Below are 72,089 nucleotides of genomic sequence, written 5' to 3' on the forward strand. Positions count from 1 at the left end.
CCACAGGCCAACTATGTCCTGTGTAATAAAGTCAGACTCAGTAATGGCCAAAAATAGTCCAAATTTAAAGATGTTTCTGTCTTTGAAAGAGCAGCAGTGTAAAGAGGTTAAACAATTATGTTGCGTACATTGCTGGAGAAGAAACTACTGAATGACAAACATTTTTCTCAACTAACATTCCAGAGAAAATATTTTTTCCCTGATTAACAAGGTATAAAAAGGTCAAAACAGAGCTCAATGTAGATTACTATAAGAATCAGTTTAAATAATAAAAAATAGGTTTGTTGGGACATAACAAAATCTTTTTTTGATTATGAAAATTATGAGTAAAATAACTAAATACACTTTGAGATACCAATTATAAAAAAATCCACCATGAGCTGAATCATTCCCAGTATATATTGCTCACAATTCATTAGGTCAGGCTGTAGTATCTGAAGGAAATAAATGCAAAGGAAAGAGGAGTATTTTTCAGGGAGTCTTTCTTGAGGTGACTGGACTAGGAACTAGTGGAACAAAATTGAACAAAGAGGAAAAGTTTGGGTGTGGAATCAGTAAACACTTTAAGAGTGACCTGCAAAGGATAGCAATATTGGGGCTTGTGCTCTTCTTTATGAGGGACAAAAAAATGCCTAACAGGATTTGTTAAGGTGGCGCCCAGTCATGAACCTGGAGTCCATTGCTAGGCACTGTACAGACACAGAACAAAACGGGAGCCCTCCCTAGAGTTTACAATCCAAGTAAGGGTGTGTCAGCACATGGAGTTATTCAATAATAGCTGTCCCTGAATAACTCTATGTGTAGTTAAGCTGTAAAGTATTCACCACCTTCTTTTTTTTTTTTTTTTAACCTTAGAAATACCAGGAAAATAAAGTCTTGCTTTTCCTGTTTTGCTGGAGGTCTTTCTTGGAAGACATGGATATGTGGATTCTCAGATCTCACAGCACATACTTGAAAGGCAAGGTGTGCCCTATCTACAAGAGCTTTGCTTCACACTGATTATTCAGGTATTTGAATTAGTTAAATAGATGTTTAAAAAAAAAAAAGCATCACCGCCAACAACCAAACAAATAGTTTAAAACAGTTAGAGTAAAAAAAACAAAAACTCTTTCCATATCAATGAATCAGGTTTCATTTGCATGATTTCTCTGATGTCATAAAGATCCTAGCTCTCTGGTAGTCCAAGAGACTTCCAAGAAAAGCATGGCTGACAAGACCTGAATTTCCAATGTTAAAAAAAAGGAAAAAATATTGCCGGGGGGGGGGGGGGGGGGGGAAGAGGCGGAAGTGCCAACACTTTCAGGAAGCAAACAAACAAAAGAAAAACCCCACAAATCCAAATTTGTTTCTCATTGGAAGTAATCTTAAATATATAATATTAGGTTGTTTTTTTAAAGGGAGTCAGTGTGATGCAGTGGATAAAGCACAGGAGTAAGAATTGGAAGACATGGGGTGAAATCCAGCCGTATTAATGTCATAAGGGAGTTTTGTCACTGACTTCAAGGGAGCCAGGATTTCACGTATGGTTTATTCTCTCATCTCTGCCACTGACCTGCTGTGAAATCTTGTTTAAAGTCATTAGTGTCTCTGTGCCTCAGTTTCCCCATCTGTAAAATAAAGATAATGATATCTAAACCCTCTTTGTATAGCACATGAAAATCACCAACATAGGTGCTATTACTTATATCAAACTGTGAGTTTGATATACACCATTTTCTTAAGACTAGTAGAAATGTTTCTAAGATTTTCTTTGTTCACTCCAAGGAATACAGATTTTAGTTTGGATTTAAACATTCTCCTGCAGCATTTGCAACTCTGATATTACAGCAGTGCTTGAGAGCTGGAAAATAAAACGGACAGAAAAAAAAGTAAAATTCACCAGTCTATTTTTATAAATTAATGGAGATATCCCATCTCCTAGAAGTGGAAGGGACCTTGAAAGGTCATTGAGTCCAGCCCCCTGCCTTCACTAGCAGGACCAAGTACTGATTTTGCCCCAGATCCCTAAGTGGCCCCCTCAAGAATTGAGCTCACAATGCTGGGTTTAGTAGACCAATGCTCAAACCACTGAGCTATCCCTCCCCCCCCCCCAATTTCTCTTATACTAAGTGAAATTCAAAAATGAATCAATCAGCATTAATAGTAAATAGTACATTTAATTTTTAAAAATTATTTCAATTATAATTTTTCAGTCAAAAGAGTTATTAATAACAACACAGGTAAAGAACCTTTTATTCACGTACATTCTGTTTGGCCTTTAATCAGTGAGAATAGAACAGTCTTTCAAAAGAAGTGCTCCTGAAGAATATACTGTGTTGGCCTATACTGGTTGGCACTGGATTCATAGATTCCAAGGCCAGAAGGGATGATTGTGATCATCTAGTCTGACCTCCTGTATAAACAGGCCATAGAACTTCCCCCAATAATTCCTGTTTTTTAGAACAACATCCAGTCTTAATTTAAAAATTGCCAAAGATTTAGAACCCTCCACAACCCTGGCTAATTGTCACAGTGAGAGGAATTAAGACAATTAATAGGTCTTTTCCAGCTTTAATTTTGATGCTCATTCCCAATACCAGTATCTACTCCCAAAGAATCACCACACCGGTAATATAATGGTCAGAATAAAATAGCTCCCGCATTTAAAAAATTTCCCAGGGACAGCTTTACAAAGAAACAGGTGCCTGTGAGCTGCAGGAGGGTTGTCTTGCCAATTCTAGTGAATTTTAGGTTTTTTGTTTTTTTAAATATAGGTCTAATTATCAGGGCCTCCAAAATGATAGTTTTCAGGCTGTTCTTAGTAACATAGAAATGTTCTTATATGCTAGTTTTCTTGCTGCTCCTGAAATCCACTACATCTTTTACTCTTTTCCCCCCTACTACATTACTACATGACATTTGGTTACAATAATACTATGTCACAAAAACATAACAGCAGCAAAACTACCCCATCTGGTTAGCAAAAATTCCTGAAAAGCAGTTTGGTATTTGGAAAAGCATTCTAAAATCTGGAGGCTGACCTCTGGAGGCTCCCATAAACCCTGGAAACCATCCCCTACCATCCCAACCTTTCCTTAAACAGGCCCCAGCCATAGCTAACTTGATGTAGGGTGACCATGTTTTCCCAAAGGGAAAAGGGACACCATTCGGGGCCAACCCGAGGCACCCCCTCCTCCCTTCCCATGTGGGGCCAACCCGAGGCCTCCCTTTCTCCCACATGTGGGGCCAGCCCAAGACCCCTCTGCCACCCACCTGTGGCCAAAAGAGACTGGCCCAGCCAAAATGGGACATATGGTCACCCTAACCTGATGCCTTTTTGTGAGAAGGAACAAGACTTATCTGTTATCTCCATATGGAGTGTCTGGGGGCAACTAGTAGGAATCTCTAACATCTTGGGGGGGGGGGCATAACACCCTCCCACACCCCATTGCCTCCTGACCGGGGCTGGCTCTAGGCACGATCTTTGGAGGGAATTTGGCGGCGAGTCCCTCAGTCCCTCTCTTCTTCTTTGAGCTGCCGCCGAAGTGCCACCAAAGAGGGTGAGAGCCAAATTTGTGTGAGCGGCATTGCCACCCTATGGGCCAAGTGATGTGCCGGAGTGCCATTCCATCTGGAAGTCCCTCAGAACCTCATAACTCAATGGTTCTGGTGGAACTTCACTACTTGCAACATTATAGCTACGTCACTGACTATACGTCACTGACTCCTGAGATTCCACTCCCTGTCCTGTCCATGCATTGCTTCCCCCATTCCTCTTCTCCACAGAAGGGGTTCCACTGTTCCAGCCTTTCTTCTCCTTCAGCCAGAGCATGCTCTTCCCCTTCTTCTGAGTGCGAAAAAGCTTGAGAATAGCTGCTGCTGCTACTTCCTTCTCAGCAGAAGTCAGCAGGGGGAGCAATTAGAAAAGAGAGGCAACCGCTGCATCGGAGGAGTGGTATCTAGGGTTTGATCCAAAGTCCAGTGAAGTTAATGGGACTGAGCTTTCCATTCAAGCTGGCCAGGCCCCTAGTGGTCAGAGGTAAGAATAACCGGGGGGGGGGGGGGGGGGAACAATCCCAAAGAGCTAGACAGGTCAGATCCAGGACACTAGGCTCAGTAGCAGAAAATAAGATAAAATCCCAGGACCATCCCACTCATATTGGGGGCACTAAGACAGGTGTGCCATGACATATCTAGGTGGGTTTTTTAGCAATGTACATTAATTAAATGTCTCATCTTCCCATCTGTAAGCGGTAACCAGTGAGTCTCTCCCCCCGTGTGATTTCAGAGTGAGAGATCCGGGTTCTTCTATCCCTGGTGGTCCAGGGTGGGAGGTGTGCATGGGGACTTGTGAGGTTCCCCCCAGAGTTGTTAATGATTGTAGCTTGTCTATTTACCTTGCAAGCCTGTGCCCCCACACTCTGAAGGGCAAGTTTTGCCTAATTGGGGCACAGCATGGGGAGCATTTGAGGAGTAGCACACACTGTACTGGCTGCTATGTTTAGCCTCTCTTCCCTCCTGCTACCCGAACTGGAACCTTCTGCCACCATGACCTGCTGGCTGGCAGGGGAAAAGGATGAGAAGAAGGGATCGGGAGGAATGGGTTAGGCTCCAGAATGTCTTTGTGTGAGGGCAGGCCATTCTTCAGCAGGGATGAATTCTACAGCTCCAGTCTCCAACTTTCTCTCTCTCTCCCCCTCCTTCTCCATGTGGATTACCAGATGTGGCACTTGAAGGCTGGATTCATTGGTGCTGTGCTGGAGCACTGGAAATGCCTGGCAAAGTCCTGGCTGTTGCTGAGGGGCCCACGGACGCGGAGTGGTGGTGGGCTGTGTGGGTCCCTATGCAGGAAGGCTCGCAGTCTCTCGGGGCTCTGGTGCCCACACATCCCCTGGAGGGAAACAAAACAATCATGTCAGCATTTAAGAATGATCCCAAAGGCTCACTTGCCCACGAGCCCTCACATAGGTTCTGCAGGGTTCCAGCTTGTCATCCTTCCTGGACAACATGAGCATGAGGAGACAGGGCAGACAGAGAGATATGCTGGACAACAGTGCCAGGAGAGAGGATGACACTCAGATCTACATGTTCTTCTATTCACACCTGGATACTGCCATTTCCTAGTGCATGGTAGACGGGAAGAGTTCCATCTATCCATATTTATCTGTTCTAAACTCTTCACTATGTTATTTCAGTGTGTTAATTTAGTCACAGCCCCGACAAGGCAGAAATTATGTTGGCTGGCAGGGGAAGCACCTATAGGACAGGTAGTGCTGTGAATATGCCATTCTTTGGAGGGGAGTGTCCAGCCTTTATTCAGGTGGTTTGCAGTGTCTGGGTCATACTGGACTCATCACTGTTGCTGGAAGCCCAGATGATCACTCTGGTTAATCCTGCCTGCATTCACTGACAGCTGGTCCTAGAGCTGCCACATCCCTTCTCTAATGCAGACCTTACCAGAGTGACCCAACGCTTTGTAGCCTCAGGATTGGATCACCTTCTTCTGCACTCTTCTCAGAAGCCTACCATCAATAAGCACCCTGAAGCTCCAGCTAGTGTGGAATACAATGGCTGATCTCTATGATCCCTGAATCTCTATGAGAACATAACACCAGTGATCTATGAAGTGCACTTCACTTGCAGCTCAAGAGTTTGGTTATGTATAAATCCTAACCTTGAGAAGAGGAAGGTACCTGAAAAATCTCACTCCATCCATCCATCCATGTACTTGACCCCTATCACCAAAATACTTGATCAGCTCTCTCCCTAAAGCCCATCATGGTGGCAGTGCTGGTTCACTCTTGCTGTCTTTTCCTTCCTGCAAACCTAAATTTCTTCTTGCCCACTCTTCCCAGGTAAGTAAATTATCTTTTGACGGGCAAGTTAAATATCATTCTTTTTTTTTTCTTTCATTATCATCAGTCATCATAACCAAGGGTGCTTAGATATTCCAGTGACTGCTGCCTTAGATAAACCTTAAATGATGGATAGTAGATAGACTGTTGTGCTTGATCCCTTTGACAGTCTGATATCGCTTCAGAGCCCAGTGTAAGATGTATGTCTTCAGTGAGGCCTTTGATCAGCATTTACGGAGCAGTCCAGTGCTGTGAAGTAGGGAGAGAGACTCAGACCAGGAGGAAGGGAGATGGTGATGATCAGACACACAAACCAGAGAGAGAAAGTATGAGAGGAAGATACATTAAAAGAGGCCAGATGGGCTGAGACAGACAAGATGAATAAGATCAGCAGGGTGTTCATTACATTGGCAAAGCTGATGTAGAAGAGCTGATGGTGTGAGAGTCCACTCCCGGGTAAATTCCTCTCCTGTTTGTGCTTTTTCAGCCAGTTCTTATAGGCCTGTGGGCAAAGAGGGACAGATAAATTAAAATAAAAAATCTCAGACTGTGTCCCACAAATATCATTAAAGTTTAACTCACAACGGAGAGCTGAAATCAGGAGCCTCCATCCTCCCAGTGTGGATGTTGGTGCTGTCCACTGGTGCTGCCCCGGAGCTCTTACACTGGGACACAGACATCCATCCACTCCACTCACTCACAGAGAAAGTGTAGTATCCTTTTCTTTCCCATCCCATCTCCTTGCTCTCTGAGATGGCTTATCCCTGCCCTCTTTCCTATCAACCTAACTGTTGTGCTTCCCATTCAAGGCAATACCACATAGTGGCAGCAGAGGGTCAGAAGATGATGCAGTTTGATGCACTATAATTGAATGAAAACCATTTCAACTTGAGTCACCCATGCTCAAAAAATACTTGCCATGCTTTGCATATCACTAGTACCTTCTGTCTAAAGATCTGAAGGCATGTGACAGACATTGTTTAATTAAACCTCATAACTTCCCTGAAGAGGAACTTTCTTCTACAGAGTACTTTCAGCTTCATAGATATGGGTATTGATTCATACAGGACCAAGACAGGACCAGAGTAGGGGGGTTGCAGGGCAGGGCAGGATTGAGGGGTACTGGCAGAGTTGTGTGAAACTACAAGATTAGAACAGCAGGTAGCTTGTGATACCTGGTAAGCGATGGCGAGTCCTCCTGTGTCAGCTGCATTCTCCAGCAGGGTGAAAGTGCCATTGATTCTCAGGCCCTGCAGAGAGTAGCGTTCATACTGTTCCACCAGGCAGTCTGTACCCCGCACTAATGCATCCCTGTTGCATCTAGGACAGCTCTCAAGCACCACTGTGGAGAAGAGGGAAATCCAGGAAGGTAAATGCAATACCAGTGTCCACTGGGATTCAGTCACTACTCCCATTAGTAATGAGCATGGTCTGGGATTGAGTCTTTTGAATTTACCAAACCCACCTTTGCACTACACATTTAAATAGGGAGCAGGTCCTGGAGGAGCTCCCCTGAGCTCTCCAGAGTGAACACACCCCTGAGGTCTGTGACAGTGAGCAGAGGGAACAGACTCTATTATAAATTACCAGCAATGGTTCGGGGCACTGGAACAATTTTTATAGTCAGGGTGCTGAAAGTGGAAACCATGTATTTGGTTATTTATTACTACTTCAGGCCAGGGGATGTTGCTGTACCCCTGGCACCTCTAGCTCCAGCACCCCTGAATGGTTCACAATACGCACCGTAATCATAGAATGCGTGAAGCAGCTCGTGTGCCATGATGACTCCCATGGCTCCAAAGTTCACAGCGCTGAAAAACACAGAATGTAAAGAGGTATCAGCTGCCAAGCCTGCAGGAGGCAGGGGACGCAAGGGTTTCTCTGTACAGCCCTGCTCCATCAAGTGTGATTCTACTCTGCCAAGTGATGGTGTAAAACCAGTATCAGGGGCTGCAAGCTTATCGTCTCTGTTATTCCAGATCAACACGTTCAGTAAATGTGCAAGCAAAGGTATGATTCTTCTAACTATCAGCACTGCCAGTTCCCCCTGGCTATGTTTACATAGCAATTAAGTACCCACAGCTGGCCTAGGTCAGCTGACTTGGGCTTGCTGGACAGCTGCAAAATTGTTGTATAGACTTTTGGGCTTGCTGGAGGCTCCAGCCTGAGCCTGAATATTAGATCTACACAGCAATTTTAGCCCCACAGCCCGAGTCAGCTGATCCAGGCCAGCCACAGGTCTTTTATTCTGGTGTAAACATACCCTGAGAGTCAAGCTGAATTCTTTCTAGCTCATATCCTTTCATCATTAATAAAGATTCTGCAAGTCAAATTCTTCCCTCATTAATTGTGGAATCCCACTGTCCTCATGCCAGGTTAGTGACATGGTAATGCCAGGTTAGTGACATCTGTGCAACCCCATTGCCAGCTGAAGAGTTGCACAAATGGTAACTGAGGGTAAAGATAATGGGGTTGTACAAGTGAACAATTGCAATTGGATGTTTGTTAACAAGTCTGCTAATTATGCGCAAGATAGTAATCTAGTCAGGGGTTTCACTAGAAATAGTTGTGGTACTCCCACAAATTCCACCCACAAACCAAGCTCCACCCATTTGAAACACCAGAATGAATCCACTCACAGTCAAATTTCCACAGTATGATCATCCCTCTCCTTTCTTACATGCATTGATCAATAATGAAAAAGCAAAGAACATTGACATGTACGTAGTGATAGTCACTACATTTCAGAATTAACAGGTCACTGAAATGAATAGGAGCAACTCACATCTCTCTTAACAGCGGCTGCTTTAAGAGTTCTGCAGACTCAGTTCACATTTTAAAGGTTATCTGCAACTACAGCTGGATGTATAACTGATTTTTCAGTTTACTGGCCATTCTGAAAAGTCAAAACTAACTTTTGTTTCAGGGTTGACCAGAATTTAATTTTAATTTTTTTTTTAGCAAACTGTTGAAAAAAATATCTGCTTTGTATTGAATGAAACATTCAGTTCCACCTGAAATGAAATGTTTCATTTTCAGTTTTTTTTTTAAGTTTCTTTAATAAAATTAAAGTACATTTCAAAATGAAAAGTCATTTAGAATTGAAAAATCAAAACTTTGCTTTAAAAAATGTCAAAACAAAATGTTTCAATTTTTTTGTTTTTATTTCAACTGAAACAACTTGGAGAATTCAAAATGAATTTGTGAAATATTTTGTCAACCCCAAACTGCATTTTGGGGGGACCCCCCCCCCCAACCCTGGATGTCTGACTCCTGAATCTAATGCTCTCTCTCTCTCTCTCTCTCTCTCTGAACTGTTGGCTCTGCTGGGCTAACAGTGTTAACAAACTTACTTCCCTCACAGTCAATTTAGTCAGCAGATCAGACTGAATACAGGGGGCAGATCTGCTGATTCAGAAGTGACTCACTTATTAAGCGGAAGCACATAGCATTAGAAAAGTATATTTGTCTTGCCATTATTCATTTCAGCTGTGTCCCATTCTTAATCCTGTTATGAGTTTTATGAGTCATCAAGGGCACATGGGTGTTCTACAGATAGGAGGTGTAAGTTTCACCATAGACTAAAAAGAATTATTATATTGATCAGACCACTTGTTTCATTCCTTCCCCTAGTGAGAGCCTACTTTTGTACAGGAATTTAATGAGTCTGGGATTATTCTCCCTGTGCAAACCTTTCTCCCGGGGGACAAAAAAAATGACATCAAACAATGTTTGATGTGTCTTAAATGACCACTTAATGACAACACTGGTTGCTCAACAGAGATGCTCTCATTATAACAGAGGAACAGAATTGTACTGTTCGATGGTTCACAGGAACGCATATAAACCTCATAATGCAAAAAAAAAATAATTAAAAAATGGTTGCTTAGTAGAGGTGATCTTTTTTATAAAGGAGGAGCAGAGCTGTCTTTGATCCATTTGAAGACACTTTGGACAGGAGATTGCCTAAAGGTTTCACAGGATTTTGTCTTGGAATCTAGAAAACAGTATATCTCCATCTTTGAGTGACTCAATATCGAGGTGGGCTCAGGAACTGTCTTAGTTGTAGCCTGTCTTGATGAGCCTCGTGTCTTTTTCCTTCTGCTCTATTATATTCTGCCTGCATGGGAGGGACAGGAAAACTGCCAGCCTGAGTCTCAGGGTAAGAGCCTGAGGTTACTCAGTGACAGATGAGAGATGGCTTATCTCAGCCCCACATGGAAAGCACTTAGGCTCTGATTTTGCTCTCACTGAAGCCAGTGGACAAATTCCCACTGAGTTCAGTCAGAGCCAGACCCTCCCTCCCCCCTTTTGGCCTTTTGCAGTGAAACAGTATGCTGGAAACTCAGCATGCCGAAGGAGTGAGGTTTATGCTGGTGGCTTTGCAGCCCCTCAGTACCTGGGGAACTCAGCGTGGAAGAAGGGGCTGCGGAACATTCCCGCGGGGAAGACCACGGCGTGGCGCCTCAATGAGTAGTAGGAATGGACAGACCAAGGGAAGACCTCCCAACTAGAAGCAGAAAAAGAAAGGAGAGAGAACACCCACTATTAACGGCTTGGGACCGTCTCCTGATCTCTCTCCCTACTGGACCTTTGTGGGAATGGTGGTGACATAGAGAAAGAACTCCCCAGTGCAATCCCATACAGCGAGGAGGCAGAGTTAGAGGTTCACATTATTCAGAGCCTCATGTGTTCAATACAAACACTGTATCTGCCTTTATTTATTTATTAGGCACTTATCACTGCCATAGCTAAGTTCCTTGGAAACATTCATGGATGTACCCTCCCCACACCACTGTCAGGTAAGCCACGGCTAGTAGCCTCATTTTACAGAGTGGCTAAGAGACTTGCTTGGGGTCATGCAGGCGGCATGTAGCAGAACAGGGAAATGAACCCAGCTTGTCTGACTTTCTGCTCAGTGCATTAACCAGAAGAGCAAATTTCCTCCCCACTGTCTTGGCCCATTCCTATACTATATCTCAAATCCTTTTGTTTTTGTTATATCTTCTTTTGTGTCCAATCAGCTGCTCCTATACCTCCTCTCCACTGCCTATATACATCCTATAACCAGTCCCCTACCACACATCATCCCCACCACCTGTCAGCTGACACATACTTATCCTGCAGGTGGGGATGAAGGAGCCTCAGGGAGAAATTTTCCCTCACAGCCTTCAGGCAGGCCACCACATTGAGCAAAAAGGTATTGTCATGTATCTCCAGCTAAGGAAAGAGAGAGGCAATGAGAGCGAGTTTAAAAGGACACAGAAGAGAGAGCAAGAACAAGAGAGAGATGAGAATCAGAAAGAGGACGGGGCAAAAGAGACAACACCAAACAGGGCAGAAAATGGGGTTAATCAAAAAACAATCAAATATTCTCTCTTTTCTCTCCCAACCCTCAAAATCTCCGACCTAAGATGTGGAAAAGGACTGCAGGAGATATTATCACAAGCAAAGCAGAGCACACATTCTTTGGGGGATGAACTGTGCCACCCCCAACTTCTCCTGTCCCAACAGGAGGCAGAGTAGGCAAAGACGCAAGAGCACTGGCTGGACCTCCCAGCTTCTCCAGACCCAACCTCGTTCAAAACAAGACATTGGAGGGAAAGGAGAAGGTATGCTAGTTGTATGGAGTATGCTCTGCTCCCTTCCCCTCCAGCAGAAGTTGCCCTTGGGTATGGAACAGGTATATTACCAGTAACGAGACAGGTATGTTTGCATTGTATAACTCACATCCTGGAATTCCTGGTCCATTTCAGCAGTTTGGAGGATGCTGTTTGGATAGCCAATTTCTACCTGAAGCTTAGAAACCTTAAATCATTAAAATAAAATAAAATAATACACATAATCAAGAGGATTCCTTATATTTTGAATGTCCCTATAATGTGTTTCAGGGCAGGGTAAGTAGGACTTATAAGTTAGCTCTGTAAAAATAAGAGCTGTCCTATTTGACTTCTCCAGGTAAGACATCTCCCCTTGCTCTTCTCCTTTCCCAAATCAGTGCTATAAGGCCAAATGCAACCCTGATATAAACAGCAGCTGCTCTAATGAAGCCCATGGAATTGCAGCTGCTTACACCAGGGCAGCTTTGTGCTTTTTTATCTCCCTCCATGTGGAAGCTTGTTGGTGCTCATATATGTTGGCATGTGTGCAGCTGTGGGTGCGCATGGATAAACACTGAGCTTTTCCATATACGTCAGTGTATGACTATGTGCATATGATGGTATATGTGTATCCACCTAGAAGTGTTGAGCAGGTATGTATAAAAGTGTCCATGTAGGATCATGTACATGAGAACACATGTCAAAGTATGTGCAGGTGCAGACACCCATCCCTTCCCAGGGGCTTCTGGGACATAAGGACCCAGTGACCTGTGTCTTCCACACATGCCTTGTCCTTGGCCTCTTGTCGGGTCTGCTCATCCATCCACTCCACCTGATCCAGCCGACTGTTGAGGGCATCTTGGACCACAGAGAACATCTTCTCAGCCTGCCAAGGGGAAAGAGAGATACACTCAGAGCTACAGAAACGCAGCTGCTCCTTAAGAAATACCATATCTGGCTCTGAGAGGAGAGGGGAGCAAACAGGGCCCATGTTTATTCAGTTCTGGGCTACTCTCTCTCTATGCTCCACAAATTGAGCTACAACCCAGCCCTGGTAAGGATCCCTCTTTCCAGGGAGTGCGAAGGGAATTCGTCCTTTACTTCCTTTCAGCCATGGGCTTGTCCCTGTACACTGCTCCCCTAACCCTGCCCTGTTCTCCTCATCTCCCCATTGCCTCTGCTTAGGTGAGAGGAGAACACAATCCCTTGTTCATTCAGTCCTAGACTTCTCCTCTCCTAACATGGGATGGGATCTACTCTAGACTCTTTCCCTTTGTTTGAATTAAAGGAAAATTCAGGATGTATTTAGTTCCAGCTCCCTCTATTATACAATCTGACCCTCCTCTTTGCTGGTGGTGTCTGAGGGGGATTCAATCAATCAGTTCAGGGCTTCACTACACACATGTGCACACACACATACACTTCTCCCACAGTGGAACCTATATTCTTCCCTGGAGGAAGCCCAGCAAATTCACTTCACTGATGCCCTTACAAGGAAGATGAGTGCTGTAGTTTGACATGCTCTCCTGTGTCCTTCTTCCCTCTTTCTCTTCTCTGCTTCTTCATTGCTCTTCCCTCTTTAATGTCTCTCATTGTCCCATGTCCCTGGGTTATTTTTTCATGGCATTTTTCACACAGTGCAAACCCTTTATAAATTCAGTGCTTGTGCTAATAACCTTGGAAATGGAAATCTGATCCCTTAGCAAAAAGGTTCCCCTTCCCCAGGGTACGCAGACTTGTTTGTTAGTACTGACCCACTCAGAAGCCCTGGCATATTGGTTTGTTAATACAGTACTGGGTTCACAAGTACTGGGTAATCCATGCTAGTCTGTTATCATGAGATGGTTAATGAGTGCTGGAACTGCACTTACTGGGGCTGCATGCACTAGTTTGTTATTGTAGGGTCACATATAAGTACTGGGCCTGCAAGCACAGGTTTGTTATTATAAAATCACTCATGAGTATTGGGGCTGCATGCACTGATCTGTTATTGTAGGGTCCTATATGAGTGCTGGGGCTGCACACAGTGGTTTGTTTTAGTGTAGGGTCATGCATGAGTACTGGGGCCCCCACTCTCTGCTTTGTTACTGAAGGAATGAGGATAAAGACTGCAATCCTAGTACTGACTATTTTCGCAATAAGTGTATTGAAGCTCCAATAACCTACCTCACTCCCAAAGAATGATGGGACATTTGTAAGGAATAAGGAAGTGACCTGACCTTGACAGTGTATCAGGTGAGAATGGAAAGAGGAGAAGGAAATTAAGCTGAGTTTGTGTTTAGGTGGGGGAAGAAGAATACCTACGAGTTCCTTTGTCTCTTGAGGGAAAATCTCTTGCACAATCATCTCCCCAAGGACAGGCTCAAAGAAGGTGCTGGTGTCACTCAGGCATTTCTTCCAGCGATGGGCCAGTACCTGGGAAAGAAGCAGAGAGAGAGAGAGAGAGAGAGAAACAAAGTTCCAAAGGAGGAAGGCAGAACAACACATAGAAAGAGAGAGGGACAGAGAAATATGTATACATGTGTAGTAATGATCATAGCAAATAATCAAGAATTTAATTTATTTTACTTAGATTTTTATCAACTCTAAAAGCCTTTGAGCATTTCAGAAAACATGACCATAGAACTCAAGGCTGGTTCACCCTCTTCGCTTCCACAAGTGGAGGGGACTCATATCCTGGCTGGAAGGGACAGAAAAAGGAAACCTGCCCATCTGTATATTGTTCTCCAACCCCTGTCCTTGTGGAAGTCTCTTAGTGTGGATTGGACTCCATGGGTGCAGCAGGTACAGGGCTGGCTTCCTCCATGGCATCATCACTAGAGGAAAGTGCTGGGAAATAGGAAGTAATGCTGCTATCCTGGTCAGCATGTCCTTCCACTCTGTCCCTCCAACATGAGAAACTACTTCGAGGACTAGAGATCAGGGCAGCAGCCAGTGGGGGTGGCCATGGGAGCAGAGCATCTACAGAGCTGCCTTGGGAGCTGGGGGAACTGAAGGGAAGCTGACTCACCATCCCAGATTCCCCTGTCTTTCCATGCAGCTTTTCAAACAGCTCCCTGCGTGCATCTTGGAACCGGCTGTCGAGGGCTGGGGAGAGGTTTCCAACCAAGCAGAGGATCATATAGATCTGTAGGACACTGGGGAAAAGGCACAAAGCAGCACATTTATAGGGACTAATATATAAGGATCACTTCAGCCAGTACTAAATGCATCCATATCTTGGGTAAACTGTGGCAGCTGTTTAACTGCAAACAGCAATATCACTTAACAGCTGAAGACAAGGAGTGATTAACAGTACTTCTGTCTGGAACTGCAGGAAGAATTTAGTTTGGCAGAATATAATTGCCTGAGCTGGAACTGGGCCAGGAAACAGGTCAAAGCTTGCAGAAAGTGCCATAGAATCTTTAATGACTACATGTGGGAAGAGCCTTGCTGGGTCACCCACTGAGCTTCTGCAGTGCCTTAGTGTTTCCTTGGCCATCTCCTATCTGAACACTGACTAAGTCCATTCGGGTTTAGTTTGATACCTGAAGCTATCACAGCCTCCTCAAGGCACAATGGCTACAGTATCAGACATCAGTTCCTACCTCCCCTTCTGCCATTTTCCAATAATCCGCGACATGCCTTTCAAATAATCCATGTCATGCACTACGATTGGCTGGGAGATGTTCAGCTGTACAGGATGGAAGGCTGCCTGGAGGCATGACAGCCAATCGATCGCGGGTGCCTTTTCCTAAAGGTAAAGCCAAACAGAAATGCTGAAATGTGACTTCCCAGCCTATCCCCAGGACTGAATGGGGAAAATAGGAATGTCTCCAGGGAGATTGAAGTGCTCGCACATGATGGCATATATCACATTGGTAGATGTGCACAATGCCCCTGTGCCATGTACATTGGCCAAACCAGACAGTCTCTACTCAAAAGAATAAATGGACACAAATCAGACATCAAGAACTGTAACTTCAAAAACCAGTAGGAGGGCACTTCAGTCTCCCTGGACACTTAATAACAGACTTAAAAGTGGCCATTCTTCGACAAAAAAACTTCAAAAACAGACTTCAACGAGAAACTGCAGAACTGGAATTAATTTGCAAACTTGACACCATCAAATTAGGCCTGAATAAAGACTGGGAGTGGCTGGGTCATTACAAAAAATAATTTTCCCTCTGTTGATACTCATACTTTCTTGTCAACTATTGGGAATGGGCCACATCCACCCTAATTGAATTGGCCTCATTAGCACTGATCCCCCACTTGGTAAGGCAACTCCCATCTTTTCATTTGCTGTATATTTATACCTGCTTACAGTATTTCTTACTCCATGCATCTGATGAAGTGGGTTATAGTCCATGAAAGCTTATGCCCAAATAAATTTGCTAGTCTCTAAGGTGCCACAAGGACTCCTTATTGTTTTTACTGATACAGTTTAACACGGCTACCCCTCTGAAACTGACAATTCAGTGGCAGAGGAGACTCTAGGAGGCAGGAGAGTGGCAATTTCTGCCGGGCTCCTGCAAGGGGCTCCACACATCCTCTCTCATTTGGAAGTTCAAGACACACACCTGCAGCTCCCTGATAGTGGTGTGATAGAACAGCATCCCTCTCTCCCGCCGTTTCTGCAGTGGGGTGACCTCCTTCTGGAGGTTGGAGATGAAGGACAAGGCGAAGGAGATGAAGGTGGAGGTAACATTCTGTGGCCCTCCCAACAGTGTCCCCAGCTTCATCAGGTATGAGAAATACACACGGACAACCTGTGATTTAAAACCCATCACCAGTAGAAGAGCTATGAGTTGGGATCTGAGCCATCCCACCCGCCCAGCCATTCACCTGGATCATCCCACACAACCCTCAATCTTTCAGGGGTTGCTTCCCACCATCTCAACAACACAAACCACCCCTTTCATCCCAATGTTCCTGTGTATCTGCCTGGAGCAAGGTTTGCTGAATAGGGCTGTTGGATCTGTGAACAAAACTGAATTATCAATGAGAAATAATAGCTTATAGTTCCCTCACACTTTACAAATGGTTTAAATATAGGGATCATTTTAGCACTGAAATGCAGCTACTTTTGGGGTGGGAGGAGGCAGCTGTTTAATTGCAAGAAGCAGTAGTGAACACCAGTGAACAGTGTGATGATGTCTTCCCTGGTGCCAGCTCAGGACAGGGCTGCAGGCTAATTCAGTCATATGTTAATAGAAATCAAAGCAGTGTCAAAGGTATTGTAGTGTAATCAGGCCAATTCATTTGTGAACACACAAAGGAAATGTTAGTGGTATTGTCTTTGCTTATCTATAACCTGTTGATTGCTATCACATTACATTATGTATATCTCTGTAACTAGATAACCTTAGATCAAAAGTGTTAGTGTTAAAATGAGAATGTACTTGATGTGTAAACTTCACGAAAACTAATGAAGGATTGTTATTTGCTATTACATTACCTTTTACATTATGTATATCCCTGTAATTAAATTACCCATCAAACATGATTGGAGCCTTGGAAATGTAAATGAAGAAGAGTGCTAATTTCAAAGCAAGGGCCATTGTATTTGACAATGGAAATTCACTGGCCCAGGTGGGTGAAGACATGAAGATGGCACTAAACTGGAAGGAGTGGTAGATACGCTGGAGGGTAGGGATAGGATACAGAGGGACCTAGACAAATTAGAGGATTGAGCCAAAAGAAATCTGATGAGGTTCAACAAGGACAAGTGCAGAGTCCTGCACTTAGGACGGAAGAATCCCATGCACTGCTACAGACTAGGGACCGAATGGCTAGGCAGCAGTTCTGCAGGAAAGGACCTAGGGGTTACAGTGGATGAGAAGTGGGATCTGAGTCAACAGTGTGCCCTTGTTGCCAAGAAGGCTAACGGCATTTTGGGCTGTATAAGTAGGGGCATTGCCAGCGATCGAGGGACATGATCATTCCCCTCTATTCGGCATTGGTGAGGCCTCTTCTGGAGTTCTGTGTCCAGTTTTGGGCCCCACACTACAAGAAGGATGTGGAAAAATTGGAAAGAGTCCAGCAGAGGGCAACAAAAATGATTAGGGGGCTGGAGCACATGACTTATGAGGAGATGTTAAGGGAACTGGGATTGTTTAGTCTGCAGAAGAGAAGAATGAGGGGGGATTTGATAGCTGCTTTCAGCTACTTGAAAGGGGGTTCCAAAGAGGATGGATCTAGACTGTTCTCAGTGGTAGCAGATGACAGAACAAGGAGTAATGGTCTCAAGTTGCAGTGGGGGAGGTTTACGTTGGATATTAGGAAAAACTTTTTCACTAGGAGGGTGGTGAAGCACTGGAATGGATTACCTAGGGAGGTGGTGGAATCTCCTTCCTTATTGGTTTTTAAGGCCAGGCTTGACAAAGCCCTGGCTGGGATGATTTAGTTGGGTATTGGTCCTGCTTTGAGCAGGGGGTTGGACTAGATGACTTCCTGACGTCCCTTCCAACCCTCATATTCTATGATTCTATGATTCAGATTGTCTTCTGTGAGCAGAAACTATAAATACTGATTCAAAGGAATAATCGTCATCTCTGACTGTTTGGACTTTTGGATATTCTATGATTCTATGACTTTTAGAGGGAAGATGCCAAATGCAAAGTGGCGATCCCCAGAAACATCTGGGTTCCCTGAAAAGACTTTTGGGCAACTAGCAGTTTATTATATCAACTGCTATCATTTTGGACTTATAACCTTTTATCACTAAGTCCAGTTTGTCTGGGTGGCAAGATAGACTGGAGAGGCTATGACTCCATGGTAAGGATGGTGTAGTGATCCAGGAGTGCACTTTTTTTACTGGCTTGGTGAAATCTAATTATAGAATACACCACCAGTTTGGGGTGTCTGCCCTGTTTTCTGACAGTTCTGAGCCAATCCAGAGAGTGAGACAAACAGAATGGAAATTTTGGACAGAGAGAGCAGACCAGACTCCTGTTTGTACTTGGATTATCAGGGGATCTTAAACATCCATGGTGGGAAGACAGAACTTTGGTATTTAAGATCTCTTCTGAAAGACCCACAGTCAGTAAATTGCAGCCAATTCAGCTGATCCAGTTCAGAAAGATGAAGAAGACGAGATGACTAAATGGAATTGGATTTTCTGGACTGAATTCAAAGGTGATTCCAAGGGCTCTCATCCACACTAGAATGAAATGTGTCACATTTTAACTAACAGGTTATAAAGTCCTAGTACAATCAGGACAAGTTTTTTGTACACCACGTTCCCCTTGACAAGCTAACACATTAAAAAAATGCAACATGCCCTTCCTACACCAGGACTTTAAAAAACCTGTTAGCTAAAAATATTCCAACCCCCCATCCTGTCCTAGTGTGGACAAGCCCTGGAATAGCCCCATGATCTCATCAGACACTGAGCACATGTGATCACCACTCACAAACCAATCCAAATCAGGGGACATTTCAAAGTAGATCCCTGAACCCAGTAGGCCTCTGATAGGGTACCTCGGGATAATTTGCTTTTTCATTGTAGTCACTCTCTGGTGGCATCTCAAACTCAGGATGGTCAATCTGAGGAAAGGAGTGAAGGAAAAACACTTAGTTAATGCCAGAAACACTAGAGATGGGGAAATAATTTATTCAATGACTTTTGTTTCTTTATCTGTTCAATAATTTGTCTGCAAGCAGTTTATGATTGTCATAAACTGATTTTATTATTGAGAAGTGTCCCCCAAACAGTTCTAAGCTTAATTTTTGGTCTCCAGATCATTTGCAAGAAGTTTGCTGTGAGTATTTGACATTTAAATTCAAGCTACATTGGTTAGTCTTCACTGGATACAGGGGCAAGTGGTAGGAGGGGGAGGGATAGCTTAGTGGTTTGAGCATTGGCCTGCTAAATCCAGGGTTGTGAGTTTAATCCTTGAGGGGGACACTTAGGGATCTGGGGCAAAATCAGTACTTGGTCCTGCTAGTGAAGGCAGGGGGCTGGACTTGATGACATTTCAGGGTCCCTTCCAGCTCTATGAGATAGGTATATCTCTATTATTATTAGGGCTGTCAATTAATCACAGTTAATTCACACGATTAACTCAAAAACTTAATTGTGATAAAAAAATTAATCACAATTAATCATAGTTTTAATTGCACTGTTAAACAATAGAATGCCAATTGAAATTTATTAAATATTTTGGATGCTTTTCTACACTTTCAAATACAGGGAAACCCCGCTATAACACGCCCCGCGATAATGCAAATTCGGATATAACGCGATCATAAGGTGGCTCTCGCCGCCCCAAGCACGCAAAACCCCCCCCCAAAAAACAACAAAAAAAACACCGGCCGGAGCGCCGCCGAAGCACAAAACAAACAAACAAACAAAAAAAACCCAGCCGGAGCGCCGCCGAAGAAAAACAAAAAAATAAAAAAAGGAACGTGCCTTCCCCACTGCCTCTTCCCCCCTACCCCTGCTTCTCCTTTTGGCGGGAAGAGCCATTCTCCTCCCCAGTTGCTCCTCACTCTTCCTCTGCCCCTTGCACATCTCCCCTGCTTGCTGCCCAAGAGAAATTGACCGGCTTGAAACTGACCCCGCTACACCGCGACCCCGCATTTATCGCGATCGAATTTTTTGGACCCAAATCATCACATTATAGCGGGGTTTCACTGTATATTGATTTCAGTTACAACACAGAATACAAAGTGTACAGGGTTCACTTTATATTATTTTGATTACAAATATTTGCACTGTAAAAATGATAAACAAAAGAAATAGTATTTTTCAGTTCACCTTATACAAGTACCGTAGTTCAATCTCTTTATCGTGAAAGCGCAACTTACAAATGTAGATTTTTTTTGTTACATAACTGCACTCAAAAACAAAACAATGTAAAACTTTAGAGCCTACAAGTCTACTCAGTCCTACTTCTTCTTCAGCCAATAGCTAAGACAAACAAGTTTGTTTATATTTACAGGAGATAGTACTGCCCACTTCTTATTTACAACGTCACCTGAAAGTGAGAACAGACATTCGCATGGCACTTTTGAAGCCAGCATTCCATGGTATTTACATGACAGATATGCTAAACATTCGTATGCCCCTTCATGCTTTGGCCACCATTTCAGAGGACATGCTTCCATGCTGATGGCACTCATTAAAAAAAATAATGTGTTAATTAAATTTGTGACTGAACTCCTTGCGGGAGAATTGTATGTCCCCTGCTCTGTGTTTTTACCAGCATTCTGCTATATATTTCATGTTATAGCAGTCTCAGATGATGACCCAGCATGTTGTTTGTTTTAAGAACATTTTCACTGCAGATTTGACACAATGCAAAGAAGGTACCAGTGTGAGATTTCTAAAAGTAGCTACAGCACTCGACCGAAGGTTTAAGAATCTTAAGTGCCTTCCAAAAATCTGAGAGGGACGAAGTGTGGAGCATGCTTTCAGAAGTCTTAAAAGAGCAACACTCTGATGCAGAAAATATAGAACCCAAACCACCAAAAAAGAAAATAAACCTTCTGCTGGTAGCATCTGACTCAGATGACGAAAATGAACATTTGTTGGTCTGCACTGCATTGGATTGTTATCAAGCAGAACTCATTATCAGTATGGACGCATGTCCCCTGGAATGGTGGTTGAAGCATGAAGGGACATATGAATCTTTAGCACATCTGGCACATAAATATCTTGCAACACTGGCTACAATAGTGCCCTTTGAATGTCTGTTCTCACTTTCCGGTGAACAAGAAGTGTGCAGCATTATCTCCTGCAAATGTAAACAAACTTGTTTGTCTGAGCGATTGGCTGAACAAGAAGTAGAACTGAGTGGACTTGTAGGCACTAAAGTTTTACATTGTTTTATTTTTGAATGCAGTTATTTTTTGTACATCAAATACTACATTTGTAAGTTTAACTTTCATGATAAAGAGATTGCACTACAGTACTTGTATTAAGTGAATTGAAAAATATTCTCTTTTCTTTTTACAGTGCAAATATTTATAATAACAAAAATATAAAGTGAGCACTGTATACTTTGTATTCTGTGTTGTAATTGAAATCAATATATTTGAAAATGTGGAAAACATCCATAAATATTTATATAAATAGTATTCTATTATTGTTTAACAGCACAATTAATCATGCAATTAATTTTTTTAATAGCGTGATTAATCATGATTCCTTTTTTAATTGCTTGACAGCCCTAATTATTATTATTACATATAATACATAACAACAACAACTTATGAATTTTTATTTAAGTGATGCCAAGAGACCCCATTTGAGACCAGGGCCCCATTGTGCTATGCACATGACAAGAGCCAGTCCTTTCCAAGACAGCTTACTATCTAACTAGACAAGGGCAGATAAAGGGTGGGAGAAAGGGAAATAACTTTATCTGCATGTGCTCACCCTAACCCACTCCCCATATGCTCAATTTCCAGAAATGAATGATAAAGATTATGTTATTGTTTTAAAAAGTAATTACAGAATTAAGAAATGAGTGGAAAATGTAAGAAAATGAACTGATATAAAATAGCATCTGGTCTCCAGTCTCTGACAGACAAAGGCTTTAAAATATCCACAACATACCTCATTATGTAATATTATAAAACTGGAGCATGGAGGACTCCTTGGCCTCCCAGCTCACGAGGACTGATGACCAAAACAATTTGGCCCTTACGTAGCTGGTGTTGGTTCAGTTCATGGAAGTGCCTAATCCTCTTCTAGTCTCCCTGATCTAGTAGCATCAATGATATCCTGCAGCAGTGAGTTCCATGGGTTAATTACACACTGCATGGCAAAACAGTTTTTCTTGTTTATTTTAATTGCATAGATTTGCAGAGATCTTTTTAAGGAGCTAATATGTTTATAATACTCATAAGATATGTCCAATTTCCACTGCCTCTCCCAGTAGCTTAAGCAGCTATTTGATCCTAAAGGCCCACAGGTACTGCCCTGACTCTGTCCTTTCCGACTGCCATCTCCTGCTGATCCTCTCACCTGGATGATATTGGTGCTGGGGTCAGAAGAGTTGGGTCCCACATATGCTCTGAAGAAGGGGAAAGTGTTGTATTTGCCCATGAGTGTTTGCAGGGTCTGGTTAAAATCGGTCTGTTTCTCGGGGCCTGTGATGTTCCAGCCACCAACCTGAGGAAAAAGAGTGACAAAGAGAGAGAACTTACTGATTACCATTGGTGGAAAGAGAAATGGGAACAGCTGCTAGATACTGATTTCCAAATTTCTCTCCACCTACCCACCCCCATGGAACATGATCACAGAATGTCAGAAGGTCATCTAGTCCAACCTGCTGCTCAAAGCAGAACCAATCCCCAAATGGCCCCCTCAAGAATTGAGCTCACAACTGTGGGTTTAGGAGGCCAATGCTCAAACCACTGAGCTATCTCCCCCCATGAATCTGACAACCAAGGGTCAGGATCAGTACAAATAATTAAGAAGACTGGGCAGAACCCATGAAAATCTTCACACTCACTGTGTGACCCTAAAGTGACCCTGTCACTTTATCTTTATGGAATGACATAAAATTGCTATACAGGGCAGAGGAGGGCAAGAGGATGAGAGGAAGTCACTTGAGGTCCACAGGTGACATAAGAAGGTAGAGGGGGATGAAAGGAAAGTGTCTACACTTCACTGTGACCCTCAAGCAGGGCAGTTAGGGTTCATTTTTCATACTTGGGGATTTAGGTGCATTCCTTGGGCCCCAAAATTCCATCTGTTTTGCAGGGAGTTTCCTATCCTGCAGACTGGATCTTATTGAATTACATGAGTTCCTGTTAAGAAAAATATCCCTGCCTGCAGGATGGGAGGAATTCTAAAACTGCAAGGCTGCACGTGCCTGAATGGACATTAAGGTATACTAAATACATATTCAGGGCCTGAAATCAGGCAGCCAAATATGAGCGTTGAGTCCATCATATCTATTAGGGAAATGCTGTTTGTGCCATGGAGTCTCGTCAGTTATAAATTAGGCTGTGACTCCTCATTTACAAATTATGCTCATTCCATGGGCAGAAGCCATCAACTTGCCATCACTGACACCTTAGTCACCAATGACCTGGTGCTGGCAAGTGCAATAATGAAGGAGCAAATAATGAAGCAGATTATTATTTTTCTCCCTATTGTTTTCTATCCTTTTCCTGGTAGAACTCTTTTCTGAAGTGTAAGGGTATACATATGCTCAGAAATAGTATTGTGTGAACAATGATCACCTGATTTATAAGCTCCTTCAAGGGCTGAGCCCCTTCTGCTTCTATCTGTTGGGTATCCATGCAGGAGTGGTAGAACTGGATGGCTTTTTCCTTGGCTGAACTTCCAACCCTGAGCTGTGGAACCTCTGAGAAAAGGAAAGCACACAAAACACTAATGGGCCAAAAATTAAAGAAGACCAAGAAACAGCATCAGGTGAGGAGGTGGGGTTGGTAAGAGGTAATGTGCATCCTGAAGCAGGAACTACAGCTTGTTTGACAATCCTTGATGAAATGTAGCATACTGAAGCTGCATAGATAAACGCCATGGTCACCAGTGCAGATCAAATCTGGATCTTCCACACTAAAAGGTACAACCCACAATCACCTAAACCAAAGTAGTAGCTTTAGCAGTGAGCAAGGAGGTTTCTGCTATAATTTCTAGGGGCCCAGAGAGTAACGAGAGACATGATCACATCCAGACTCTAGGAGACAGAGGGATACAGTCACAAGTCAGCACTGGAGAATCCCAAGAGAGCTTTATGTTCCCATCTAGGATGGTTATAGCTCTGGTGGCAGTGACAGGGAGATAACATGGGGGTGGTTGTGTGTCAGTGCACGGTTGGTTGTATTGCTGCCCAATTGATGTGGCTACTTCCACAGTGGTGATGGTGTGAGATGGCAGGAAAATGATTTGGACTTAAGGAGCTGAAGTGAGAGACCATGTGGTTGTTACTCTGGCTATGGTGACTGAAATGGTTTGGTCATTTTTTGGGGAAGTTTGTAGTGATGCATGTTGGGGGTTGTGGTGACAGGGGGATGGTGTTATTCCCATTGGTGTGGTCCCATACTGGTGCATGCTGGGATTCATGGTTGTGGTTGCAGTGACAGAGAGGTGACAGGGGTTGGGTTTGGTCCCTGTTGGGAGTGGCTGCACTGTTGTATGTTAGTAATCAGAGCTCTGACTGAAGAGCATGCTGGCAGTACATACACCATCCATCTCCCCTCCCTACCTAAGAGCCTCTTCAGGATCAGCTGGTTTTCTTCCAGCAGGACATCAAACACATTTGATGACTCCATAGTCCCCGTGCGCAAGTGGTTGGCTTCCCAGTTGCCACAGGCGTAGCCATAAAAATCCTCACAGGGGTCTATGGTGGCATTTCTCACCTCCAGGAGTCTGGCCAGGAGCGTGAGACACTCCTCGGTGTCACAAGGTTCTGAGCAAGAAGCAAAGACAGGAGTCATCATTAGCAGGGTGAAGGAAATTCAGGACAACTGTATGAAAATATAGGAGAGAGGTTATTTTGAAGTTTTATTTGTGGTAAAAATTCTATGCTTTTGGCACAGTGTTGGATTCTTTGAAAAATTATTGCTGAACAGAGGATAAAGTGTATCCTATGTTTGACTTTATGGATGGATGTCAATAAGTACCAATTAAGGGAAGCCATTAAAATAAAGGATGAATGGTCACCCCAGGGAGAAGGTCCCATCTTGACACAACCCAAACGGCCATAAAGCTGATTATCAACAAACTTCTCCTATTTTCATCTTCTTACCACATTCACTGTGTGTTTGGCCAAGTAATGACCCCAAGGGAATATGATAACCGCTACAAGGTTAGGAAGGGTGTAAACACCAGAAAGGAAGAGAAGGGCATAGCTAGGGGAAAAGAGCTAAACCTGAACAATGATATTTCAGGAAGCATTTTTCAAAAGTGACATCTGTCAGACCTTTTCTACAAAGGAAAGTTGCACCAGTCCAACTTATGTTGATTTAAAAACTGATTTAATAAGCCTGTGTAAACTCCTGGGTAGATACTCTTATTTTGTTTTGAGAGTGGTTTGTGTTGGTTTCCAGTTAAGTCAGTTTTTTGCTGAAATAAGCCACTCTTCAGTCAAAATAATAATACATCTTTAGTTAAACCCTTGGAAGTTTGTGTCTAGACAAGGCCAGAGGCTGCGGCTTAATGTCTCAAGGTGAAGGGTGGAAGGGCCATTGTCTGAGACAGAAAACTGGCCTAAGCAAAGTCATGTATAATATACAAGTAGGGCTCAGACCTTCACTGGTTGGTATGATGTATGTGGGAAAAGGTGGGAGATAGAGAAGATCTGAACTAATATAGCCTTTCTGTCTCTAACTTCTAGGGGTCTATAGTGAGGGGCTCCCCAGCCCTCACAAATGGGGAAAGGACAGGAGAGGAGTTAAAGGGAAATGCCAGCTAAGGGGAAAATAAGTAAACTGGGGAAGAGGATGTGTATGACTTGGCCTCTTCATATTTATAGATCCTTATAGCAGAGATCTGTCTAGTGGTTAGAAAAGTGGACTGCTTGTGGATCTGGATTCCTGGGCTCTATTTCCAGCTCTGCCACTGACAGGAACTCTCTAATTGTCTTATTAATACAAGGATTCCATTGGTTGGACCTGTGAAAACTAGGACGGGCCTATGAATTCAGGGATGGAAAGGAGGGGCAATTCCAAGCCCCAGCCCCAAATTCTAGACTTATCCACATTTCTGCTGGGTCACCTACAGACAGACCAATACTGCTCAGGGATACAGAAGCTGTGAGTTAGAGGGAGGGGATGAGAGTACTGTAATACAATAGCTTTTAGAAAGTGCAGTGCTGCTCTTCATGGAAGCTGGGCCAGGCCACACTAGGTTGGCAGGAAGCTTGGGAGTGAGGAGGTCTCCACATGGCAGGGAAGGCTTGGAGAGGGGTAGCACAATATCTCTTTATTAGAATTTATTGACTTCAGACATTTATGTTTTCCTAAGACTTAGGAATCTTCCAGGGCTTGGGCCTCATATAGATGCTCAGCCCAAAAGGCAATGAAGGGAGAGGAGAGAGAGGAAGGGGTCTCACTGGTGGGTCGGGTGCGAGGGAAGGGAGAAAGACTGTCATGTCTTGTACCCAGGCCCTGGTGTAGGATGGTGTAGGCAAGAAGCAATGCAAACCCAAGGCCAGTGCTGAGCGTGAGAGCACACAGGAGCAGGCTCTTCCCCCGGAGACATCTTCCTTTCTTTGCAGCCTCTCTTGGATCCTCCTCACAGGGCTGAAAAGGGGGAGTTAGGAAAAGAGAGGAGATGAAGAGAGAAACGTTCCTTTTAAAGTTACGCCAGGTCACATGCCCTCCCAGCTCCACCCGTCTACCAGTATTGACACAGGAGGGCTGGTAACCAGAGACATTAGTAATTGTACCTGTTCCCCAGCTGCTTCTATCCATGCCTTGCAGAACCCTCAACAGCAGTTTCTGCACCTCTGCCTCACCAGCTGCAGCGATCCTTCCCTTTCTTTCCATTTAGCTGAGCTCCCAACTCCTCCCCAAAAATCATGGCACTAATATGCTGCCATCCCATTGTTCACTCTGCTTGTGTGTTACCCCCTTGCCCCCACCCTGTGTCTCTCCCGTCTGTTCAGACTGTAAGCTCTTTTTGGCAGGGATCATCTGCTGCTCTGTGTTTGTACAGCACAATGGGGGCCCAATCTTGGTTGGCCTTGGGCACTACTGCCATAAACATGATTAATAATAAACAATAATCATAATAAAAGCAGAGAAAAGATAAGAACAGAAAACCCAGGCAGGAAAGGAGGAATGTGGAGATGGTATAGAAAAGAAGGATGCATCGGTGCAGGAGACAAAGCTTTCTCAGGGGCTGATTTGAGAGTGTGGAATGGACTCCTCCAGAAACTAAGGACCATCCCAAACCTCACCACCTTCTGCTTCAAGTGCAAGGTGCACTTATTCAGCCCGCCTTCTTTACCATAAACACAGAGCAATAAGTATATTTAAGCAACAACAAGGACAACACAAAACTAAACAAAAAATTCTACCAAACTGAACACTCTCGTGCAACACTCTTCTCCCCATGGGAGAGTATGAGAGAACTAACCAGACATGACAGACGTTAGTCACGCTGCTCAATGCACTACTGGAAGGTGCTCATACATCTGCTGGAAGCTGCTCACACACTACAGTGATGAGCGTGATATAAGATCCTATGCAGAGCTGAATAGAATAGATGGAGAAGAGCAAAAAGCAGTGTTATAGCCCCAGATCCACAAAGGTATTGAGGCTTCTAACTTCCATTGATTTCAATTAAATTTAGGAACCTGCCTCAATATTTTTATGGATCTGGGCCATAATGCTTAGCACACCTAGTATTTTACATCCTTGAAAGGCAGCACAGTCGTTAATGTGGGATTTTCAAAGACAGACATTCCAGTACGGTCCTGCTAATGAAGACAGGGGGCTGGACTCGATGACCTTTCGGGGTCCCTTCCAGTTCTATGAGATAGGTATATCTCCATATATTATATTATATTATTATTATATTAGGTGCCCAGTTCCCACTGGCTTTCAATGGGTGCATAACTGTGCCTTTGAAAATCTGCCCCCAACTAATTAAGGCAGGATTTGGAATAGGAGAAAGGAAATCAAATAGACAGAAGCTGGGCCTGCACATGTAGGGTAGAAAACATAGAAAGTGACCAGACAGAATACAACAAAGGGAGAAAAATGGTTTTCTTCCACCCTTCGATCCCACTGTGATGGTAACACACACTGGGTTTTACGCTGAAAGTGAAGACAGTCTCAGGGAAGGGGTGGAACGGGAGGGAGAATTTGCATGGCTTAAGAACAGAGAGGAGTGGGTACCCTTTTCTTCTGTGTGCAACTCCTTCACTCCCTCCAAAACCATCCCTTGTGCCCCCTCTTTGCCCCTGCAATATGTTTCCCTGTTTTTCAGGTTTGCAGCCTGATTACAAGGTGTTCAAAATCCTGGATTACCCTGGTCTTGTGCTCTTTGAAGGGTACCTATATCTCCTCCTCAAATGCTGAAAGTTGTGGTATAAGAAGACAGGAAGCAGCATGATGTGACTTTTCATTTCCTGTGGAAGCTATGATTCAAAGTAGACTCTACACACACAGTGTATTAATATTTTCCTTATTAAATAATGCCTCTGTTAAATAATAGTGATTAAAACAAAGAAGCAAGCAAGCAAACAAACAAAAACAGACATTTAGAGTGCTCCCTCCAAATGTACAATTCTGAACAATGCAAGGAAGCTGAGATTTTAGGGTCTGTGCAATGAGGGACATGATAAGAACACTTCCTAAAACACTTCATATTTCCTAAATAATAGCCTTTGGATTTAGCTTATCTGTTTTTGATGTTGGGTTTGAAGGAATGACATTCAACTTTTGAAATAACAATGTCTTGGGTCTGCTCGGAAGGACACTGATCTCCTCCCTTAGTGCTGTGGGAAGAAGATACAGAATGGGGGAATGCCTCCTCTGCCTCTCATGGCTAGATACACATGGCCCAACACAAACTAACTACCCTTGACCGTGGCTCTGGGGGACTGTAGGGAGGAAGGGGTGCCACTGATCTACAGAATTTTTCAAATAGTCTGGCTTCAGTCTGGTCTCAGCTCAGGTAGGTCTGGATACTCAAAGGGATTTGGCAATGGGATATGGAGACTTTTACATCTTGTTCCAATCTGGCCTGAAGTTGTGGGGTGCAAGACAGTTGGATGGCTTACACAAGACTGAGGAATGGGATATGGAGCCTATCATGTGCAGGTTGCCCCTTCCAACCTGGCCTCAGATAAGAGAAGAGTGAGTGGGTAAACTGGCTGTATGGTTGGAGGAGATTGAGGAAGAGGATAGAGAGCCTTTTACCTCCAAGCCATCACTAGCTTCAATTCATGAAGGAGTGTGGAGTCTGAATGGTTTACAGGAGACCGAGGAGTGGGTCAGCATTTCCAGTGCTTCTCCATGTTGTGGGGACTGGATATTCCAGGGTAGGGGATGGACATGGGTGAATGGGGTATGAACCCTGTCATTTATAGGTTACATATGCTAATACAGATAGGATTGCCAGGCATCCGGTTTTCAACCAGAATGCCCAGTCGAAAAGGGACCCTGGCAGCTCCGGTCAGCACTGCTGACCGGGCCGTTAAAAGTCCGGTTGGCGGCGCAGCAGAGCTAAGGCAGGCTCCAGTGTCAACAAAAGCAGATCTCCCCAAAGCTCTGCTTACTTCATGAGCTCCTCACAGAATAAATGGCCAAATTCAAATTTTCTGTTTCAGTCTTTAAGGTTAGACACAGAATCAAGCCAAGCCAAGTAACCACCTGGGCAGATACAAAAAAAAAAAGAAAGAAAGAAAATTATGTGACCCCCAAAATAGGGTTTAATTAAAATATTTTTTGTGAATAAATATATAAATAAATATATCATTGCTGATTACTTGTTTGTTTAGAACAATTTCTAAACAAAAATGTTAAAATATCCAAAACTCTTAAAATGTTTGAATTTTTTATTTCAAAATAGTTAGAAATTTCCCAGTTTCTCTCTATTTTACTTACTTCCCAACTTTCTTCCCCTGAAAAAGGGGGATGGGAAAGGTAAAGAAGTTAGAGAAATAAGGGGAAAAAACCCACTATCTCTTATTTAAATTATTCACTACAGGAAATGTATGAAAATAAGTGTATATATAGTGAGAGAAAATCCCCCCCCCATTTTTACACCCCGTTGCCTTTTTAAAAAATGGGCAGGAGTAAAAATTGATATAAGTGGGAGGGGATCCAGAAATTGTAAACAATTTTTTTCAAAATTAATTTTCTTTTTCCTTTTTTTTTTTTTCAAAAATTGAAAACAATGTGAAATTTTTTTAACAAAACTGTTCATTTTCTTTTTAATTTTTTTGCTGAATCTTTGACCATAATTTCAACCAGTGCGGTGCTAGAAAACATCTTTGTCCGTCTCCATAGATGTCTAATCAGGAACTATGAAAATGTTAGTCTGGAGAGTTAATCCTGGGAGAGAAGAAAGCAGAGCTTTTTCAGCAGCTGGCTCAAGAGATAGAATTCACTTCCCATGAAAAAAGAACAGGAGTACTTATGGCACCTTAGAGACTAACAAATTTATTAGAGCATAAGCTTTCGTGGGCTAGCCCACGAAAGCTTATGCTCTAATAAATTTGTTAGTCTCTAAGGTGCCATAAGTACTCCTGTTCTTTTTGCGGATACAGACTAACACGGCTGCTACTCTGAAACTTCCCATGAAAAATAATTCTTGTCAAATTTGCCATTTCAGCCCAAATGCTTGAATAGCACTGGAAGCTAATTTCTAACTGATTATTTGAGAGTAAAATACAAAATTTGGAATTTACAGTGTGTAGGTTAATTACATAAGTCATCCACTCAGGGATGTGAACCATGTGACTTATAAACTAAGGCCTTGTCTACACCCAGCCGCTAGTTCGGGAATCGAAGTTCCGGGTTCGATTTATCGCGTCTGGTCTGGACGCGATATATCGAACCAGGAAGTGATCGCCATCGACTGCGGTACTCCAGCTAGACGAGAGGAGTACCGCAGCGTCGACGGGGGAGCCTGCCTGCCGCGTGTGGACCGAGGTAAGTTCGAACTAAGGTACTTCGAACTTCAGCTACGTTATTCACGTAGCTGAAGTTGCGTACCTTAGTTCGAATTGGGGGGTAAGTGTAGACCAAGCCTAAGAGGACATGAACTGAGACTGTTACAGTTAGAGCTAGTAGCATTATTTGTTGCAATAAATTCTCCAAATAATGTAGCCCTTTTTCTGTTTGTGACAGATTTCTGCCTATGCATTCCCTAGGCCTGGTTCTCCATTGTCATTAACATTTACACTTGTGCAAAATGAGCGCAAAGCAGGTGTAAAACACTACCAAAGCAGAATGGTAGCATTTTACATCTAATTTGCACTCAGTTAGTACGGGTGTAAATGATGAAACAAAAGATGCAAGGCAGCGGAGAATCAGGGCTATTATTTGTAAGTATTCTCTAAATAACTTGAATGAATTATTTTCAGCCATTGGGTTTGTCATAACTATAAAGGGAAGGGTGACAGCTCTCCTGTGTACAGTGCTATGGAATCCCTCCTAGCCAGAGTCTCCAAATCCTTTTACCTGTAAAGGGTTAAGAAGCTCGGGTAACCTGGCTGACACCTGACCCCAAGGACCAATAAGGGGACAAGATACTTTCAAATCTTGGGGGGGGGAAGGCTTTTGTGTGTGTCCTTTGTTTAAGGGGTTGTTCGCTCTTGGGACTGAGAGGGACCAGACATCAATCTAGGTTCTCCCCATCTTTTTAAACAAGTCTCTCTTATTTCAAAATTGTAAGTAAAAGCCAGGCAAGGCGTCTTAGATTTACTTTGTTTTTCTTAACTTGTAAATGTACCTTTTACTAGAGTGCTTATCTTGTTTGCTATACTTTGAACCTAAGACAGAGGGGATTCCTCTGAGCTCTTTAAGTTTGATTACCCTGTAAAGTTATTTTCCATACTGATTTTGCAGAGATGATTTTTACCTTTTGCTTTAATTAAAAGCCTTCTTTTTAAGAACCTGATTGATTTCTCCTTGTTTTAAGATCCAAAGGGGGTTTGGATCTGTATTCACCAGGAGTTGGAGAAAGGAAGGAGGGGGGAAGGGTCAATTTCTCCTTGTTTAAGATCCAAGGAGTTTGGATCTGTATTCACCAGGGAATTGGTGAAAGGTTTCTCAAGGCTTCCCAGGGAGGGAATTCTTAAGATGGTGGCAGCGGACCAGAGCTAAGCTGGCAGATAAGCTTAGAAGTTTTCATGCAGGCCCCTACATTTGTACCCTAAAGTTCAAAGTGGGGATACAGCCTTGACATGGTGGTAGCGGTGGGATGCTCCGTGCCGCTGCCCAAGCTTTTTGAAGGCTGTCATCTGCTTCCTGCTCGGCCTGGAACTGTTCCCTTGATGCTGGAGACATCAGTTCCTCCTTGGACTGTGGACTGGGGCTTGGTCCCTCTGGAAGCGATGCAGGTGCTGGGGCTTTTTCATTGACTGTGAACCGCTGTCCGCTGGTGCACTATGTGGTATTTAAATAACTTGAATGAATTATTTTCAGCCATTGGGTTGTTCACAAACTGTTCACTTTGATCATTTGCTATTCAGTGGGCCTGAAGTGTGACTTGCCATGGTAATCACATGCAGGGGTGGATGTAGTCTCCCAATTCAATGGGTGCACAATGCCTCCTCCTCCTTGCCCTGCTGAGGGAGCACTGGCCACAAACAGCAGCACCCTCCGCCTCAGCACTACAATCCTAATACTGTCACAGGGCAGATGGGAGGTCCCAGGGAGCGGTGGGTGAAGTGGGTGGGTTGGAGAACAAGCCTGCCTCACATTCACCCCCCCAAGCAGTGGTTCTTGTCCCTTGGGGCTCTGCCCGGCTCCCTGGAAAACCAATGGAATTGAAGCACACACTGAAAGTGAAGTACATACTAAAGTGCTTTGCTGAATAGAGATGGTTTGCTGAACCCTGGCCTGGAAGACTGAAAAGTATGAAGCATAAAAACAGCCAATAAAAAATTAAAATAATGAATGACACCTACTCTTGTTCTCATGAGAATATGAGTATTTGTATGTAAAACAGCCATTCCCCAAATATACATGCCCATTTGCCTGAACAGAAAATAAAAATGGGTATGAACACGAACAAATGGAACAGCAATTCAGAATACAAACAAAGGCTTATGAACTCTACCTTTTGCTGTATTCAACAGCTTTAATTATAACATAATAGATATTTTGAAATTCATGTTATGTTGATTAGTTACATAACTCATATGGTATTGTTTCTGTTCCATTTGGATCTTATATATTTAACCAAATTAGCACTACTTGGCAAATGTACATTTGATTATAAATTTGCAGTTATGTTGATTAATTACATAAGACATCTAGTCAGGAAAGAGAAACAAAACCACATGACATATAATTAGCCCAATACAACGTGATTTTCAATTTGCAAATATTTGCAATTGAAGAATGATCTCCACGCTAAAAAAAAAATGTTGAAAAAAATTGCAAATAATTCTGAATAAAGAGGGCATCTGGAATTCTGAAATTTGTGTGTGAACAATTTGTGGATACTATAAAAAAAACTCATCAGATACATTATTTGTTGCAAATTGTTCACTTAGGTCTCAGCATAACCTAAATATGGCCACCAGTGGGAACCGGTTTTCTAAAACCTTTAACTGTGGACAGCAATTCCAAGACAAAACTGCCCACTGGGATGACTCTGAACTGTAGCTGGTGGTTCTAGCAGCAGTTACCAACTGGAATAGTGCAAAATGAGCCTCCCCCAGCAATTCACTCATCTGACACAGAGATATGGAAAGAAAGACTCTTAGAGACAAATGTGGGCAAAGCAGGGGATACAGATAAATATAGAGTCAGAAAACTCTGATATCTTGTCTCACCGGCAGCAGGGATGGGGAGCCAGGAGTTATCTATGTGTACATTAGGCAAGTCTAAACAAAGTTGAAACTCAAACTTCGTAGATCCCTATGCTGGAACCTGAACCCCTAGTGTTGGGCCCTGTGCAAGTTCTTTTGTACCCCAACTCTCAAGTGCAATTGAGTCCAGCTGTTCAACCCCCTGAGGGCACAGAGCAGGGTAAGAGTGAAAGAGAGACATAGAGAGGAAGGAAAAGAGAGGGAGCACAACTGAGTTAAATGATATGAGTAGGGGACTAGAATTCTTTCCCTACCTGCTGAGGAGTCCTTATGCCGTTCATTGTGGAGACTCTCCTGTTCCCTGTGTGGTTACTGCTGCTGCTGCTAGGTTGTTTATGCCCTACTCCTCCCCGAGGGCTGGTAAAGAACACAGTTCAGATCACAGATAGTCTCTCCTTCCCACCTTGGCTGAGTGCTCGGAGGAGGAGGAGGAGATGGGAAAAAGGGCTTTGAAAAACACCCTTAAAGAAAACAGGAGGCAGAGAGAGAGAGAGAGATATGGATACATTTCTGCAGCTCCCCGCCCACCTTCTCCTTCTGACACCCCTTCCTCCCCTGACAGTGCATTTTTGCTTTCTACTTCCCTTTGGGAGAGCAAGGTTCTACCACAGTTTATCTATCTGTCTGAGTTATCCTGTGCACCTGCCCCCTCCCCGCCATGCCAGGAACCCATGTTGGTCACAAATATGTAATTCTTTCCCCTGGCCAACTCACCACTTCTTCCTTCCTACCCCAGCTGCCCTGCTGTTCCCTGCACTCCACATGCCTGCTCTGATATTCAAACTGCCTGTTTGAACCTGCTGTTCTGGGCCCTGAGGCCTCTGCTAACCTCCAAGATAATGAGAGTTACAGAGTCTGGTGCTCCTCTTCCCCCAGAAGGTGCAAAAATCCAGGTGTGCTTCTCCTGCTGCTTCTACAACAGCACCAAAATCTATTTCCAGCAGGAACAGAAATGGAATTCTGATTCTCTTCCTTCTGCACCCAGAATCCATTCCAGGGTGGCAGGTACACCCCGTGTGCATTCCAGCTTGGTACAAAATAGCAGCAGCCCACTTCCCTGAAGACCCTTCCAGGGAAGATTTAAGAGGTGTGGTTCTTCCGCTTTGAGAAACCAGCTGGTGGTCCCTTGAAGGTTTCATGAGTGGAGTGGGAGTCTAGGTTACTTCCCCCAAGATCCCTAAAGCTCAGTGACAGGGAAGGACAATTACAGAGGGGTGGCTGGGACCAGGAGCGCCGCCAGCTTTTCCACCGCCATAGGCGGCGGAAGGTCCCGCCCCGAAATGTCGCCCCCCCAGAGGCGGCGGAAGGTCCTGCCGCGGAAATACCGCCATGGTCGCCGCCCCCCAAATCGCAGCGCCCTAGGCGACTGCCTAGGTCGCCTAATGGGTTGCGCCGGCCCTGGCTGGGACCTATTTGGAGGGTGAGAGTTTACAGAAAGGTTAGACCTGAGCAGAGGTCCAGTGCAGGGTCCTCCCTCACCACTCCACTCTGACAGACTCTCCAGATGAATGTGCCATTGTCTTCCCACACTGCCTTTGGGATGTACAAATAGGCTTGGATTCCAGTTCAGGCGTTCAGATATTTCCCAAGTATTAGCCCCCACCCCACATCTAACAGTGAGGTTATTTGTGTATCCGTGAAGTGCACATGCAGATTCATAGTTTTATAATTATGAGATAAGGATATTGATCCCTTATGAAGCTGAAGTCAATTACTTATCCCCAGGTCCTTATACCTCTAGGGTCACCCCAAGTCATACATCTCCATATCCATCTGATGGTTCTGAACAGCCTGGAACATGGAGGCCCCTGTAGAAGTTTTCTTTTTGTGCAGTGTTTTACCCTGTGTCACCCCCAGCTCAGGCTCCATTTTACAAATGTTCCTCGAATACGCAACTAGCTGTGTATGAGAAAATAGCTCTTGGGTCACCCCAAATCAAGTCTCTGAGACTGAGGGCATCATGTCCCAGGATGTTCAGAACCATTTGACAGACACAGGGACATATGACTTGTGTGACCTGAGAGATGTTATGTCAAACCACCACTTACTTATTTAAATTAAGAGCCCTTGAACAATGAACCAGGATCCTGAATAAGGGGATGGGAATAGGTAACTCATTTCAGCCTCATGATTGCTTTATTTAGCACAGCCTCTGTCATCCCCTGAGCAGCATAAACTATTGTCCCCAACCAGTGTAGGGAGAATAAATGTGAAGTGACAGGGTGATTTATATCATGTGACTGAGGTACTCAATTTGTCCTCAGACTGGCTGATAAGGCTCTCCTGACAGATGGCCTGGACCCTTATGCCCATGTCTTCACTTTGGCGTGTGCTCTCTCAGACAACTGGCAAGATGAATTACAGCAGTATTTATATTCATATTCAAGCTCTTTATTTTGCCTTCAAGGCCCTACACAATTTAACTTCTACCTACTGCTCAGCTCATGATTATTTTTGCTCCCTGCCCCTTCCAAGCTGCATCTAGCTGATCCTTTCATGTCCCTGTGCCACACTTGTCTCTGTGCCTTTACCATGGGGCTCACACTCCCGTACTCTTCATCCAGAGGTCCCCCATTCCACCCTCTCTTCCTTCAAATCCCTTCTCAAAACATAGATCTTCCATGACACCTATAAGCATCTGTGAATAAACTGGCCAAATTTGTTCACTGCTATTTGCTCTCTGACTCTGTCCCTCTGTCACCCTTGCACCCACAGGTGCTGGAACTAGGGGTCCTGGGGGTGCTGCCGCACCCACTGGCTTGAAGTGGTTTCCATTATATACAGAGTTTACAGTTTGGCTAAATGGCTCTCAGCACCCCCACTATACAAATTGTTCCAGCCCCCCTGCTTACACCTGGTGGTGCTGACAGCAACAAGGGCCAGGTTCCATATCTAGAGGTTCCTGTTAATATTGCAAAACAGAAACGCCTCGAGCCCCCACCCAGAAATCTGGTAAAACTAAATACCACCTCTGGGCACCTCTAAGAGGCAATACTTCCCCTCTTGCAAGCACGGAGTCTGTGAATAACAAAAGAAAACTTTTATTGCCAAGGAAAGGAGACCCAGCATTAATTTTGGAAAATACCATAATAATGATTCAAAAATATGCAAACTACAAGTGAACACCTGCCCCACAATATCTTGGGCAATGTTCTTTGCCTCAGTTTCTCACCTGGTAGAGTAAAAGCCTGACAGACAAATGTCCCTTTAACATGCTGCATCTCACTCACAGTCAGTTGTCCAAAGTCAGCAAAGTCCCAGAAGTCAGGGGTGCTTTCACGTGGGTTCAGCTCCTGCCCCTGAGGGGGGCATTGAGCAATGCCTTTTCTGCTGCTCGCTGCTACCACTGTTGTTTATGCTGCTGTCTGCCACCTCTGCATCTAACTGTGATGGTTCCTCTACCTAGCCCAGTTCTTAGCCGTTTCACTGGGTAGTGGGGAACCTCACTGCTGCTGCTGCTGCTGCTGTACCCTTTGTGTTGTATTTCAGTGCAATACTGTCCCTACACAAGGTCTAAGGTTCAACCCCCTAGACCAGCGGTTCTCAAACTTTAGCAACCCGAGGACCCCCATTTTTATTTTAAAATTTTCACAGACCCCCAAACCTCCTGATCAGCCCCAGGCCCCACCCCCACTCCACCCCTGCTACTCCTCTTCCCTGCCTTTTTCCACCCCCCTCCCTACCAGTGCCTCCTGCATGCCACTGAACAGCTGTTCTCCGGAGTGCAGGAGGCACTAGGGGGAGGAGTTGATCAGTGGGGCCCACAAACCCCCTGAAGTACCCTCACAGACCCCCAGGGGTCCACAGACCCCAGTTTGAGAAATGCTGCCCTAGACCTTCCCATCAGTGATTTTACCTCTAGTCATTAATTAGTAAGCAGAAACAAGGACTCTCCTTTGAGTCTGATCAGCTCTGTCTTTAGACACTGAAGAAGAATATCAACTGGTACAGACTTTTTAAACAATGCCACATCAGCAGGTAGGAACACCCATTCCAATCCTCTCTAACTTTCACTTGGATTTGGCATTACTACTCCCTGTTTAATGAGTAAGGTAAGAGAGTGAGGTTAAAGTGAGAGTGACCCCCTCAATTAGGGCATATTAAGTTCTGCTGCCCTTTCGTCATACAATCAGGATAATAACATTTCATTTTCCCCGGGTCCAAGATTAAAGTGAATTTTAACCCAAAACAGCCAAAATTGATTACTTTCGCAAAGCAGGTCTCTCTGCTTTTCAGGTGTGTCTATGCAAAAACAGTCTGCTCCTGAAGTCTCTTCCCCCAGTTCATCAACAGAGGATAGAAGAAAACTTATTCTGACTGTTTACATATCTAGCTAGCTACTTAAATGCTTCCTGTAACTGAGGTACCTGAGAGCCTCCTAAAACTAAGGAATGTACTCATAAAGTAATATTTACCTCTCTCCTCTCCAGTTAGCAGGGGCTGGGCTTTGTATGCTCTTTGAGGCACAGATCTTATTTCCATTTTTGTATGTAAAGTGCCTAGAATGATTTGGGCATGATACAATTTAAAATAAATTGGTTTGCTAAATAGGATCAATTCTCCTGCTATTCAGCAAACTAGATTCTGCTTTCCTGACCCAGAAATTTTGATGCTCGTTTAGGCCCTAACTATCTTTTAAAGAACATTTTATCTCCTTTCCTTGAAGTTCACCCACACCCTTGAAAAACAAAATTTTGATAAATACATTGGAAGCTCAGATGGAGGAATAGCTGCCAACAAAAACCATCTAAAAACACACACAGAGTAAAGGAAGCAGGGTCCAGCTTTCAGAGTTGCTGAACATTTACAACTTTGCAGGGCTCAAATTCAGCCAAAGGTGTCCAGAGTGGAGCTCTGGTAAATATTTTTAAACTCGTGGGGCAGAAGCCCTGAGCCCCAGCACCTTCAATAGGGCTAAAGCCCCAAGCCCAGTGTCTCTCAATGGGCTGAAGCCCTGAGACCCAGTGCCACCCCACATGGGGCTAATGCCCTGAGACACCCTGCTCCACGGGTGAAACCCAGAGCCCCGCTGAACCGCAGGGCAGAAACCTTTAGCCCCATCGCTGGGCAGAAGCCCTGAGCTCCCCCAAGCCCAGGAGCTGAAGCCAAGAGCCCCAAATGTGCCCCCATCCCCGATGGGCCCTGGAGTTTTTATAGCATGTGTGTGTGGGGGGTGGCCCTGGGAAATAATCCATGAGAATTTAAGCCCTGCAATTTTGATGGAAGTCCTTGGGAGCTGTTGCAGCTCAGACCCTCTGAAAATGAGGCCCCAAACACATTTGGTTTTAAAATTACTGTGAAACGTGAATTGGCCAGCAATCAACATTGGATAACATCAATGAGAGAATGAGACAGGAGTTAACTTGTTTAAGTGAATCTCTTAACCAGATGCTAGGCACTGATAGGCTTTTTGTAATGTATGCCCCACCAGTGGGAGAAATGTAATTCCTATTATTATGACCCTGCTATGTATTCTCCATGGTACAGTATCTAGACCATTTGGGATGAGAGTGAGCTGTTTCAGATCTCACAAGCTAAGGATAGGAGACCTTCATGGAGATCTAGGGTGCTTCAAGAAGTAGTGCCATTTCCTCAACAGAGACCACTCATCCCTCTGTCAGTGCTCACTGCAATGACCAGCATGGCACTAGAGGGTGCTGTGCTGTAGCGGTATGGGTGGCTCAATTCGGGGTGCTCTCCCCTCTGAGTCAGCACTGACCCCAGTGCCCCAGAATGGAGCTAGTGTGCCCTAGCATAGTACTGGATTGCAGGGAGAGTGATTAGTAATTCGATAGGAAGGTGCCGCAAGTCATCTAGCTGTGATATAAAGCGACTCTTGGCCATTAAAGATTCAATGGCGTTTTTTCTCCAAGAGTAGGGGATGTTAAGCCCCGTGTCCTTGCCAAACTCCATGTATCTCTCTCAACTGTCCATATTTCCACTGGATATTGAACTCTTCTGCACTTCATCACCTATACTGTTGTGTAGTGTGACTGATGGGGGAGTGATGCCTGTACTGTCTATATAGCCTGCAAATAGCTTGGGATCCTTCAGGGGGAAAGGTGCTGTGTACGCGAAGTTGTTTTTGCTGCTAACTCATGAATTTCTTCGAAGACAACTTATCAGCTACTGAAAGAGCAGACAAAATGCTTTTCCCTGGAAACTTTCTTGTGCCACTGATGGAGGCAGAGGTGTCGGGGGGGACGTCACAGGACCATTTATCAGCTGACTTATTTCTTATCTGTGAGCTGCAGAGGACAGCTCTGATCCCTTGAGGCCCGTGGTTGTGACAGGAGTTGTAGAAGTGGCAATACTGGCTTTCTTCCTCTTCCCTGTACAGAACTCTATTCTTACGTGGGCGTTGCATTCCTTTTCTCTCCCATCCCCTCCCTGGGCCCCCAGGATGCAGTGCAGGGCTGTCCTGCAAGCAAAATAAACTGTGGCACATGTTGTGTGAATTGTGCTAATATAACCCATGTCATAGAATGCTCTCTGCTCTGCTACAATGCTGCAGCCTGTAGTCAGGGGAAAGGATTGTGCCCATTGGCATGAGGGCCTGGGTAGCAGAAATACAACAGTACTCTTCCCACCACACGAAATCATGAGTTTGCCATAAAAAACAGGAGGGTTTTTTGTTTGCTTGTTTGTTTTTAAATGTTGGTTTCTTTGTCTTCTGGTTCTGGAGCCTTTTGGGGTCACTAGGTTCACATTTTCAAACTTTTCTCTGCAACCATGAGAGCTAGAAACTTCCTTCTATTTTTATATGAAAGCTGAGATTTTCCAGTAATTGCTTGAATCTAGGAGCTGAGACATAGAGCAAAACACCAAACACTGTGAGAGCTGGCAAGAGTGCTGACCAGCCCATTGTCAGCTGGAGAAGGGAGGAGTGGGGAGAGTGAGGAGAGTCGGTGCACACAGACAGCATGAGGCTGTCACACTGTGGAGGCTGGGAGGGTGACCCTATGGGCAGGGTGAGTTCACCTCTCACCCATAGACTAGGAGTGAGGATGCCATTCAGGGCTTTTGTCACTCCATTCTGACCAGCCAATGGTTGGCAGAGCCCATCCGTGGCAGAGAGTGCTGATGGAGACTCAGTGACACACCCAGGTGGCACCCTGCTTCTCACGTTATCTATACCTTTCCTCCCTCTTTATGTGTGCTATCTCTTCTACTTTCATTCCTCCACTTGCTTCTTCATCTCCAACCATGAATGGGGACAGAAAGCCTGTGAGGCTCCCCATGCTCAAATGGCAGGAAAGCTCGGCCACCAGGGCAGGGAAAAGGGGAAGGAAAATCTAGCATTCAAGTCAGGGAGGGATAATGGGATAGTCCAGCTCATAGCAGAGGAGGTGGCAGACAAGCCTACAATAGAACTAGGGCAGGGAGGGTGGAATAGTGTCATTTCTGTGGGCCCTTTGAAGAGAAGGAAATGGCCAATCCAGTCTGGAGCCAGAGCACACTTAGGCCAGGAAGCTGAGTTTGTATGAAAGAGGCAGAGGCTGGATCAGGGAGCCTGATATCCATGGAAAGGAGAGAAATCAGAAGTAAGGGTGAAAATGGAGAAGGGGGGGGGGAGATCATGGTGTCAAAGTTAGACTCAGGACTCATAGTTTGTCAGACCACTCTGTTTTATTAGCACAGCGCTCTGCTAATACATTCAGATAATGTGAGCCCCCCTGCAAGATTCAAACAGTCTTATTTATACAGATAAAAGGGTGCGAACTAAACAAAGGGACAGAGAGAGCAAATTGAAGAATTTGCCTAGGGCACAATATGCATATCCTACTTCCTTATTAGCTCTTATCATCTAAGACTAATGCTTCACCAATTGCCCTTAAGTGGAGCAATTGATTAACAGTTTCCTGACACCTGGATTGCAGCATTTCATACAGCATTCTTTAATTCATTCTATTTCTTTAATATAATTCATTTCACTTTCACAATCCCTCCTTTTGGTCAAGCTTACGCAAAGACCAACAATTACTGGGTTCCACATATTAATTGTTCTTTATCTCTTCATTCATCAGTGATATTTAACATCATCATATTAGCACTCTGTTTTGGGGCAGTCACCTGGGTGGCATACCTTACACAATTCTGGATACAACAGGAGATTAACTGAAAACATACAAAAATCATTAGGATTCCAAACAGGATAGTCAGGGCTCCCTGAAACAACATTTCCTATGCCAGAGAAATTGAACAAGTTATTTAGCCACTTCCATAAAGAACTCGGCTCTTTATGGGGAAGATATGCAATTTGTTTTAAGTGGCTAGCGCGATCTGTTACCTCATTGGTGTTGTCAGGTATATACACACAACATTTTTTTCCAATGAGAGCACAGGTCCCTCCTTTGGCCGCCAGCACTATGTCCAATGCCTGACGGTTTTGGAGGGCCATCTGTCGGATCGCCCCTGTTTCTTTGGCCAGGGCTTTTAAACTCTCTCCGGTTTCATTTGCCATTATTTCAACTACTGCTTGTAACCTTAGGAGCCTTTTTGCATGGTGTATTACTCCCCCAGGTGGGATAAGGGAACCACCCAATGGCCTCTTCCCTCCACCACACTTATCCATTTAGATACATTTATTCCCACTGCTTCTCAAGTGTCATTGTTGTTCCATGTTTTGTTAAACGGACGAGGTCCTCCAGTGAGGTCTGGGGAATTGAGTGGGATTGCCAGGACAGGAACACCAGCTTGAGAGTGGGCTGGGATGTGGCTGCAGACCCAGCAATTAGAAATATTAAGGGTCTGAGCTATCCACACTTGCTGCTGGATAAAAGAACTGTCATTGTGGACTCCCCAGACCTCAAGACACCAGCAGCCGAGGAACAGGCACCACCAGAGGCGCATGTTGGAGGCAAGGCCCTTCTGGTTCTGACAACCTAAACTGAGGGAACCGCAGTCACAGTTTTACATCCACCAGGCAGCAGGCGCTAGGCTCACTACTGCTTCTTCTCGGGCCTTGCTTTTGGTCGTCGTCTGCTTCTGGCAACCCTTATGAGAGCGTAGATTGTAAGGTATTGCAGGCTGTTTCTCTACATCTTCTTCTGGAGTCAAAAGTGACTCTGCGTGGTCCTGAGGTGATGATTGGTTTGCTGGGGGTGGTGCCTTCTTACACTGCGAAGCATGTATCCACGCTGCGATGCCAGATAGTTTAACAGCCATCTGGGTAGTAAGCAGTACCTGATGATTCTTTGATGTCCTTTAAGTCTCTTTACTTCTTATTCCTTGACTCTGGCTATAACAATGACTCTTCCTGATGCATACATTCCTCATTCACACAAACAGATTAACAAACAGTACTATTTTATATCGAGCAAAAAAAGCATTGTAAATTAAACCTTGCTAAGTTTTACAATCAATAACTAAGACAATTTACATTGAGACCCAGGCCTTTAATGTTCCTCTAATCTACTTAACATGGACACAATAGAGAATCCTGTTTCTTTACTTACTAAACCTTAAAACAAAGAAATGTATATTTAACTAGAGTGCCTACTCTGTAATACATATAGGAAACCATAGTAGACATTATAACTTATCCTAAAACAAAAGGGGTGACCATAATGAGTCATAAGGTTTGTTCTGGTCTGTCATTCCTTTCTGCTATTCAAAAAGGGGTGGCTGACAGGATGAAATCCAGCTCCTACATATCCCCCTTTTGACACTAAGGTTATTAATCACCAGTGTCACTTCTTATTTAGTCCACGTAATAGAAAATACTGGGAGGTGATTTGGGCCTGTGGCTCCAGCTTTGCATACATTTGTTTTATGCAACAGCACATTTCAAACATTACAATTAAACACATACAATTTAAAACCAAAAACAATTCGGGTTAGTAACATTAGTATGCCAGTAGTTGTGGGAGACCATTGAGAAAATATGTTATACCAATGGTAAGCTGTTATGTCTTTCTGCAGTGGCAATTCTTAACATGTTGCCATTTGCATGTATAATATGAATGGTTCGGTTTCCCACATTGCCTTTTTGTTTGTTTTAGGAACTATGTTACCTTCTTACCTTTTGTAAACACAGTACTTACATTACATTTACATTTGTCTATTGGAAGATTGCTAACACTTCCATTCTTTTAAAACACTTTTTCCCAAGAATTAACACATACACATAGCCTATTATACAGTACTTTGGTCTCATTATTTATTTTATTTCACATACAGGATCCTAGTGAAATGTCTTTACTACAGGGCTTTGGAGCAACAGGCATGAACAAGCATACCCACTTTTGAGGAGTCCACTTGGTATAACCTCTGATGTCCAGTAGTTTTCCTCCCTCCCCAGCCCACTGGCTCTAGCCAGAAGGATCCCATGTGCAATCTGGGGAGTGGGCTAACTTTCCATATTTTTGCTTCCAGAGCCTGTTGGTATGCAATCTTAACAACAATTTCTTCACTTAACAAATCTGGTCTCACCATACTGGAGACATACTTATAAACATGAATGGATGGAGTATCAAACAAAGATCCTTCCTTTGCTTTAACAGATGCATCAAAACCTTAGTGTTTCCTGATATTACCCAAAACATTTTGTGTTTCAAGGTGGACAAAGCAAGTATCTGAACTCCAGTACATTACATAGCTATGGTAGTATGTTTTTTTTCTTTTCACTTTCATTTGTTTCTGTATTAGGTTGTCCTGTAGCTGGTATTAGCTTTTTCTGATTTTCTGAAAGACAAAAATAACATTTTTCTACCCCTTTTGGGGTGGCATTGATTATTGCTTAAAATATTTCTTCCTTTCACAAATACCCTTGCTGATTGCAGGCAAAACAAGAGGAATTACCTCCATATTTTCCTGTGTTTTTGTTCTATAGGCAGGCCAGGTTTCAATGGCTTCTATCTTTTAAGAGTTATGGGGAAATTATCCCACTGTTCAGTCATTAAATCCATGAGATGGTGTACCTCAGTTTCTCCTCTACAGCAGACCAAGTTTACAATGTCTTTCCTGCTGTGTTAAGCTTTAAGTTTGTTCACAGGTAATAGCTGAAAAGCATCATTACCATAAAGGATATTTCCAAAAATCATACACACTATACATTGTTACAGGGGTACTTATTAACATTAAAGTTATTTCAATTAAAGGTATCTTGTTATACCATGCCTTTTATTTAGACAATTTGTTTGCTGACCAGGTATGTCCTTTATTTGCAATTTCTTTGTGCTGGCAGTTCTCTCCTTCCTTTATCAGTTAGGTAATTTGCATCAACACAGGCTTGGCTTTTGGATTCAAAGCCATCAGCAGAGCTCAGAGACTCTGTCTTAAAAGGAACACAATTAACTTTTACCAGAGTTTTGATTACTTTTAACTCTTGCTTCCAAAACGAAAACACAATCTATTGTGGCTCCTTTGGAGCCCTAATAGGATTTTAATTAAGTAGCATGTTTCGTTTGCATTTCTTTTACCCCCCTTTATAATATACACTGCACATGTCTGCACATTCCTTCTATACTTTAACTTTTAAAACATTAGCCATATTAATTTTTACATAAGGTGTAACTGTTTCTTTTGTTCTTACAGGGTTTTATGTACCCTTATCAAAGTGACAGTCTGATTACACAGAGCCATTTTAAGGCTCAGTGTTTCTAACATTGCTTCTTTTTGTTTTGTGCACCTCACCCCTGCTGTTGCTTCAGAGGGCACTGTTAATTTCTTATTCTTTCACTACAGCTCTCATCTGCTATTTTGTTACAAAAAACAAACAAACAAACAACCAAACAAAAAGAATCCAGAATCTCTTCCTATTTTCCTGATTTTTGACTGCCCTGCTGCAGCCATGACTTGATTTAAATTTTGTAAAGAATTAAGTTACCCCTTAAGGGTTAAATACCAAATCCCAAAGCCAACCAACACTGATTACCTGTGTCTGACAAAAAGGTCTGTCAGTTTTGCAACTTTGAATTAAAGAGTCAAATGGATTTTTAGTGGCATTATAAACAAAACAAAACCAATTTATCTTAAACCTACAAAACAGGAGTTTTACAAACCTCACATATTTCCACAGACAGACAGATACATACACATTTTCTTTTCCTTAACATCCCTTCTACACTGCTTTGTTTTTACATAGCTGTACATAGATTACATTCCCTTTATACATTTGGGTCAGTTAAGTTCCAATAGAACCCCCTTATATTCTTTTAGCAAATTTGACTAAATTGTCCATAGTCAAATTATTTCAATCAGATAGTCTCTTTACCTGGATTATTTACAGACATTCTTTTGGAAAAGGGCCCATTTTCCCTTCAGAATGGCTGCAAAGAAACCAAGAATTCTTTCTTTTTAACATTTTCACAAAGTTTAACTGCTGCAGCCTCTGTAGAGTTAACTTTTCACTCTCTTTCCTTAAATCACTTGTTTATCTCCCAAAATGACACCTTTATCAACTCAGATTTCACCATTCCAAGTATTGTCCCAGCATCTGAATTCCCCATGCCTGTACTTAGGCCTGGTCTACACTACGACTTTAATTCGGATTTAGCTGCCTTAATTCGAATTAACGCTTGACCCGTCCACACAACGAAGCCATTTAATTCGAATTAAAGGGCCCTTTAATTCGATTTCTGTACTCCACCCCGACGAGCGGAGTAGCGCCAAAATCGAATTTGTCAATTCGAATTAGCGTTAGTGTGGCCGCAATTCGATGTTATTGGCCTCCAGGAGCTATCCCACAGTGCACCATTGTGACCGCTCTGGCCAGCAATCTGAACTCGCATGCACTGGCCAGGTGGACAGGAAAAGACCCGGGAACATTTGAATTTCATTTCCTGTTTGCACAGCGTGGAGAGCACAGGTGACCACAGAGAGCTCATCAGCACAGGTAACCATGCAGGCTGATAATCGAAAAAGAGCACCAGCATGGACCGTACAGGAGGTACTGGATTTGATCTCTATATGGGGAGAGGATTCAGTGCTAGCTGAACTGCGTTCGAAAAGACGAAATGCCAAAACTTATGAAAAAATTTCCAAGGGCATGATGGAGAGAGGCCACAATAGGGACACAGATCAGTGCCGCGTGAAAGTCAAGGAGCTCAGACAAGCCTATCAAAAAGCAAAGGAGGCAAACGGTCGCTCCGGGTCAGAGCCGCGGACATGCCGCTTCTACGCTGAGCTAAATGCATTTCTAGGGGGGGCCGCCACCACTACCCCACCTCTGACTGTGGATTCCGAGCTGGGGATAATCTCATCAGGTACACCTGATGATTCCGTGGAAGGGGAAGAGGAGGAGGAGGAGGAGGACGAGCTGGCAGAGAGCACCCAGCTCTCCGTTCTCCCCAACAGCCAGGAACTGTTTCTCACCCTGACTGAAGTACCCTCCCAAGCCTCCCAAGCCAGCACCCAAGACCATGACCCCATGGAAGGGACCTCAGGTGAGTTTACCTTTTAAAATAGAAAACATGGTTTAAAAGCAAGCATTTTTAATGATTAATTTGCCCTGAGCACTTGGGATGCATTCGCAGCCAGTACAGCTACTGGAAAAGTCTGTTAACATGTCTGGGGATGGAGCGGAAATCCTCCAGGGACATCTCCATGAAGCTCTCCTGGAGGTACTCCAAAAGCCTTGCCACAAGGTTTCTGGGCAGTGCAGCCTTATTCCGTCCTCCATGGTAGGACACTTGACCACGCCATGCTAGTAGCAAGTAATCTGGTATCATTGCCTGACACAGCCTGGCAGCGTATGGTCCCGGTGTTTGCTGGCATTCAAGCAACATCCGTTCTTTATCTTGCTGTGTAATCCTCAGGAGAGTGATATCGCTTAGGGTAACCTGGTTGAAATAAGGGAATTTAATTAAGGGGACTGAGGTGGCCGTTCCTACTGGGCTGTTTGCCTGTGGCTGAAAAGAAATCCTTCCCTGCATTTAGCCAAGTGCAAGGGGGGGGGGGGAGGATTGGCCCAGAGCTTTTCGCGTTTTGCTAGCAGGGATCTTCCCTGATACCAGCCAGGCGGTGGGGGGAGGGAGAAAGCACTCATCCCAGAGAATTCATGGCGGGTGGGGGGGGGGGGTGGTGTTAGTTTGGTTCCTGCAGGGATCTTCCCTGATACCAGCCACGCGGTGGGGGGAGGGAGAAAGCACTCATCCCAGAGAATTCATGGCGGGTGGGGGTGGGGGGGTGTTAGTTTGGTTCCTGCAGGGATCTTCCCTGATACCAGCCACGCGGTGGGGGGAGGGAGAAAGCACTCATCCCAGAGAATTCATGGCGGGTGGGGGTGGGGGGGTGTTAGTTTGGTTCCTGCAGGGATCTTCCCTGATACCAGCCAGGCGGTGGGGGGAGGGAGAAAGCACTCATCCCAGAGAATTCATGGCGGGTGGGGGGGGTGGTGGTGTTAGTTTGGTTCCTGCAGGGATCTTCCCTGATACCAGCCACGCGGTGGGGGGAGGGAGAAAGCACTCATCCCAGAGAATTCATGGCGGGTGGGGGTGGGGGGGTGTTAGTTTGGTTCCTGCAGGGATCTTCCCTGATACCAGCCACGCGGTGGGGGGAGGGAGAAAGCACTCATCCCAGAGAATTCATGGCGGGTGGGGGTGGGGGGGTGTTAGTTTGGTTCCTGCAGGGATCTTCCCTGATACCAGCCACGCGGTGGGGGGAGGGAGAAAGCACTCATCCCAGAGAATTCATGGCGGGTGGGGGGGGGGTGGTGTTAGTTTGGTTCCTGCAGGGATCTTCCCTGATACCAGCCACGCGGTGGGGGGAGGGAGAAAGCACTCATCCCAGAGAATTGGATGGGGGGGGGGGTGTTAACCTTCAGCAGCAGAAAACAAGCTAACAGGAAAACTGCAGCACAACGGGCTTTGCTTGGTATGTGGGAAAGCAGGGCGCAGAAGCCTAAAGACAGTGGCTTACCATGGCAGCATGCAAGGTGAATTCTGTTGCCCCGACCTGCGTCTGTGATCTCTAGCAGCAAAGCCACAGGCACTCAATATTAAGAGGCAAAATGCGACCTTGCACAGAAATCACATGTGCTATGTAATGTGAATAGTATACACCGTGAAAGAGTATAAGCATTGTTCTGAAAAATGTATCTTTTAAAAAAATTCTCTCCTTTTTTCACTCCCTCCAGCAGGTGCAAATGTTTCAAGCCTCCCTCCTCCTTCCCGAAGGCTATCCCAGATAAGGCGTCGTAAAAAAAAGACGAGAGAAGAGATGTTTTCCGAAATCATGCAATCCACCAGGAATGAAAGAGCTCATCTGAATGAGTGGAAGGAGACGGTTTGCAAGTATAGGAAAGAAGCCAGTGACCGTGAGGACAGGAGGGACCAACGTGAGGACATGAGGGACCAACGTGAGGACATGAGGGACCAACGTGAGGACAGAAGGGACCAACGTGAGGAGAGGAGAGACGCTCGAGATGAGAGGTGGCGGCAGGAAGATCAGAGGAGTCGGGAAGCAACGCTGGGGCTGCTGCGTGAGCAAACAGACATGCTCCGGCGTCTGGTGGAGCTTCAGGAACGGCTGCTGGAGAACCGAGTGCCGCTACAGCCCCTGTATAACCCCCCTACCTCCTCACCATGTTCCATAGCCTCCACACCCAGACGTGTAAGAACACGGGGGGGAAGGCTCCGTACACCCTCCCATTCCACCCCAGTGGACAGCCCAAGCAAAAGGCTGCCATTTTTTTAACCTTTTTTTACTGGGCTTTTCCTTCCCGCAGATCCTCCTCCCAAACCCCACTCAGGTTCTGTGCCGCTACAGCCCCTGTATAACCCCCCTACCTCCTCACCATGTTCCATAGCCTCCACACCCAGACGTGTAAGAACACGGGGGGGAAGGCTCCGTACACCCTCCCATTCCACCCCAGTGGACAGCCCAAGCAAAAGGCTGCCATTTTCTTAACCTTTTTTTACTGGGCTTTTCCTTCCCGCTGATCCTCCTCCCAAACCCCACTCAGGTTCTCTCCCTCTTTTTATAATCAATTAATAAAGAATAAATGATTTTTAAACAATGGTGACTTTATTTCCTTTGAAAACAAGCTGGGGGAAGGGGGAGGGTGGGTTCCTTACAGAGAATGAGTCAATAAAGGGGGCGGGTTTTCAGGAAGGATAAACAAACATAAATTTCACACTGTAGCCTGGCCAGTCATGAAACTGGTTTTCAAAGCTTCCCTAATGCGCAGCGCTTCATCGTGTGCTCTTCTAATCGCCCTGGTGTCTGGCTGCGAGTAATCAGCAGCCAGGCGATTTGCCTCAGCCTCCCACCCTGCCATAAAGGTCTCCCCCTTGCTCTCACAGAGATTGTGAAGCACACAGCAAGCAGTAATAACAATGGGGATATTGGTTTGGCTGAGGTCTGAGCGAGTCAATAAGGATCGCCAGCGACCTTTTAAACGGCCAAATGCACATTCTACCACCATTCTGCACTTGCTCAGCCTGTAGTTGAACAACTCCTGACTCCTGTCCAGGCTGCCTGTGTATGGCTTCATGAGCCATGGCATTAAGGGGTAGGCTGGGTCCCCAAGAATAACAATTGGCATTTCAACATCCCCCACGGTTATTTTCTGGTCCGGAAAGTAAGTCCCTTGCTGCAGCCGTTTAAACAGATTGGTGTTCCTGAAGACGCGAGCGTCATGAACCCTTCCCGGCCAGCCCACATGGATGTTGGTGAAACGTCCCTTGTGATCCACAAGTGCTTGCAGCACCATTGAGAAGTACCCCTTGCGGTTTATGTACTGGGTACCCTGGTGCTCCGGTGCCAAGATAGGAATATGGGTTCCATCTATTGCCCCACCACAGTTAGGGAATCCCATTGCAGCAAAGCCATCCACTATGACCTGCACATTTCCCAGAGTCACTACCTTTCGTAGCAGCACCTCCGTGATTGCTTTGGCTACTTGCATCACAGCAGCCCCCACAGTAGATTTGCCCACTCCAAATTGATTCCCGACTGACCGGTAGCTGTCTGGCGTTGCAAGCTTCCACAGGGCTATCGCCACTCGCTTCTCAACTGTGAGGGCTGCTCTCATCTTGGTATTCTGGCGCTTCAGGGCAGGGGAAAGCAAGTCACAAAGTTCCATGAAAGTGCCCTTACGCATGCGAAAGTTTCTCAGCCACTGGGAATCGTCCCACACCTGCAACACTATGCGGTCCCACCAGTCTGTGCTTGTTTCCCGGGCCCAGAATCGGCGTTCAAACCCTATAACCTGGCCCATTAACATCATAATCTCCAAAGCACCGGGGCCCGCGGTCTCAGAGAATTCTGTGTCCGTGTCCATGTCCTCATCACGCTGGTCGCTGCGCTGCAATCGCCGCCTCCTCCTCCTCCTCGCCTCTTTTTTCTGGTCCTGTGTAAGCATAAACTCCACGAGAAAGCGCGAGGTGTTTATAATGTTCAAGACTGCGTTCTGGAGCACAACGGGATCCATGCTTGATGCAGAATGGAGTCTGCAGAGTTCACTCAGGAAAAAAGGCGCGAAATGGTTGTCTGCCGTTGCTTTCAGGGAGGGAGGGGGAGGCTGTACCCAGAACTACCTGCGACAATGTTTTTTGCCCCATCATGCACTGGGGTCTCAACCCAGAATTCCAAGGGGGGTGGAGACTGCGGGAACTATGGGATAGCTATGTAAAAGCTACCCACAATGCAACGCTCTGGAAATCGATGCTACTATGGTAGCTTGGACGCAAACCACCGAATTAATGGTGCCTAGTGTGGCCGAATACATTCGAATTTATAAAATCGGTTTCCTAAATTCGAATTATATAAATTCGAATTAATCCTGTAGTGTAGACATACCCTTACTTACTCTTTTCCTTACTCCTGCTACTATGCCCTTAGGGCTTCCAACCTGTTTTCCAGTTTCTCTATCTGTTTCTTGCCTGCTTGACTGGGCCTGATCCTGCTTTTTCCAATGAACCCTTTTTGTGAGTGATATTGTGGTCATTTCACAATTTTGAAAGAAATGTTTAAGGAAAGGGACCAGGAAGGGTGGGGGCTAGTTGAGGAGTCCACCCTCCTTGCTGAATTGGTAGTGGAACGCTAAAGAATCAGTTTCTGAGGCAGACAATGAAGGGAAACAGAACAAGGGGCTTTTTATCCTTTTTACAATGAGAGGGGAGTATGAAGGAGGTTGGGATCGATCCAGGGTTGTTTTTTTGTCAGAGAACAGGGTGAAGGGGAGCACCCAGTCTGGTGGTGGGAGAGGAGGCTTTTAATAAAGCTTTTAACTTATTATTTGAATATATTTGAGAGAGGCGAGTTTTGATTCTGTCCACCTATGATTTGCCTCTTCCAACCACTGCATGAAACAATTAACCTCTTCTTTAGCCAATTTAGTTTTAGGTTGGCCGAGTTTGTCTTTTAAGACGTCCACTCGGTCCTTGTCCCAAGATCCTAATGGCGGCCACTGAGTTTTGGGATCTCCCTGAGTTAGCCTAGACCATTTTTCCAGAAATTTACAGGAGTCCGGACCCTTCCTAAAACTGAGCCGGCCTTCCTTTAGTGAACTGTCCCGACTTAGACGTCTGGTTACCAATACAGGAGGACTTTACACACACCAATCACACAAGAAGGAAATTCGGGTTCGTCAGAGCGATGCCCGGTGCAACACACAAAAGGAGCCCCAGGCTACTGCCTCAATCGCCCTTGCTTTCACACCAAGGGTTTTACCCAAGGTGCAGTGCGGCTGCGATTGTGCAGATTTCACTCACTCAGACCGCGGGGACAGGAACCCCTTGGTCGGCCAATCCCCGGATGGAGACGGCACCCAGACTCAAACACTCCACAGCAGGACGGATAGACACAGAGACAGGACAGTCCTCAGCCCGGACAAAACACAGAAATAATTACCTGACCAGATTCCTGATGTCAGATCCCGGGATCCCTACCAGAACAGAGTGGGAACCAACAGGTTCGATGGCATAGACTTCACTGTGGTCATGCACCCTTCCGTTCAGGAGGAGGACCGCTCGGGCCAAATGCCCAGGTCCCGGCTACCACGGTCGTCCTACAAAAACGGTCAGGAATCACACAGCCCCAGTGAAGACGGTTGCCATCTCGGTGGGACCTCCAAATTGTCAAAGTTAGACTCAGGACTCATAGTTTGTCAGACCACTCTGTTTTATTAGCACAGCGCTCTGCTAATACATTCAGATAAAGTGAGCCCCCCTGCAAGATTCAAACAGTCTTATTTATACAGATAAAAGGGTGCGAACTAAACAAAGGGACAGAGAGAGCAAATTGAAGAATTTGCCTAGGGCACAATATGCATATCCTACTTCCTTATTAGCTCTTATCATCTAAGGCTAATGCTTCACCAATCGCCCTTAAGTGGAGCAATTGTTTAACAGTTTCCTGACACCTGGATTGCAGCATTTCATACAGCATTCTTTAATTCATTCTATTTCTTTAATATAATTCATTTCACTTTCACAATGGGAAGCCAGGAAAGAGGGGAAAGGACTGGAGGGTAATCCTGGGTGGTGGGGGTGGGGAGGAACAGGAGGAATGGAAGAAGGAAAGTAATGCAGAGAGAAAAGAGCAGGAGATATGTGAGAGCCAGGAAGAGAACAGGGGTGGATAATCATGGGGAGGGAGGAAAAATCAGAGGATTGGAGGTGAAAGCCAAGAGGCAGGGAGGAGATCAAAGGTGCAGGTAGTAGGAGAAGGTGTTGGATAGAAATTGTAAAGCACCTACCTCTTCTTGTTATTGTCATTTTCCCTGGGCATAATTCTGCCTACCGAGAATGCCTTTCATCACTTTCTGAGAACTTTAATGCCTGGTTTTACTGCTGCATTGGGCAAGGTTTCTGAGAGCGAATCTGTCTTAATTATAACATCACTTCAGGCTAGATCTAGTGAGTTCTTGTTTGTGTATACGTGAGTTCACAAACGTGATAGTGAGTTTAAACTTTTTCCACAAAACGTTATAAGGACTCAAGCTAATCATAATACTTAGAGCTTGTATAGTGCTGTTTGTGTTCAGGTGCTAATTACAAGATGCAGCTGCAAAAAGGCTAATACAGCGGTTCCCAAACTTTTGAGGGTTGCACCCCCTTAACCCCTTCCTGCCCCCCCCCTCGCCCTCCCCAAAGCTGGGGCCGAGAGCGGGGCCACGGCTCTGGGGGATGTGGGACGCGGCCAGGGATAAGGGAACCTATGGGGGCTGTCACAGGCCCCACTGCTCCCCCCTGGATGTTCCTTCACGTCCCCCCTAGGGAGGCACACCCCACAGTTTGGGGAGCTCTGGGCTAATAGTCTGGGGTGAATTAAAAGGAGTGTCATAGGTACGACACGGGCTGGTGAGGCCTAAGCTGGAATCCTGCATCCAGTTCTGGGTGCCACACTTTAGGAAAGATGTGGATAAATTGGAGAGAGTCCAGAGGAGAACAACAAAAATAATAGAAGATTTAGAAAACCTGGCCTATGGGGAAAGGTTAAAAAACTGGGCATGTTCAGTCTTAGAAAAGAAGACTGACGGGGGACCTGATATCAGTCTTCAAATGTCTTAAGGGTTGTTATAAAGAGGATAGTGATCAGTTGTTCTCCATGTCCACTGAAGGTAGGACAAGAAGTAATGGGCTTAATATGCAGCAAGGAAGATTTAGGTTAGATATTAGGAAAAAACTTTTTAACTATAAGGATAGTTAGACTCTGGAACAGGCTTCCAAAGGATCCCCATCACTGGAGGTTTTTAAGAACAGTTGGACAGACACCTGTCAGGGATGCTCTAGGTTTACTTGGCCCTGCCTCAGAGCATGGGGCTGGGCTTGATGACCTCTTGAGGTCCCTTTCAGCCCTACATTTCTATGATAGCTATGATTCTATAAAATTCTGCCAACACTACTCTGGGGTGCTGCTTTCCTATTAAAAAAAGCAAACCTTGAATGACTTTTATTTTAGATTATGGGAAAACAAAACACGGTAGAACAAAAATAAGATCCCTGCAAAGGAGAGCACAGTGTATGTATCTCCCTTATAATAGGCTGGAATCACTCGAAATACAAAATGGATGCTGTTGTGTAATGCACATATTTCACAAATTTAAAGGTTCATTACACAGAAACTAAAGACATCATGGTTTCAAGCTACACACACATACTTGTGATGTAAGTAAGAATAATTATCCTCATTTTACAGATAGGGAAACTGAGGCAGAGAAGTGAATGACATGCCCAAGGCCAGCAAGTCAGTCATAAGGCCTGCATTAGAACTCAGGAATCCTTCCTTGCAACCTCATTTTTAGTCCTCCAGAGTATACCATCTACCCAAATATGTGCTAAAAATCGAGCTACCCACAGTCCTAAAAGGTAGTGTCTACTCTCCAGTTATTTTTTTACAATTACAGTTGCATCTGGCCAGAAGCCCCATGATGCCATTTACAGGGAGTCACTTTTCAGAGTAGAATTGTTTTCTTGAAACACTTGTTCCCTTGAAAAGATTTTTGAAAAATTGGTAAATGCACAGGAAGTTGAAAGCGGGACAAGAACAATATTTCTATAACTCCGGTATAACTAACTGGATTGAGACATTCTGAGAAACGATGCTGTAGGAAACAAAGGATATGCAGTATACAGGTGTAAATCTGGAATAACTCTGTTGAAGTCAAAGCAGATATGCTGGTGTCACTGAGAGGAGAACTGGGCCCAGAGATTCTGTCATTTGCAAAGTAGGAACAATTGCATATACATACAGTGCAAGTGGAGATTCAACAACTGGATTTTTAAAATTTTTCTGGGTGCAGCAAAATTGTAGGGGAAAGTCACTCATTTGGGGCCCAATTCTGCAAGGTGTTGACCACCTCCTGAGAGCTGTTGAGTGTTCCCAACTGCTATGGAAGTGCATGGGAATTGAGGGTGCTCAACAGCTCTCAGGATCAGCCAATGGAGGTGATCTACAAAATGACACCAATGTAACTGCTGGTCCATTTAAGAGCAAACTGAAAACCAGGCCTCAGTAGCATGTATCCTCACTTTAAAATGGAACCTCCACCCATTTAATTCCTTGTCAAACTTCCCATTGACTTTGGAAGGAGTTAGGGTCAAACCCTTTGAATACGTGTTTGCATGTGCATATGTATGCCAGGGGGGATTTAAAGGAGTCAGGATTAACAGATTAACAGCACAACAGTTTAATTTGGAAAGAACTTGACTAAGAGGAGTTTTGATAAAGTTAAAAGATTAAAAAGAGCAAAAGAGTAAGACGCCACTGACAATGAAAAGAAGACACATTGAAAATGGGGAAAAGGAAATCAATTTTTAATGTAATATTCCTAAGGAACTCACAGTAGGAGAGGCAATTAATTTAGGAAGAGTCAAAATTGGTTTAAACATAGAAAGAACAGCACTTGCAGTTAAATTAGCTAGAATAACAATTACAAGGCCACCAGTTCTTATGCTTCTGGGCATATATTGACCATCATCAGCGGTCAGGAAGAAATGTGCAGCTGTGGTATTGCATGGAAAGAAAGGTGATCAGCTGAGACTGTGAGGATCCGTATAAAGTGCACAAAATTATCTCTTGCACTGGAGTATTCTGGGCTGCTAGAGTTGTGATGCTGCAGACTGGGATATCTGGCCATGGTGAATAAAACTGCAATAGTCTTTGCTCTGAGAACCTGTGTCTTTTCTACTAATCATGAGAAACACACAAAACACGTTGGCTTCCTGGAGTAGCCCTCTTTATCTTTAGAAACTACATCCCGCCTTTCTCACTCTGTGCTTCCTCCAGCTGGCCTCCCCAAACCCAGAAACGTCATATTTGCTAATGATATGTGTGACGCATGGCTAGAAAGGGTTAAACAGCTTGCAGGCGGAATGACCTAAAGCTCACCTTTAAAGTCATGTTAGAAAAGTATGCAAATTATAATTAGGGCCATTAATGCTAAATAGGCTAGAACTTTGAAATGCAAACCTATATTTTAGAAGTAATATTAATGGTGTGTATCTTAAATGCTACCCGTAAACAGACAGTTCCTGTCTGTCATTATAACTATTGATTCAGAGATCAAAAGGGAATATTAACATTTGGATGTCTCTTGGGTAAAATTATGTCATTGTCTATATGTCTCTTCGAAGTTTGTGATAGACTGCCTAATGGATAAATTGCCCTATGTTAATTTGTGTAACTAATTACTGGTGGTATTTAGAAATCAAAAGGTTACATCAAAAACCTATTGTTTAACCAGGACTGTGTGGTCAAGTGGATGCTAGAACACTGTATAAAAAGACCCTTGGGTCCTGATCCTGTTAATCTCAGATCTGCTTAAGCTTCATTAGGGGAAGTTTGAGTCACAAGACTGAGGTCTCAGTTATGCTGGTACGCCCTGAATATGATATTTGGACATTGGACTATAACCTATGAACTGAATTCTAAAGGAACTCTTTGAAACTATAAAGCTCACCATCTCTGCTATAAAATTATTTGAGCATAAGCTTTCGTGGGCTACAGCCCACTTCTTCAAAAGCTTATGCTCAAATAAATTTGTTAGTCTCTAAGGTGCCACAAGTACTCCTGTTCTTTTTGCGGATACAGGCTAACACGGCTGCTACTCTGAAACCTGTCATCTCTGCTATGAATCTAAACCTCAGTGGATTGAACTCATGTCTGTATGTATATTGATCTTTTAACCATTCTCTCGCTCTTCTGGTTTTTAATAAATTTTAGTTTAGTTAATAAGAATTGGTTGTAGCGTGTATTTGGGTAAGATCTGAAACATTCATTAACCTGGGAGGTAATGTGTCTGATCCTTTGGGATTGGTAGGACCTTTCTATTTGATGAAACAAGATTTTCAGAAATCATCATGTTTGACTTAGGTACCTGGATGGAGGCCTGAGGCTGGGTCACTTTAAGGGATCTGTATTGTTTGGACTTCTGAGTAACCAGTAGGATAATAAAGAAGCTGTTTCATGCTGGCTTGGTAAATCTAAGTATTGGAATATCCACCAGCTTTTTGGGGATTGTCTGCCCCATTCTTTGCAATTCACCCTAATTGAGTGACCACAGCTGGCCCCCACTAGGACCCCAGTCACAGTATGGTACCCAGGCCTATAGGAATCTAATGGCTGCTGAGGGAATTTACCCATGATTAGAGTTGGTCAAAAATTCTCCATTAGAATTTTTTCTGTTTTAAAATGCTATTTTGTCAAAATTGAAACTTCCAGTGGAAACATGTCAGTTTGGACAAAATTTCATTTTAATAAAATGTAAAAGCATTTTTACAATGAAATGTTTTGACTTTTTAATTTAAAACAGTTTTGTATCAAAATTTATTTTATTTTGTTTTAAAAGTCAAAATTTGAACAAAACGTTTTGATTTTATTGAAATGAAACATTCTAGTTGTGTTCTGTGGAAAATTCTGATTTAGAATGAAAACAAATTTTAAAATTTTTCACAGAGCAAAAATTCTAGTCCCTGCACAGCTCTACTAACCTATCTTATCAAACTGTCTGTACTGAGCCATCTTGATTATCACTTCAAAAGTTTTTTTTTTTTTTTTTTTCTCTTACTTAATTGGCCTCTCAGAGTTGGTAAGACAACTCCCACCTGTTCATGCTCTCTGTATGTGTGTGTATATATATCTCCTCAATATATGATTCACTCTATATGCATCCGAAGAAGTGGGTTGTAGCCCACGAAAGCTTATGCTCTAATAAATTTGTTAGTCTCTAAGGTGCCACAAGTACTCCTGTTATTTTTGCGGATACAGACTAACACGGCTGCTACTCTGAAATCTACTAACCTAGGCTCCCATGATTCCAAGCAAAATGGTTTAGTCATATTCCATTCTGTAATCATACTGAACTACCCAGACTTCTTGACCTGGGGCTACAGTGAAACTGGGGACCAAGAGATGAAAAGCTCCATATCCCATCCCCTGGCTGTTCTGAGTCATCCAGTCCCCCCAGGCAGGGGTGAGGTGCACAAAACAAAAAGAAGCACTGATAGAAACACTGAGCCTTAAGATGGCTCTGTGTAATCAGACTGTCACTTTGACAAGGGTACATGAAAACTCTGTAAAAACAAAAGGAAGCAGCTGCAGTTTGGCTTCTATGGAAAACCTGTAACAAGGTATTCCTTCAATTGGCTAAATGTAAAAATGAAAAACTGCACCAAGATTTACAAGCCTCTGCTGCAAAAGCAGAGAAATAAAATGTATGTCCATTAGTACCCACATCCAGTTAAATGTCCTTAAGGTTGGGTACAGAGAGTTAAAACAGCACTCTCAAATCTTACAGCAACAGTAACATCAGAAGAAGGAACATTTAAAACCCCAGAAGGGGCAGATTTTTGGGACCCCTCTGGAGATTGGGAAGGGAGATATTTGGGTAAATTCCTCCTCCCAGGGCCAGAATGCCATTGCAACAGTAACAGCAGTGCCTGCTTCTGCCTCAGACCTCCAGGCCATGGCAAAGTGGCTAGGAATTTTAAAATGGAAAAAGAAATGTAAACTCACAAAGAAATGCACAACTTAATTAGCATTTGTGCAGCCCCAAGTACTGAACACACTGTGGCAGAGACTAATCAGGTTCTGCCATGGTGGGAGCACTGTGCTAATTTGTTTCCAAGCTTCTATCTTTCAGGATCTGAACCAGAACATCAGGAGCGCTGGTACCAGCTGAAGAGTTATAAAATACCATGGTTATAGTGTCGCGACAAAGTCTGTTTTCAGTGTTCTGTGTTGCATGTTCTGTGTTGCGTTGCATGTTCTGTGTCTGTCTCTAGTGGTGTCCTGTGCTAGCATTGGGTCCAGAGAAAGAGGGGATACTACACTAGACAGGGCAAATGTCTTTTCCTCTCTCTACTTCCCCCATGTCCATCCAACTTATCAATCACCACTTGTGTCCAAAAGACTTTGGTCCCCAGTGCATCAAGTTTATTTTTTGTTAGGTTCTCTAATAAGCATTTTGTTATTAAGTTTTGTTATTGATACTGGTACTCCTACAAATCTTATTTCTTGTGTGTTTTTAAGGGTTAGGGTTCGCATTTATTGTTTGATGGCTATTGCAGTATCAAACTTGGGCCTCATTTTGTTAGTCAATGTACCCAATTATTGTAATGGTAATGGTTTTATTGTATTCCCAATTATTATGATTGTAATTGTTTGCATTTCTGTTTATATTATATCTGGTGTTAGGTCAATTGTAATGATTTTAGTTATACTCACCTGGTTATAATTGTTTGGTTTGTTTACAACAGATCACCTGTGCCCTACAATGACAACAACTACTGTACTGTAATGATCATAGATCAAGGGGCGGAGTGTTGTAGGAGCAGCAGTGATCTGTATGCAAACGGCTATAGCTATGGGATGCACTGAAATGCAGATACTTGCCCTATCTACTTTGGAACATGAAATGTTTTGGGTAATTTTGGGTAATATTAAGGTTTTAATGCATTTGTTAAAACAAAGGAAATGATCTCTGTTTGATACTTACCAATATGACTGGATGCAGTATGTTTCCAGCACTGTGAAATCAGACTTGTTAATTGGGGAAATAATTGTAAAAATAGCACATCAACAGTCTCTGGAGGCAAAGGTATGGAAGGTTAGCCCACTCCCCATATTACACATGGGATCATTCTGGCTGCCTCGGACCTCGAGCCAGTGGGCTGGGGAGGGAGGAAAACTATTGGACACTAGAGGTTGTACCGAATGAACTCCTCAAAAGTGGGTATGCCTCACCTTACCTGTTGCCCCAGAGCCTTGTAGCAAAGATATTTCATTGGGATCATGTATGTGGGATAAATTGGACAATGACACCAAAGTATTGTACAATGGACAATGTATATGTATCCACTTATGGAAGAAAGTATTTTGGGAGGATGGGAGTGTTAGCAACCCCCCAGTAGATAAATGTAAATGCAATGTCAGTACTGTTTTTACTAGAAATCACACTTACTATTTACCGTGGCCAAAAAGGTCCCAGCTAACACTAACAGCTGAGCTGGCCGACTTCTCAATTGACCTTGGAATTAGATGGCAAGACCTTACTGATAGCCTCATTAAAAGCAAAGAAGTGACCAAATTTTTAGAACAGACAAATGACCAAGTAGGAAATCGGACTATTCATATTATACATGCCAATGGGGACATGTTACGAATTGCCACTGCAGAGAAACAAATTACAACCTACCACTGGTATGATATATTCTCTGGATGGTCCCCGACTACCACTGGCATCCTATCAGTAATGCTACACCCCTTGATAGTAGTCTTGATATTAAATTGTATTTGTATAATTGGTATGTGTGGCATGTGTTTTCAGATAAAAAGAATGTACGCTAAATTGGAATCACAAACACATGTTGCCTCACAGTACCTTCTCTTAAACAGGTTAAAAAAGTGACACTAACGATTATATAAATATCGTAGTGTCAAAAGGGGGATTATGTAGGGATATTAAAGAAGGTACTAACAGTGATTCCCCCAAGTGACAGTGACCCCCTCATAATTTGTCCCCCACACTTTAAAATCCAACAGTTTCACCAAGTACAAAAATCTCTTGGGTCTTCTGTTAAAACTTGTAAGCTACTGTCTGTAGAAACCATTGATTATATCTATCCTGTGAAAGATACTTTACTACTATGTAAAACTTACAAACAAGTTAACTGACTTTGTTCTTGAAGTAATTGATACAATGTAAACAAACACTATAAGCTGTTAAGTGACTTTCACGTCATTCAACGGCTCCTAGGACAGACCCCCACCCTCTGTGATTAAAGGGCTGGGAGTCTCAAATGAATTAGCACACACTCTGAAAGTGGTGGAGACAGTAAATTAAAATATGGTTAAGGTATGGAATGTATGCTGATGAATGCTTGATATACATGGATGGTTAGGGAGGTGCCAGCCTAGAAAGGAAGTATCCATCGGCCGAAGAATGTGTCAAGTGGATGACCAGAAAACCCCCGGAGGGTAAACTGGGATCCACCCCATCACCTGGAAGGATGAGAAACACAAACTTCGGACAATGTGGAGCCACCAGGAATGTGCCACTTTGGACAGGAATGTGTGCCATCTGCTGATTGAGTCAGCAACAGCAGGATGAAACAGCTCCCATAGACTAACATAGGAATTAAATCCTATAAGAATGGACTCTCAAGACTGAGGACTTTGAGTCTCTCTGGTTCTGCTGCCAACCTCCAGGAGCATCAGATGCATCTGAGGCCTGGTCCCCACTAAGCCCCCACTTCGGACTAAGGTACGCAAATTCAGCTACGTTAATAACGTAGCTGAATTCGAAGTACCTTAGTCCGAACTTACCGCGGGTCCAGACGCTGCAGGCAGGCTCCCCCGTCGATGCCGCGTACTCCTCTCGCCGAGCTGGAGTACCGGCGTCGACGGCGAGCACTTCCGGGATCGATCCCAGAACATCGATTGCCTGCCGCCGGACCCTCCGGTAAGTGTAGACGTACCCTGACACAGACTCGGCTCCATCCTCATGACCAAGCTACCTGGCCAGTAACTTGGCATGAGCAACTTCTAGGCTGGTAACTATAACACCTATACAGAACTTGAATGAATGATTGTGTGAATGAATCTATCTATCTATCTATATATATATGTGTGTGTGTGTATAAGGAATAAGTAGTGATAGGAATAAGTAGTCAAACAACGTTGTTTACTTTTATCTTTTGCTTTATCATTATATTTACAATAAATGTGGCATCTTTGCCTTATCCCTCTTAATAAGATCCTGCTGGTTTTTATTCTATTGGTATAACACATATCCCATCCCCTGGCTGTTCTGAGTCATCCAGTCCCCCCAGGAGCTTTGACTGTGATCTTAATTTTGTTTCTGGGAGACAAGCAGCAGGTGCGTCCCAAGATGAATGGACACAAACACAGCCATGGCGATCAACAAGCGGAAAATCCAGGAGCTCCAAAAGTAGAAGACACGGCGGTGGGATGGACCAACTGACAAATCCTCTGGGGAAACATAAAGGGGAACAGGAGTCAGCAGGACAAACCCAAGGGCCATCAGTTAGCATTCCATGCACACTAACACAGGATAAATATTTTTACTTTGAAAAGTCCATCTAAGAAAGCAGGGACAGGGTGGAAGCAAGAATAAACTAAGCCAAAACCGTCACTCCAAAACTAGAACCTTCACCCCAAATTTCAACTGCACCCATAATTCTTCTCACTCAACTCAAAATTTGCATCCAAAAATTCAGCCCTGGCAAACCTTCAGTCCCCAAACTCAGCCGTCACTCCTTTAAAACTCCCTCCTCCTCCTGGCGCTTCACACAAAGAACCCAAACCACAGGGTTTCCAGGGCTGTGAAGAGCAATATTAGAGCCATTCTCCCAATCACACAACTCTCCCACCCCCCAGCTCTTAGATCCCTTCCCCAAGGACTCCCCTCTTCCAGGCTTACTCTGCTACCCTAGAGTCCTCCCATAGAGTCATAGAGGACCACCAGATCATCTAGTCTGACCACTTGTAGATCACAGGCCTCCAGCACCACTCAGCACCCACACACTAAATCCATAGGCTTTCTGACACTGGTGAGAGGCAGGAAGGAGAGGGACATGCCCCCCACAAGGGTTTACTATCCTGGTTATGTTCCCCTCCTTGTGGCTATCGGACTCAGGAACTCACTCCCACCTTCTCCCCCATCACCCATTACCCTCCCGAAGCCTGCTTTGCCTTGGACTGGGGATAATAAGGGGTTCCTCAACCACAGAGCTCTGGGGTGGGATCAAGACAAATCCTTGTGTCACACCTGTGTCTGAGCAGACCACCACCACGGCATTCGCATCAGCGTGGAGCTTCCTGTCCGACAGCCACGAGCTGCACTGAGAGATGTTGTGGTCTGCAGGGCCACAGAGTAGGCCATGGAGTGCCAATGAGTGGCCTGACACTGATGCTGGCATAGATGATGTCTCTAGAGGTGGTCCACAGCCCAGACTGCCACAGAGGATGGAGGAGGATGTGGTGCTCCAGCCCAGGCTGCACACAGTGCCCCACTTGCCCTGGAGAAATACCTCTACACGCCCTGCACAGGGGCCTTGGTCACCTACCAGGCGCACACCAGAGATATCTGCAGAAGAAAGGGCAAGGTTGGGGACAGGTACTGCAGATTGATATTGGCCCTGTGTCAGAATAGGGAGCAGCTGCAGTGTTTTCTCCATGGGAAGTTAGAGATCAGGACTGGGAATTGAGCCCTGGTCTCCAACATGATGACAAAGAGTGCTAGCCTCTAGGAGGCAGCCAACTCAGCCTCTAAGCTCTCCCAACACCTGCTGCAGCTGTAGGAGGACAGCAGGAGGCTAGAATTGCTAAATGAATCCTGATCTCCCATAAGGCAGCTCAGAGTGCCCAACTCTAGGTCCCCCAGGCCCATCTGCTTTGGCACTCCCAACCTCCATTGGCCCTGGCCAGGGAAAGCTAGAGACCTGGCACAGGTGACCCAAATCTGTATCTCCTGCATGGCAGTGCAGAGCTCTAACCCATAGGAGGTAACAGACTCAGCCTCCACAGCACTCGTGGTTCCTGGAGGGTGAGCAAGTTGGAAGGAGAATTGTCTCATGGCTGTCTGCACTAAACCATATGAGTTAATAGCAAAGAATGGAGTTACCTGATCCCGAGCATATTACTCCAACATCCTGAGCATGACTGCAGGATTCCTGCCCCATCCCATGGTTCAGACACTGTGAGAGATATTGCTCAATACCACGGCAGAATGTGGCCTCCAGCCACACAGGACCAGAGCCTGGTCCAAAGCTGAACCATGGAGATTCCAATGCAGATCCACACCCCAGCTGTTTGCACACTACCGCAGAGTCGTGAGCATCCCAGTGCTTATCACACACTGTGCCCCAGGTACCTTCATGCAGCAACTCCAGCCGCCCAGCGCAGGGGTTGTTCCCACCTACCAGTCGCACACTAGAAATACCTATGGGAAGAGAAGCAATGAGAGGAGTCAATGTGCTCCTCTCCAAGGGCTGAAATTCTCACACTCTCCTATGTACCAGTGACCTATCAGTTTATACATAGGTGACCTGAACTGAAGTAGTTCTCAGGGCTGGCAGCCACATTTCCTCATTCCCTTACTGTCTGCTGCCACTATGTGATCACTTGGTGTCTTGCACTCCCATCCTTTTATGCTCACATACACCTCAAACTATTGCACCATGCTCCAGTGGCTAAGGCACAAAACTGGTGGTCAGGAGACCTCAGTTCCATTCCCATCAAGGTGTGATTTTGGGCAAATCACTTAACCACTCTGTGCATCTGGCAAATGGGATAATTATGTTTATCCACTACTGTAAAGTGTTTTGAAATTAAGTAAAAAATCTCCTGTATAAGTACAAAATAGGGCTGTCGATTAATCGCAGTTAACTCACATGATTAACTCAAAAAAATTAATCGTGATTAATCACAGTTTTAATCACACTGTTAACAATAGAATACTAATTGAAATTTATTAAATATTTTGGATGCTTTTCTACATTTTCATATATATTGTATTCTGTGTTGTAATTGAAATCAAAGTGTATATTATTTTTATTATAAATATTTGCACTGTAAAAATGATAAACAAAATAAATAATATTTTTCAATTCACCTCATACAAGTACTGTAGTGCAATCTCTTTGTCATGCAAGTTCAGCTTACAAATGTAGATATTTTTGTTACATAACTGCACTCAAAAACAAAACTGTAAAACTTCAGAGCCTACAAGTCCACTCAGTCCTACTTCTTGTTTAGCCAATCACTAAGACAAGCAAGTTTGTTTACATTTACAGGAGATAATGCTGCCTGATTCTTATTTACAATGTCACCAGAAAGTGAGAACAGGCATTTACATGGCACTTTTGTAGGTATTTACATGCCAGATAGGCTAAACATTATTATTATTATTATCCCCGCTAACAGGGAGTTTCGCAAGGGAGTTCTCCAGGTGAAGGAGGAGCTAATACAGCATCTGTGGGGTAAGTGACTGTCTGTAGTGTGTGTTTGTTTGTGTTTGGGGGTTACTTGCTGTGTGCTGAGCTTGTGTTTGTTTGTTTGGTTGTTTGAGGGACCGTGTGCTCTGGCTGGCAGTTGGAGGCAGGTTTGAAAGCTCGAAGCCTCTGGTAATTGGCTGAGCCTTAATCAGTGGGCGGGGCATTCACTCAGGCCAGGGCTTTATAAAGCCGCGCACAAGCGACCAGGGAGCTTTGCGACCAGGGGCTGCTAACAGGGAGTTTCGCAAGGGAGTTTAGAAGGGGAGTGGGAAGGGAGTGGGAGTCCCTCGCCAGCCGTAACCCCATCCCCGTGGCCCCCCCCTAAAACCTATAAACCAAACCACATTCCAAAACTCCCTTCTGTAAACCACCCTTTCACTAACTAGGATACAATGCAGGCAGAAGCCCAGCAGCAGAGTGGGGGCTATCCAGTTTATTGCACCGACTGTTGCATGTATGATTACCTGCCCTGTGTGCGGGTGGCGTATGTGTGCAGTCGGTGCAAGGAGCTCCTGGCCGTCAGAGACCATGTACGGACTTTCGAGGCCAGGGTGGCGGAACTGGAGGAGCTGAGAGAGGCAGAGAGGTATGTTGATGAGGCTTTCCGGGACACTGTAGAATTGTCCCACCTCCGCTTAGACAGCACCTGTGCTGTTAAGGAGGAAGAAGGGCCCAGGGAAGTAGAGCAGTCAATGGGAGCAGAGGGAAACTTTCCCGTAGTTGGGACCCTCCTTCCAGATGGTTCTGGGGTTGCCTCTCGCACTGAGGTTGCCTCTCCGGGGGAGGGAACTCCAGTTTCTAGGAAAAGGCAGGTGTTAGTAATGGGAGATTCGATTATTAGAAATGTAGATAGCTGGGTCTGTGATGACCGGGAGAACCGTATGGTGACTTGCCTGCCTGGTGCAAAGGTTGCGGATCTCTCGAGGCATCTAGATAGACTTATGTGTAGTGCTGGGGAGGAGCCGGTGGTCGTGGTACATGTAGGTACCAATGACATAGGGAAGGGTAGGAGAGATGTCCTGGAAGCCAAATTTAGGCTGCTAGGGAAGAGACTGAAATCCAGGACCTCTATGGTGGCATTTTCAGAAATGCTCCCAGTTCCACGCGCAGGGCCAGGTAGGCAGGCAGAGCTTCAGAGTCTCAATGCGTGGATGAGACGATGGTGTAGAGAGGAGGGGTTCACGTTCATTAGGAACTGGGGAAACTTCTGGGATGGGAGGAGCCTATACAGGAGAGATGGGCTCCACCTAAACCAAAGTGGAACCAGACTGCTGGCACTAAACATTAAAAAGGTTGTAGAGCAGTTTTTAAACTAGGAGATGGGGGAAAGCCGACTGCTGCAGAGGAGCGTGTGGATCGGACACAGACTTCTCTTAGGGGAGAGTCTGATGATAGAGAATCTCCAGGTTATAGTCAGGAGCAGAGGACTGAAAAGTATAATGTAAGGGCCGGATCAAATGATAAACAGCCACATAAAAAAGAATCTGGCACATCAGAAAAAGGCAGGCTAATAAACAGGGACAAGTTTTTAAAGTGCTTGTACACAAATGCCAGAAGTCTAAATAATAAGATGGGTGAACTAGAGTGCCTTGTGATAAAGGAGGATATAGCTATAATAGGCATCACAGAAACCGGGTGGACTGAGAGCAATCAATGGGACACAATCATTCCGGGGTACAAAATATATCGGAAGGACAGAACAGGCCGTGCAGGGGGAGGAGTGGCACTATATGTTAAAGAAAGTGTAGATTCAAATGAAGTAAAAATCTTAAGCGAATCCACAGGTTCCATAGAGTCTCTATGGATAGAAATTTCATGCTCTAGTAAAAATATAACATTAGGGATCTATTATCGACCACCTGACCAGGACAGTAATAGTGATGATGAAATGCTAAGGGAAATTAGAGAGGCTATCAAAATTAATAACCCAATAATAGTGGGGGATTTCAATTATCCCCATATTGACTGGGAACATTTCACTTCAGGACGAAATGCAGAGATAAAATTTCTCGATACTTTAAATGACTGCTTCATGGAGCAGCTAGTACGGGAACCCACAAGGGGAGAGGTGACTCTAGATTTAATCCTGAGTGGAGCGCAGGAGCTGGTCCAAGAGGTAACTATAGCGGGACCGCTTGGAAATAGTGACCATAATACAATAGCATTCAACATCCCTGTGGTGGGAAGAACACCTCAACTGCCCAACACTGTGGCCTTTAATTTCAAAAGGGGGAACTATACAAAAATGAGGGGGTTAGTTAGACAAAAGTTAAAAGGTTCAGTGACTAAAGTGAAATCCCTGCAGTTGCATGGGCCCTTTTTAAAGACACCATAATAGAGGCTCAACTTCAATGTATACCCCAAATTAAGAAAAACAGTAAAAGAACTAAAAAAGAGCCACCGTGGCTTAACAACCATGTAAAAGAAGCAGTGAGAGATAAAAAGACTTCCTTTAAAAAGTGGAAGTCAAATCCTAGTGAGGCAAATAGAAAGGAGCACAAACACTGCCAACTTAAGTGCAAGAGTGTAATAAGAAAAGCCAAAGAGGAGTTTGAAGAACGGCTAGCCAAAAACTCCAAAGGTAATAACAAAATGTTTTTTAAGTACATCAGAAGCAGGAAGCCTGCTAAACAACCAGTGGGGCCCCTTGACGATGAAAATACAAAAGGAGCGCTTAAAGATGATAAAGTCATTGCGGAGAAACTAAATGGATTCTTTGCTTCAATCTTCACGGCTGAGGATGTTAGGGAGATTCCCAAACCTGAGCTGGCTTTTGTAGGTGACAAATCTGAGGAACTGTCACAGATTGAAGTATCACTAGAGGAGGTTTTGGAATTAATTGATAAACTCAACATTAACAAGTCCCCCCAGGAGCTTTGACTGTGATCTTAATTTTGTTTCTGGGAGACAAGCAGCAGGTGCGTCCCAAGATGAATGGACACAAACACAGCCATGGCGATCAACAAGCGGAAAATCCAGGAGCTCCAAAAGTAGAAGACACGGCGGTGGGATGGACCAACTGACAAATCCTCTGGGGAAACATAAAGGGGAACAGGAGTCAGCAGGACAAACCCAAGGGCCATCAGTTAGCATTCCATGCACACTAACACAGGATAAATATTTTTACTTTGAAAAGTCCATCTAAGAAAGCAGGGACAGGGTGGAAGCAAGAATAAACTAAGCCAAAACCGTCACTCCAAAACTAGAACCTTCACCCCAAATTTCAACTGCACCCATAATTCTTCTCACTCAACTCAAAATTTGCATCCAAAAATTCAGCCCTGGCAAACCTTCAGTCCCCAAACTCAGCCGTCACTCCTTTAAAACTCCCTCCTCCTCCTGGCGCTTCACACAAAGAACCCAAACCACAGGGTTTCCAGGGCTGTGAAGAGCAATATTAGAGCCATTCTCCCAATCACACAACTCTCCCACCCCCCAGCTCTTAGATCCCTTCCCCAAGGACTCCCCTCTTCCAGGCTTACTCTGCTACCCTAGAGTCCTCCCATAGAGTCATAGAGGACCACCAGATCATCTAGTCTGACCACTTGTAGATCACAGGCCTCCAGCACCACTCAGCACCCACACACTAAATCCATAGGCTTTCTGACACTGGTGAGAGGCAGGAAGGAGAGGGACATGCCCCCCACAAGGGTTTACTATCCTGGTTATGTTCCCCTCCTTGTGGCTATCGGACTCAGGAACTCACTCCCACCTTCTCCCCCATCACCCATTACCCTCCCGAAGCCTGCTTTGCCTTGGACTGGGGATAATAAGGGGTTCCTCAACCACAGAGCTCTGGGGTGGGATCAAGACAAATCCTTGTGTCACACCTGTGTCTGAGCAGACCACCACCACGGCATTCGCATCAGCGTGGAGCTTCCTGTCCGACAGCCACGAGCTGCACTGAGAGATGTTGTGGTCTGCAGGGCCACAGAGTAGGCCATGGAGTGCCAATGAGTGGCCTGACACTGATGCTGGCATAGATGATGTCTCTAGAGGTGGTCCACAGCCCAGACTGCCACAGAGGATGGAGGAGGATGTGGTGCTCCAGCCCAGGCTGCACACAGTGCCCCACTTGCCCTGGAGAAATACCTCTACACGCCCTGCACAGGGGCCTTGGTCACCTACCAGGCGCACACCAGAGATATCTGCAGAAGAAAGGGCAAGGTTGGGGACAGGTACTGCAGATTGATATTGGCCCTGTGTCAGAATAGGGAGCAGCTGCAGTGTTTTCTCCATGGGAAGTTAGAGATCAGGACTGGGAATTGAGCCCTGGTCTCCAACATGATGACAAAGAGTGCTAGCCTCTAGGAGGCAGCCAACTCAGCCTCTAAGCTCTCCCAACACCTGCTGCAGCTGTAGGAGGACAGCAGGAGGCTAGAATTGCTAAATGAATCCTGATCTCCCATAAGGCAGCTCAGAGTGCCCAACTCTAGGTCCCCCAGGCCCATCTGCTTTGGCACTCCCAACCTCCATTGGCCCTGGCCAGGGAAAGCTAGAGACCTGGCACAGGTGACCCAAATCTGTATCTCCTGCATGGCAGTGCAGAGCTCTAACCCATAGGAGGTAACAGACTCAGCCTCCACAGCACTCGTGGTTCCTGGAGGGTGAGCAAGTTGGAAGGAGAATTGTCTCATGGCTGTCTGCACTAAACCATATGAGTTAATAGCAAAGAATGGAGTTACCTGATCCCGAGCATATTACTCCAACATCCTGAGCATGACTGCAGGACTCCTGCCCCATCCCATGGTTCAGACACTGTGAGAGATATTGCTCAATACCACGGCAGAATGTGGCCTCCAGCCACACAGGACCAGAGCCTGGTCCAAAGCTGAACCATGGAGATTCCAATGCAGATCCACACCCCAGCTGTTTGCACACTACCGCAGAGTCGTGAGCATCCCAGTGCTTATCACACACTGTGCCCCAGGTACCTTCATGCAGCAACTCCAGCCGCCCAGCGCAGGGGTTGTTCCCACCTACCAGTCGCACACTAGAAATACCTATGGGAAGAGAAGCAATGAGAGGAGTCAATGTGCTCCTCTCCAAGGGCTGAAATTCTCACACTCTCCTATGTACCAGTGACCTATCAGTTTATACATAGGTGACCTGAACTGAAGTAGTTCTCAGGGCTGGCAGCCACATTTCCTCATTCCCTTACTGTCTGCTGCCACTATGTGATCACTTGGTGTCTTGCACTCCCATCCTTTTATGCTCACATACACCTCAAACTATTGCACCATGCTCCAGTGGCTAAGGCACAAAACTGGTGGTCAGGAGACCTCAGTTCCATTCCCATCAAGGTGTGATTTTGGGCAAATCACTTAACCACTCTGTGCATCTGGCAAATGGGATAATTATGTTTATCCACTACTGTAAAGTGTTTTGAAATTAAGTAAAAAATCTCCTGTATAAGTACAAAATAGGGCTGTCGATTAATCGCAGTTAACTCACATGATTAACTCAAAAAAATTAATCGTGATTAATCACAGTTTTAATCACACTGTTAACAATAGAATACTAATTGAAATTTATTAAATATTTTGGATGCTTTTCTACATTTTCATATATATTGTATTCTGTGTTGTAATTGAAATCAAAGTGTATATTATTTTTATTATAAATATTTGCACTGTAAAAATGATAAACAAAATAAATAATATTTTTCAATTCACCTCATACAAGTACTGTAGTGCAATCTCTTTGTCATGCAAGTTCAGCTTACAAATGTAGATATTTTTGTTACATAACTGCACTCAAAAACAAAACTGTAAAACTTCAGAGCCTACAAGTCCACTCAGTCCTACTTCTTGTTTAGCCAATCACTAAGACAAGCAAGTTTGTTTACATTTACAGGAGATAATGCTGCCTGATTCTTATTTACAATGTCACCAGAAAGTGAGAACAGGCATTTACATGGCACTTTTGTAGGTATTTACATGCCAGATAGGCTAAACATTATTATTATTATTATCCCCGCTAACAGGGAGTTTCGCAAGGGAGTTCTCCAGGTGAAGGAGGAGCTAATACAGCATCTGTGGGGTAAGTGACTGTCTGTAGTGTGTGTTTGTTTGTGTTTGGGGGTTACTTGCTGTGTGCTGAGCTTGTGTTTGTTTGTTTGGTTGTTTGAGGGACCGTGTGCTCTGGCTGGCAGTTGGAGGCAGGTTTGAAAGCTCGAAGCCTCTGGTAATTGGCTGAGCCTTAATCAGTGGGCGGGGCATTCACTCAGGCCAGGGCTTTATAAAGCCGCGCACAAGCGACCAGGGAGCTTTGCGACCAGGG

The 72,089-nt window shown here is 44.5% G+C and overlaps 1 protein-coding gene across 9 annotated transcripts; it reads right to left on the reverse strand.

Moving 5' to 3' along the window:
• Window positions 1-4,104: 4,104 nt before the first annotated feature.
• Window positions 4,105-34,394, reverse strand: KEL (Kell metallo-endopeptidase (Kell blood group)). Of its 9 annotated transcripts, XM_065408743.1 has the most exons (19): window positions 34,155-34,394; window positions 32,234-32,467; window positions 26,455-26,644; window positions 24,607-24,810; window positions 23,618-23,742; window positions 22,392-22,538; window positions 18,899-18,964; window positions 15,997-16,185; window positions 15,022-15,167; window positions 14,445-14,571; window positions 13,739-13,849; window positions 12,222-12,320; window positions 11,565-11,642; window positions 10,951-11,054; window positions 10,234-10,344; window positions 7,578-7,645; window positions 7,010-7,176; window positions 6,241-6,336; window positions 4,105-4,870 (listed from the first exon to the last, which is right to left on the reverse strand). In XM_065408743.1, the coding sequence occupies exons 1-19, from the start codon at window positions 34,179-34,181 to the stop codon at window positions 4,694-4,696; spliced, it is 2,466 nt and encodes an 821-aa protein (XP_065264815.1). In that variant the 5' UTR covers window positions 34,182-34,394; the 3' UTR covers window positions 4,105-4,693. The 9 variants fall into 9 exon arrangements, with proteins under 9 accessions (XP_065264815.1, XP_065264850.1, XP_065264825.1 ...); XM_065408778.1 differs by lacking the exon at window positions 32,234-32,467; XM_065408753.1 differs by lacking the exon at window positions 4,105-4,870 and having other exon boundaries at window positions 4,871-6,336; window positions 26,503-26,644.
• Between the last annotated feature and the right edge of the window lie 37,695 nt (window positions 34,395-72,089).

This window comes from Emys orbicularis, chromosome 1 (genome assembly GCF_028017835.1).
Source record: "Emys orbicularis isolate rEmyOrb1 chromosome 1, rEmyOrb1.hap1, whole genome shotgun sequence".
NCBI lineage: Eukaryota > Metazoa > Chordata > Testudines > Emydidae > Emys > Emys orbicularis.

Coding starts and splice junctions, on each gene's coding strand:
- KEL (XM_065408736.1), bottom strand. CDS start 34,181: ATGAACGGCATAAGGACTCCTCAGCAG. Junction 26,645..32,233: donor TCCCCACTTTGAACTTTAGG/GTACAAATGTAG, acceptor CCCCCTTTTCAG/CCCTGTGAGGAGGATCCAAG. Junction 7,646..10,233: donor TTCCACGCTGAGTTCCCCAG/GTACTGAGGGGC, acceptor TGTGTTTTTCAG/CGCTGTGAACTTTGGAGCCA.